Source organism: Chenopodium quinoa, unplaced genomic scaffold, assembly GCF_001683475.1.
Source record: "Chenopodium quinoa cultivar QQ74 unplaced genomic scaffold, ASM168347v1, whole genome shotgun sequence".
Classification (NCBI taxonomy): domain Eukaryota; kingdom Viridiplantae; phylum Streptophyta; class Magnoliopsida; order Caryophyllales; family Amaranthaceae; genus Chenopodium; species Chenopodium quinoa.
Window position 1 is genome coordinate 749,655 of NW_018742577.1, and position 71,824 is coordinate 821,478.

The 71,824-nt window shown below is 38.0% G+C and overlaps 5 protein-coding genes and 1 long non-coding RNA gene across 10 annotated transcripts in view; 1 reads left to right on the forward strand and 5 right to left on the reverse strand.

Moving 5' to 3' along the window:
* LOC110720855 (probable protein phosphatase 2C 59) overlaps positions 1 to 7,529 on the forward strand; it is an 8,029-nt gene extending 500 nt beyond the window's left edge. For 2 of the 4 annotated variants that reach the window (XM_021899931.1, XM_021899932.1), the window contains exons 2-10: positions 1 to 29; positions 170 to 230; positions 2,806 to 2,933; positions 3,816 to 3,914; positions 4,021 to 4,179; positions 4,848 to 4,934; positions 5,019 to 5,110; positions 6,680 to 6,754; positions 6,950 to 7,529. The exon at positions 1 to 29 is cut by the window's left edge and continues 29 nt beyond it. In XM_021899931.1, the coding sequence (XP_021755623.1) occupies positions 2 to 29; positions 170 to 230; positions 2,806 to 2,933; positions 3,816 to 3,914; positions 4,021 to 4,179; positions 4,848 to 4,934; positions 5,019 to 5,110; positions 6,680 to 6,754; positions 6,950 to 7,204 (984 nt within the window). In that variant the 5' untranslated portion in view covers position 1 and the 3' untranslated portion in view covers positions 7,205 to 7,529. Of the gene's footprint in view, positions 231 to 2,805; positions 2,934 to 3,815; positions 3,915 to 4,020; positions 4,180 to 4,847; positions 4,935 to 5,018; positions 5,111 to 6,679; positions 6,755 to 6,949 lie in introns of all 4 variants that reach the window. The other 2 variants (XM_021899930.1, XM_021899933.1) reach the window with 2 other exon arrangements.
* A 2,014-nt stretch (positions 7,530 to 9,543) lies between these two features.
* LOC110720856 (exportin-2-like) lies at positions 9,544 to 14,918 on the reverse strand. Its single transcript, XM_021899934.1, has 3 exons — positions 14,758 to 14,918; positions 11,286 to 14,222; positions 9,544 to 10,114 (listed from the first exon to the last, which is right to left on the reverse strand). Exon 2 carries the CDS (start codon positions 14,220 to 14,222, stop codon positions 11,295 to 11,297), a length of 2,928 nt encoding a protein of 975 aa, XP_021755626.1. The 5' UTR covers positions 14,758 to 14,918; the 3' UTR covers positions 9,544 to 10,114; positions 11,286 to 11,294.
* An 8,868-nt stretch (positions 14,919 to 23,786) lies between these two features.
* LOC110720857 (serine/threonine-protein phosphatase 7 long form homolog) lies at positions 23,787 to 29,127 on the reverse strand. Of its 2 annotated transcripts, none has more exons than XM_021899936.1 (5): positions 28,866 to 29,127; positions 25,087 to 25,993; positions 24,926 to 25,013; positions 24,404 to 24,835; positions 23,787 to 24,322 (listed from the first exon to the last, which is right to left on the reverse strand). In XM_021899936.1, exons 2-5 carry the CDS (start codon positions 25,986 to 25,988, stop codon positions 23,879 to 23,881), a joined length of 1,866 nt encoding a protein of 621 aa, XP_021755628.1. In that variant the 5' UTR covers positions 25,989 to 25,993; positions 28,866 to 29,127; the 3' UTR covers positions 23,787 to 23,878. The 2 variants fall into 2 exon arrangements, with proteins under 2 accessions (XP_021755628.1, XP_021755627.1); XM_021899935.1 differs by lacking the exon at positions 28,866 to 29,127 and adding an exon at positions 26,081 to 26,229.
* Positions 26,229 to 28,278, reverse strand: LOC110720673. The gene is made up of 2 exons (XM_021899727.1): positions 26,457 to 28,278; positions 26,229 to 26,296 (listed from the first exon to the last, which is right to left on the reverse strand). The coding sequence occupies exons 1-2, from the start codon at positions 28,276 to 28,278 to the stop codon at positions 26,229 to 26,231; spliced, it is 1,890 nt and encodes a 629-aa protein (XP_021755419.1).
* Positions 29,128 to 43,109: 13,982 nt separating the features above from the next.
* Positions 43,110 to 44,412, reverse strand: LOC110720738. Its single transcript, XR_002511353.1, has 2 exons — positions 44,015 to 44,412; positions 43,110 to 43,398 (listed from the first exon to the last, which is right to left on the reverse strand). It is a non-coding gene; the product is annotated as an uncharacterized LOC110720738 (long non-coding RNA).
* Positions 44,413 to 47,673: 3,261 nt separating this feature from the next.
* Positions 47,674 to 49,523, reverse strand: LOC110720674. The gene is made up of 3 exons (XM_021899728.1): positions 49,240 to 49,523; positions 48,462 to 48,554; positions 47,674 to 47,977 (listed from the first exon to the last, which is right to left on the reverse strand). Exons 1-3 carry the CDS (start codon positions 49,521 to 49,523, stop codon positions 47,674 to 47,676), a joined length of 681 nt encoding a protein of 226 aa, XP_021755420.1.
* Positions 49,524 to 71,824: the final 22,301 nt, after the last annotated feature.

The window sequence follows — 71,824 nt, forward strand, 5'->3', positions numbered from 1 at the left end:
AATGTTTCTACGGGTGCCACCACCTACAGGTTGATTAGGTTAATGAATTTAGGGTTTATATTGACTGCTTTCATTGTTATTGTTGTTAGTTTCATAGATCAGATTAAAGAGGGTAGAAGTTGTTGGGTTTGTGAAAATTTGAGCAGTGAAATGGGTTACCTTGATTCAGTGTTGCAATCCTCCAATCAAATTCATGTCGAGGAACAACCCGTCACAGGCGGCGGCCTCAGGTGGTTTTCTTTTTGCCTTTTCAGTGTCTCACTTTACCATTTCTGAGATTTATTGTTTTATGGTCTTGAGATTGTCCATATCCTATAATTATCCTAGCTTGCCCCTTGTTAATCTCAAGAAATTCTTTAGGTACTGATGGCTTGAGGATTAGGAATTTTGTTTGTGTGTGCAATTGTGGGTGTGATGATAGGATGAATGTATTTACTTTAACGTCATTGTTACTCTTGTGAATTAGTCAATTGTCCACATTTTTATTCCTCAAGCTTATTAGATAAGTTAAAACCTATGCTGCCAGCCTGCTAGAGCTTAATAAATCATGTATGCTACATTGACAATTATGACTTTCCATAAGCATTCAAGGAGGAAGAAGATCTAGAATTAGAATGCATTTGGTTTCTTACATGACATTCAACACACATTTAAACCTATTCCTAGTAACTTCCATTTTGGTTATCATTGCATCATTTCCCCTTAGAGTGCCCTTAATATAGTTGGCTTCTAAATTCCATATCTAATTCTATGGGACGTTTGCGTAGTTTTGTTGATACTCACAATCAAGAGTCACAGCTGTGACAGCTTGGAGTGCTTGATGCCTTTTTCGTTTGGAGTTTGATGCCTTTTTTGACGTGAGGGAAAATTACTGTCAAACCCTTGTTATTTGTTGATCTTATTTGAACCTTAATTATGTGGTAATGGGTTAATGGATATGCAAATCATGGTGATATTCTGGTCTTAAAATATTGCTTTGGTTGAACAACATGTCTCACCTTGTATATTTCTTCATACTTCCACCATGATAATGCTATTTATCCTCATGACCTCGTGTACCTTAGAGAGTTGTTTCCTTGTATGCATGCCTGTGTCTGTTGTGTATTGACATCTCTCTTATCCATTGGAAACATTTAGGGGTCATTTGGTTGGTTCTTTTGGAATGAATTTAGAGTCCATTCCATCAATTTTATTGTTTGGTTAGGCATTTTAGGTATGAAATCTCATACTAAGAGGGTTCTAACTATACCCATTCCCCTAAAATCCCATGCGGGCCTTCACAATCAATTACTTTAATGAAAAGTAAAAATCATTCCAACAAATAAACCAAACAAGTTTAGTCTAGTATGGGCCCTATGAGGTTTAGAATCTATACCTTCTTAGTTATGACACTCTTAACAAACCAAACAACCTCTTAATTCTAGTTGATGGTGAAGGTCTCTAATCTCTACCAGTCTGTCATCCTCAACAGTGGATGAATTTAAATCTATTTTCTATATAGTAAAACTTACTTTCTGGCTATCATTTTCTGGATGGTGTGGAGAATTATCACTTTGAAATGCAACCAGATTTCCTTAGAAAGAACCCTAACATGAGAAATTTCCCCTTAGAGCTACATCAGAACCTAGCTAAGTTCTCACTGGACATTTTTGTTGTCTCAAATTGACTCTGTTGGGAGTATGCTGTGTATCAAGTCAACTGGTGTTGTTTAGATGATAGTCTGACAGCTTAATATAGTCCTTTATGATGCCAAATCCTCTTGTTGTAGCCTTTTGAAGTACAAAAGATAAGTCTTCTTTCCATCTCAATCTACTGTTGGTTAAAGATTCCATGAATGGGCAAATTTGCCAGGGATATAGGAGAAGAAAAGAGGGATTAGAGATTAGTGTGACTGTGTGAGTGGGGATGTTTGCATGTTGTGTCTATTGTCCTTGATGAAGTTACTTTGAAGAATAGTATTTTGAGGAAGGCCTTCACTTTAATAAATAAGTCTTGCACATGATCAAGTAAAGGGTCATTATTGATATTTAACCTTGGGGGAGGGCAGATTATGTCATCTTTTGGATATTTAACCTTGGGGGAGGGCAGATTATGTGGATAAATCATTCTTTTTTTAATTTGAGGGGATTTGGGGGGGGGGGGTGTTTCAGATGGTTGGTTTTGCCCTATGGCCCTATGGGTCCACCTTAGTTTTTTTTTTTTTTTTTTTTTGAGAAATGACATAGCTCTAGGTAATTAGAAATAATGTAAATACTTCCTCTGTTCTTTTTTAGTTGACATGTTTTGACTTTTGATATTATTCACAAATCACAAACTTTACTTTGACTATCTTTAATGACCTTATAGCTGTTATAAAACATAGTCATGTTTCTAGTTTGAATCGTCTTATTTTATACGTATATTATTTGTTTCAACGTTATATAATTTTACTTGTTTAGAATTAGAAATATTAATTGTTAAACTTCCGTGTTTGCAAAGGTGATTAATGAAACTTGTCAACTAAAAAAGAACATGGGAGATAGTATATATAGTAACAGAGGTGTACTCCACTGCCATGAACAGATTTGTTCAGAAGTTTGATTTTGTATGTCTGTCTTCCTTGATGGCCTAAAACATTGTTGAAACTTGAAATTTACTGTGCTAGCTTAAGTAGAATTTTAAATCACTAATGTGTGCCACTGTGTTTGCAACCTGAATACACTATCAAGTATCAATCAAGGTTGTCAATTCATTATATTGATGAGTTTTAGATGGTGAGTTTGACTTTCCCATTTACTAATTGTGAAATGATCTTCATGTAAACAGTCAAAACGGCAAGTTTAGCTATGGATATGCAAGCTCTGCTGGGAAAAGGTCGTCAATGGAAGATTTTTATGAGACTAGAATTTATGGTGATGATGGAGAGATAGTTGGCTTGTTTGGTGTTTTTGATGGTATGTTTCTTCTCTTGACTTCCATTCCCTGCTTTCTGACAGTGATACTAGTTTTGTCATCTTTTGTTAACTCTGAATCATTGTTAAAAATATCATGAAATTTGTGTATTGTCATAGAGATGGATACTTTGTTTATGTTGGTGGGTCTGGAATTTTGTTGATATGCTGAACTCGACATTGCTTTTGTAAATTGTGCACAGTGATAAGTATGTATTTACCATTAGTAGAATTAATTAGCTTTGTGCACCTCTGTTTTTTTTTTTTTTAAATTTTTTTTTTACAATGTATTTTTGATCGTTTTTCCTTTCCAAGCAATGATTGCATATTGCGGGGTCTTTGTAAAGTATAGATTTTGCTGTGATATTACTATGTTCAACGATAAATTAATGCTTGAGAAGTTCTTCGCTTGGATCATTTTCTCAAACGTAATGATTGCACTTTGATGGCCAATTGTATCACCTTTCACGGCTTTATTTCTTTGTATTTCTTTCTTTTGGCACATCTGTGGCCCATGGGTACTGCTTTAAAGTTTGTAAACATAGCCTTCAGCTTATCTGTAGTTACAAGATGCAAATGCATTATGAGTGTATGACAAATATTTAAATTATCTGTAGTTTAGATCAGTTTCATAGCAGATTTATATAATGGAAGTGAGACATGAATGGGAACAAGAGTGAATTTAGCTGTACATTTTGGTTTGGAAATTATGCTCGTCATTGTATATGGCTCACCGTGTTATATTAATGAGCCAGGATTTGGAAGATCGTTCTGTGCCCATTGACAGTGCTAAATTTGATATAATTGTGGCTAACTTAATTTTATTTTGTATTTTCAGTCGTCAATGTGTGTTAATGCTACTATGTTACAACTTTTTTCTTGCAGGACATGGTGGTGTTCGAGCTGCTGAATATGTGAAACACCATCTTTTTAGCAATCTGATTAAGCACCCAAAGTTCATTGCTGATACCAAATCAGCTATAGGTTTTGCTCCCAGAGCTCTGTAGCTTGTCTTGACAGTGCTTTAATAAAGCTGAATTACTTGGTTATCATGGTGTTTTGTTTGTTTTAATTTCATTTATTATTGCAGCTGAAACTTACAGTCATACAGATTCAGAATTTCTAAAATCTGAGAACTCCCAGAACAGAGATGCTGGATCAACTGCTTCCACTGCTATCCTTGTTGGTGATCGTTTATTGGTTGCCAATGTTGGTGATTCCAGGGCTGTTATATGCCGCGGTGGTGAAGGCAAGTGCTTTATGAACATGTTACATAATTACATCCTGTCACAGCCTTATGTGCTAGTCAGATTTCCAAAAAAACCTTTTACTGAATTTACTATTTATGGGATGCATTTAACTGTATATATATAGCTTGTAAAGCACCATCAGAACTTTGCTAAAGTGTTTTGGAAGGGGAGATTTTTGGTTGGGTTGGGGTTTTGGGAGAGAGGGGGGGGGGGGGTGAGGGGGAGGCACTCTTTTTTCGAAAAGAAAGCAAAGGGGATGGAAATGGGGGATTTTATTTTCTTCTTTCGATGAAGCAAATTCTTTTAATGCTTCCTTTTTGGCGGGAAGGGGAATGGAGGGAATTAATTTCCTTCTTTCGATGAAGCACATTCTTTTAATGTTGGCAAGATTTGGATGGAATATAATCTCACTCCACTCTTCCCGCCCCCTTCACCCCTTTCAGTCTTTCACTCCACATTTTTTTTACTTGGGTGAGTTTAAAAATCAATAAGTAAATAAGTGTAGAATACTCATAATTTTTCAATCTATTTTTCCTCCCATGATTTATAATAATCTCTATTGGAATTTGTTTGACTGGCAACTTAAGCCTCCTATAGTCCATTGTTTGATGTGATTTTGAGATTTTTTAATCTAATTTTGGTCCATCATTGTACCATATGTTTGCAGCAATTGCTGTTTCCCGAGATCATAAGCCAGATCAAAGTGATGAACGACAACGTATTGAGGATGCAGGAGGTTTTGTTATGTGGGCTGGTAGGGAATTTTGTTACCCAATCCTTTTGATCTCAGTTTCATCTGTAATTAGTTAGTTTTTTCATGGCTGACACTTGATAACAGGAACTTGGAGGGTTGGAGGTGTTCTTGCTGTTTCTCGTGCTTTTGGTGACAAACTCTTGAAGGAATATGTGGTTGCTGACCCTGAGATTAAGGTCAGGTGAAGAAATTCATGGTTAGATGATTATTAAGTGTCTCCATCATTGAATTCTTGATATAAGATTCTACAATCACTTTTCATTTATTGAAATTTGGGAGTATCATTGCTATCACTCTTTTAACCTGTATATAAGCATCATGTTGTCTCAACCCAATAACCCATTATGCATTATGACTTGATTTGATTTTACCAGAATTTTTTATTTATATTTCTCTGTAGTCTACACTCTCTTTGTTACCCAATCTAACCAAGGGCATTTTGAAATACCTAATTAGTTGACATACTATGGAAAATTTGTTTTGACATCCCAAAATAGTTTGGTAAGTAGTTGCGTGAATTTCTACTATAGATGCCATAGAGCAGAGAGAAATTTCTCTTCTCCATTGTCATCCGCATCTCCTTCAACCTCGGTGACTTTTTCATTATGAACAAGATTCGCATGTATCTTGATTATATTCACTTGCCAATCTCAATTCACTAAAAAATGCAAAATATTGTTGTACATTAGCCCTTGGGAGAAGTATATACATGCTATAAGTCTTGGGCAGAAGGAAATCGATGTACATTAAGAAACTAGTATAATCTCCTAACAGATAAACTAGAACAATATATACATCCTCAATGCTCCCCTTCAACTTGGAGCGTGGAGCATGAAAGTCCTGAGTGGCCAACTTATGAGAGAAGAATTCAAATTGATGTCAACCTAGCACCTTCTTAAATATATCCTGCTGTTCATTAGGGGAATGAACATGTGAAGTAGCACTATTTCCAGCCAGATAAAGTGACAATTTGCTTGCAGAAATGTGCAGAGCTGTTCGGATTTCATCATATGGACACATTATTATTTACATCATCAATATGGAGAGCCATCTAGATAATCTTCTTCTCTATCTTAGCTGTTTCAAATTTGTTTCCTGATCATGTTTAAATGTCTATGTGTCTATAATTATTTTGAAGAGGATCTTGGTTATTGCTTCTTGTATACTTCCTCCGTTTCTATATAGTTGACGCGTTTGATTTAGACACATATATTAAGGAGAGGAGAGAGAGTGAGAGAGAATGAAAAAGCAAGTGGGGTAGCTTATAAATGCAAGGTAAAAAATTTACCCCAAAAGGAAATGTGTCAACTAAAAAAAACTTCATAAAAAGGAATACGTGTCAACTAAAAGAAACGGAGGTAGTATATTTTAACATTTTTTTCCTAAATCAAAATTTCTGTTTTGTCTCTTTTCTGATTTTGTCCCTCATAGCTGCATAGTGTAAGAACAGTAAACAGATGCATTTTCAGTTGATGCTGGTATTTAACATCTACTTGTTGCCTGTTGGCTCTATGTCTTGTACTATTACTCCTTGCCTATGTAAGCAATACAAATTCATGACGCATGTGCTATGTGTACTCAAATGGTTTAGTTTTATAGACATATCCATACTTGGAAAATTAGAACTGCTTGGCCTAGCCGTTTTGTGTGAATATTTCTTAATCTTTAATTTATTTATTATTGTGATAAAAACAAGCTTAATATACCCAATTAAGTTACTAATTTTATTTATTTTTATCTACCAGGAAGAGAAAGTTGACAGCTCTCTTGAGTTCCTTATTCTTGCAAGTGATGGATTGTGGGATGTTGTCACTAATGAGGTTTGTCCTCTAATGCTCCTTCTTGGTTACTGATTCCAATCAATTATTTGGACTCTCATTGCTATCAACTATCTCACCTGCGTTATTGACTTCATATTGACTTAAGCTGTGTTCCTACTTTCATCATAATGTTATTGGCTACATAAGTTCGTTTTGCCCTCCGCTTAACCTAAACTTTCTTCTACTACTTTTCAGGAGGCAGTTGATATGGTGAAACCCATCCAGGATTCTGAAGAAGCAGCAAAGAAGCTCATGAAAGAAGCTTATCAGCGTGGCAGTGCAGATAACATCACCTGTGTAGTCGTTCGGTTCCTAGACAACTGTTATCACAATGATGCCTCAAAACGAGTCTCAGGCAATCAAGCTGATTCCTCAAATAAGAACTCAGGTGATTCTTCAAATCAGCTTCCTGGCAAGCAGGGTGATTCCTCTAAGGGTGGCTCTCATTGAAATATTTCGGTCTGCTCCTTAAGCATTTAACTAGCCTCATCGTCTGTAAAAATAGGTGCAGAAGATATTATCAATCTGTTAATAGGTTAATTGAGAATCGGGTGGACTAGCATAAATTGCAATGGTCATAGGTGAAAAGTACGTATGTATCGATGTAATTGTAATTTAGAAGCTCTGGAGCTCTTGTTATGATCTAATTTAACTATATAGATACTTAATTATGACTGACTTGTAACAGAGCTTAATGATACCAATGTGGTAATTACGAAGTTGAAATTTGCTTTTGATAATTTTTTATATGTGATAATGTTGTAGCATTATTTGAGCATAAGTTTGTCAACTTTGATGGTGAAGGAAATATATGCATTTTCATACGTTTATATTCTTCCAGGCTTTCTTATTCATTTAGGTTCATAAATTGCAGTATATATCATTGTTCTTTTTAGTTTTTGGAATAAAGTAAATTTTATTTTTGGAAGTCAAGGAAGTTTAATTAAGAGATAATTAAGTCACATTACAGTTATCCAATAGAGACATAATCCAGCTTGACAACAATGTTGAAAACACCTTTATTCATAGGAATTGCATGGACGAGTGATCTCGACCAATGTGGTCCTTCCATCATCAAATGTTTTAACTCAATCTCATCAACCCTCTCAAAGGGGTTGTGTTGTTCTATTTCTGCGATGATTCCGACTAGACGGAAATAAGACTAAAAGAGCAACAACTAGAGCTAATACATCACGTGATTTATGAGTGATTTTGTCATGCATTTTTAGACTTATGCCAAAGAAGGAAAGATTAAATGCTTATTTGGCCTAAGAGCTATATGTAGCATTCCCTTGCGGTTATATTGTTAACTCTTAAATGAAAACATAACCATATGAAATAGGAAAAATTGCAAAAAATAATACAACCTTTGGCCGGTTCTTTTTATATAATACAACCCTTCGATTATTTCTTAATATTACAACCTTTGGGGGGTGTTGAATTTTAACAGGCAAAATAACTTGTAACCGGTTGAATAAGTTACCATGACACGTGTTGTCATGTAATTGGTTTAAAATAATAATAAAAAAAACAGATTTTTAATTTTTAATTAAAATTGTTTAATTAACTTTTTAGTTTTAATAAAATCATTTCAATTAAAAAAATCAACCCTCTAGCCACCACCACCCTTGCCCCTCCCCTGTTTTCTCCACCACCACCTCTCCACCTTCCTTGTTTTCTTCACACCCCTACCATCACCGTGCGCCCAACCAACAACGGTAGCATCGACCACCCCGCATCACCCTTTGCTGCTCCCAAACGCACCACCACAACAACCACAATCATCACCACACATCCAACTCCATCCCTTCGCTGCTCCCTTGATACGGAGCTGGAGCTGCTAACTATGATGCGCACCACCAGGCAGCACTTAACGCCACCACCGCAATCTCTTTTTGGGTTTCGGGTTTAACCCAGAAAACCTTTTTCCTAGGGTTTTGGGGTTTCAGGTTTTCTTGATTTAATGGATTTTTAATAGTTTTAGGTGAGGGAATAGGGTTTATCGTGGCCGGAAAACAGGGGATGGGGTGGTTTTTGGGCTGCGATGGTTTGTGGTGGAATCGGGGCTGCGGACTGCGGTGGTGTCGGTTTTCGCGGGCGCGATGGGTAAGGGAGGTGGAGGTAACATGGAGTGGGTTGCCGGCGGTGTGTGAGCTAGACGCCGGGAGTCCGGTTTCTTGGCTGGGGGAAAAGGGAGCTGCGTGAAGGCGGGAGGTGGGGGGAAGGAATGGTGGTGACAGGGGTGGTGGGGGGTTTTTAATAATAATAAAAGTAATTTTATTATTTTATATATTTTAAAAATTAAAAATATTAAATAAATTTTTAAAAATTAAAACAAATTGACAAAGCCAATAAAACAACGACACGTGTCATGATAACCTGTAAAAACAGGTTACCAACCGGTTTTTGCCTGTTAAAATTCAACACCCCTCAAAGGTTGTAATATTAAGAAATAATCGAAAGGTTGTATTATTAAAAAAAAACCGGCCAAAGGTTATATTATTATTTGCAATTTTTCCTATGAAATATTGTTACATTTGTCTCAATGTAAATTTTCATCAATTTCATTACATAATTTATACAGATTAATAAGTAGAGATATAAATTGTTAAACTTGTTGACAAACATGATAAACAATGAGTGAAAACAAAAAAAAAAAAAAAAAAAAAACAAAAATCTTTAATGATATTAATGTTTGAAACGTGCATTGGCAACTTGCCTAAAGAAATGTGTTAATTATAATAAAACGAAAACATTATACTGTAAAATAAGTAATTTGTTTTGTCAAAAAAAAAAAAAAAAAAAAGTTATTTGTGACAATTTAAATAATTATATAAAATTTTATACTAAATTTTCAAAACCATGCTATGTTTACCCATACTTACCCAAAACAATCCAGCTTGTAGAAAATCATCACCAGTATCTAGATAATGAAGACCTGACACTTGTGCTTACTCATTAAAATTTGGAACCAAATAACTCAAGTAAAGTTTCTATAACATATTTCTCTTCCGATAATAAAATCGACCAAATTCAATAAACCACCAACTCATACACTCTACATCTATAAACAAAACCCTTCAACAAGCGACAAAAGCGGCTACAGTCTTGCAAGACTCGATACAAAATACTAATGCATATCTGCAGAGCATAAAAATGATCAAACTGCAGTCGTGAAACACTTGAAAATATATAAGGCATTAGCCAAAACATGGGCACATATCAGCATATGCATTCGTTAGCGCACACTGATTGCCCAACCACCGCATCACTCCCGAAAAGAACACCCACATCACAAGATGGACACCCCAAAATGCATTCATCTGAGAGCAATTACTCACTCTATCAAGGAACATAATCCTGCATTGAAAAAAAAAAAAAAAATCAGTACAGATTTTGCATGTTATTGGCTGGAGCATAATTTTACCCCATGTAGATTTCACAAAGAAAACCTAGTGAAACAACTACACATTTGAACATGATGCATTTTACATAAAAGTCGTGCAATACAAACAATATGCTCTAGTATAAGTTATGAATAGAGCAACTGCATAACACAGAGCAACTAACATCACAATTCATTGATGTTGTATGAATATCACAATGTTTTTTGTACTCCTTTATTTTCAAAGTTCTATACTATCTCATGCTCTTAGAAGCAACAAAATATAGTTGATCAAATTTTTAGTTGTAGCAATGAGGATAAGCATATGAGAAAATTGAGCTACTTTAAAGTAATGAGGACATTACATGAACATTTGGACATAAAAATTGAATTTTAAATCAAATCACCAAGTTAAAAATTAAAAATTCAAATAGGAGCAAGGTGAAAGTTGCAAATCCTCCCTGAACAGCAAATCATTCGGCACAGCCATAATCAGTAGCTACACAAAGCAGTGAAACCACGACAATGCAAGATGCAATAAATGAACACGAGTAAGAAATATACTCAAAGACAAACATCTCTAGTTAACCCAATGATCCACCATGAAAAAAAATACTCAAAATTCATTGCCCACACAGAAGCAGCAAAACACTGAAGCGTATAAGACAGCACATCAATGTAAACAAAAATATCAACAATATGCCTTGGAACCCATGTAACTGATTGCTAAATAAGCAGAATACAGAAATCAGGAGGTTTTTAAAAGTGAATAAAGCCCGTTTACTTACATGATCACTGATATTAAAAGCTATTGTAGGTAATTTAAAAATTTTAAAATAAATAAATATATAAAAGAACACACACACACACACAATCACTTACAGACATTGACATTACAGGGAAAAAAATGTGGGGGTGGGGGATAAATATATTTAGATCAAGAACAAATAAAAGCCTTAACATAGAGCCCTAAAGGTCATTTAAGACGATATAAAGAAGAATCTCACACGTTAGCTTAACTGTTACGGAGTATGATACAACGAAATCAACAGAAGCAAATTCAATTACAGCAAGCAATAGAAGAGACGTAATCATTCATAGTCCTTTAAACCCCCAAAATAAAAGTAAGGAATTTGGAAACATTACTTGCTCATATTAGGCAGTGGTCAAAGTGCTGTAAAGCTGAGACAGTGCTGCTTGATTGGCAGGATCTACATTCTCACTGATAACTTGTCCATATCTCCCAGTGGAAAAGTCCGAAAGATTTCTCAAAGAAGCTAACAAAAACTGCTTTGGATCTTTAATTTCCTTGAGCGGATCATCATCTCTTTTATTGACATTATAAAGGCGAATAAATGTCGCAGAATAGCTTCCTGTCTCAGCAAAATCTGGAACTTCAGATTCTTCCTCTACTCTCTCTTCTTCTGGTCTGGTAACAAGCGTAACAATGCTATCTAACATTTTACCCCAAATTTTAGAAGATTCGGGTTTTAGAAGGGCAGGACATTCACACAAGAGTTTTGTTGAAGCCACTGCAGTTAGCTTAGTCTCAGTGGCACCTGTGATCTGCTTAAGATTTGGAACCCAGAACACCTCCAAAATTGTAAGTAGAATACCAGGCTGTACACGGTCAAAGGCATCAACAAGATTATTCCAACCATGCTTGACTATAACGAGAGACATAAATATGATAAAGCACCTAACAAACTTTGGGGTCTGGTTAGTCTGGAGACGGGTAAACAACGAAACCAAAATTTTCGGAAGATACCCAGCAATCACTTCGTACCCAAGGCTCTCAACAACTGTGTTCAGCACAAAAAAAGCCTGCTCCTCTGTCCTGGAAGAAGGAAGAAGCTTGCTGTATATATTAAGCACCTCATCTAGCTTTCCACCTTGGTTAAGTTCATTGGGAGCCATCCGAAGGAAAGCCTGAAGCAAACGCACTAGAGCAGGGACATCAGCAGATTTGGTCCACAGATCAGGAAGCAAAAGAAGCTCAAAGAACTGCATGTAGTGCGGTGGCAACGGGGGCCTGTTCAATTCAACAAGCTGTGCAAGAAGCTGGAATGCATATGGGAAGAACTCAATGACATTGTTTGTTAGAATCGTCTGAAGGCTTGGAAAGAGGCTAGTTTCAAACAGTGATATGACAGAGGGGTCCTTGTCACACACCCGTCTAATAAGCACAGCAACAGCCTCAAATAAATAGTGATTGAATATAGGGTTTTTAGGGTTCTTGCACACTTCGTTAAGAATGGAAGCCATCCCAGACATGCAAGTAGCAGCAACATCACCAGAAACATCCGCAACACCAAGTAACCGCATGATACACTTCATAACATATTGATTCTCCTCAGATTCAGGAAACTTCAGCGCAATAAAAAGGTTATTCAACAGCACAGGGAGAAAAGGTGCAATATCAGATGCAACATATCTAGCTCTACCCCCCTCATCTTTAACCAATAGAACCTTGTCAATGAAAATAGCAGCATAAGAGTGGATCACATTTGACTCAGCACCAAGAAATCGCAAAACTTCAGGAAGCAAGGACATCACACTAGACTTTGGAAGCTGATCTCTGAATACTGTCAAAAATTTAAGTGCACCTGCCTTGAGCAATGGAAATGAATTAACATCTTGACTCTGAAGCTCTGGAGCAACCACCACTGAAAAGAATGATTGCAGATCAAAACAGCCCGTCAAGACATTAGGGCCTGTAGCTTTAACAGTGCTCAGTGATATAACCAGATAGATAGCAGAGTCTTTGTATTTCCAATTCAAAGCTGGATTCTCATTACATTTAGCCAACATTGTCTGTATGACATTGTTCACCATGGGAGCAACCTTCTCTCTGTAGTGAGTTGCAATTCCTTTGAGAAGTTCACATGCAGCTCTCCTCTTAGTGTCAACATCACTCCCTTCCATATCCCGTCTTATAAACTCAATATAGTTAAACTCAAAGAGCTCTTCATCTTCTTCCCTCAGCATCACATTTGGGATGACAATGCTTCGACATATCTGATCTAAAGAAGCATCATCAAACAGCTTGTAGTGGTGTGCCATTGTGCTGACCATTGTCATGAACTTGATAGCAGTTATCGCAAGATGATCACGACCTGGAGATCCAGACACGGTGATAAGGAGGCTTCGCACTGCTTTCTCAAATTCACCCACATATCTTTCAAAAGGCTCCTCGGTCCTCTCCACATAAAGGGTCAATATTTCACAGATAGCTGCACGAAGATTATCAACAAGAGCTTGCTCACCTCCTTGTTCAAGGGCTGGGTATGTAGTAGTTAGATATTTTCCAAATACATTTATAAATGGATCCATATTATCTTCAAAGAGGTCAGGCAACTCCTGAAAGTTGAAGGAATAAAAGATTCTACAACACAGCCTCTGTGACTCAAATAGAGGCTTTAAATTTGCTGCGGAAGCACCAGAACTGACACCAGAGTCAAACAGAGATGCAGTATGGGAGAACAATTGCAACAATGGGACAGCCATGTTATCCAAACAATACCTTAAATCCAACCTCAAATCATTTGTCCCATACCCATGTCGGAACTTCTTAAACAATGAGTTGGCAGTCCCAAGTATCCCATTTATAGCAGCATAATTACCACCCTCGGTGAGTGCTTGCTGAAGCCTACTATTGAGCATTGGAAGCAACTCCGTCCACTGCCTAGGAAAATCATGCTTGCCAATGACCACCAATGCCTCACTAAGCTGAGATTGGATACGAGGTGTTGACTCCAACATCAAAGACACAATGTGTTCTTTAATCAGCTTCTTTTCGGCATCGGGAATAGGGTTTGGCAAGGGAACATTAGGTTCAGAGCGCCTTGCTGCCGGTGCCCATCGAGCTTTAAGAAAGTTTTTAAAGTTCACAGCTGCAGCTTGCTGGATCTCCTCGCCAATGCCTGGTGTACGAATGAGAGTAAGAACAGCCAACCCATAATTAGGTTGCTCAGCTGCCTCACCAAGACTAGCCTCAGCTTGGCGTCGAGGCTCATGGTTAGGAGAGAGAGAGTTCATAAAACATTTTGACAAAAACTCCAGAGTTTCTGGGCTGGTTGCCATCTGCAACCAAAATCAACCAACAAAAAAAAGCTTTCAGCTCAAGGTTTTCACAACTCTTATGAAATCCTTTTTTTTTTCCATTGTTGTTCGACTAATCCAAATAATGTATGAAATAAACAAACTAGTTGATAGCACGAAACATCGAAAACAAGCCAATTATGGTTAGGCCAGTCCCTGAGCCAGGGCAGGAGAGGCGGCCGCCCTGGGACCGGAGAGAATAGGTCCAATTTTCATAGTTCAATCCTAACATTAAAAGGTTTTGCAACACATTAGCAACCAAATTTGATTCAATTATCAAATCAAACTCGAAAAATCGCATAATTTTAGGCTCATAATTCGATTCAATCATCAAAACAGGCTCATAATATTCTTCTTTAGCAACATAATCGCTCGATATGATCTTTCACAACCTTATTGATTAGATGCAATAGTTCAAAATTTCGAACCCTAAATTAACTATACTGATAATCAAAAAAGAAAAACCCTAGATTGTGAAATTGATATTCGATGATTACAAAAAGAAACAACACCTTACCTCAGAAGCTGCTTCAATGGAGGGTAAAACTACCAGAAGGCGCCTCAATGGAGGAACTCGGAGTGCGAGTGCGCTTCAATGGAGAACTCGGAGTGCGCTTCAATGGGAAACCGAGAGAGAGAAAGAGGGGGGAAAAGGAAGACAAATACTGATGTACGTAATTTTGGTTTTGGACCAGTATAATTATGTACTAGCTTTTGGGCCCTTAGCCGGTGCGTAAATGGGGCTCAAAAACACTTGCGTGAACTGGTCCACAATAATATTATTGTGGACTCGAGGTCTATACACACGACATTATATTGAATATAGTGACCATTATTTTTAACATAGTAATCTTATTTTTAACATAGTAACCTTTATTAAAACTACTACAACGTTTAATAATATTGTGAACTTGAAATACGACGCTATTACCCTAATTTTAGCATAGTGGCCTTTATTATTCATATTGATTAGTATATAAAATATTTCATTACAAAAATATCCACTTAGGCCTATATATTACCAAAATGATTTTTATTTCAACATAGTGACCTTTTTTAAAATTATAGTGACCCTTTTTTTTGTTAATAAAACAACCATACTTTCTCTAATGTTAGTGGTCCACAATAAATTAGTGTGAACCAGGTCCATTTAAGAATTTATAAACGGGGCTATGCTTAAATATTCTTAAGACATGTTTAGTTTGTCATATTTGTACATACATATGCTGGCATATGATGTACCATTTATAACTAAAAAAATATCATGATATGTTTATACCATCAAAATGTATTATATTCATTACACTATCTAATCTATTATCTCATGGTATGCATGTACTATTATTAACTTACTATTGAGCATGTATCAAGACTTATCCATCTCAGACAACTTAGCCCCTAAGGGATGGAAATTCCCTTACTCGGCTCCTTACTCTATTATTAAATGACATAAATGATAAATGTGTAGGTCGTGTGGTCAATTAAGTTAGTCCAATTAAAACTTTCATGTTAGTTATCCGATTGGCCGACCACTTCTACAGTTCTACTTAACTTTTATTATTTTTATAATATTTTATAATTTATTCTAAATATGATCTTTCTTATATATATTGAATTATGAATAGCGAGGTTACTCTACTCCGACCCATAAAGGATATCGATCTGTTTATATATAGCAAGTTTTCTTATTTTTTACTACATGATAGATTAATGATATGTTCTTGTGAGAAGACGTTCTTAATCGATCTCTTTGACTCTTTCCCTATATCTTACCTTAAAAAAAAAAGGAATAATGAAGAACTAATAAGTTAGGTTATAAATTTATTCAACCAATAAGAAAAAAGTTCTTGACAAAAAAAAAAAACAAAAAAAAAACAATGTGAGTAGTTTTAACTTTTAAGTTGCTACGAGTATATATTTTGCTTTGTTCAAACGCTTTAGGCCGCGAGCATAACGAAGTAGAATAATCATTGTTAGCATTTTGTGTGCGGCTAGCCACACCATGTGGCCGCTCGTAAAAGAACAAAGTAAATCTTGAGCGAGTAACTAACCTCTGTAATACTAATTGAGTTACCCCTATAATACTGACGAAGTAACCCTTATTATACTAATTGAGTTACCCCTATAACACTAACTGAGTAACCCTTATAATACTGACGAAATAACCCCTGTAACACTAACCGAGTAAATCCTTAACACTAACGAAGTAACCCCCATGATGGCTGGTCATACGGTGTGGCCAGCCATATATAAAAATTTATATATTAATTATTATTATTATTATTATTATTATTATTATTATTATTATTATTATTATTATTATTATTATAAAATAAGGAGAAATATGAGAGAGAATCGATCAGTGTATTTCTATTCCATATGATGGGGGTATATATATACAATATAATCAGGGTTTGATTGGTTAAGAATATAAACCCTAGATCTATCTAGAATATTCTAGAATGATACAGGGAGTATAATGGGCATCCACATAATATTTCATAACACTCCCCCTTGGATGTCCATTATCGAATATTGTGCCTCGTTAAAATCTTAATAGGAAAAACCCTATGGGATAAAAACCTAATTGAGGAAAGAGTACAACATTCTTCGTAATACGCTCCGGATGCTGCCTCGTTAAAAACCTTTCCAGGAACACCCAATGTGGGACAAAACTATGGTCAAGGGAAAAAGAGTGCAGCGTGTATTTTCTCTCCCTGGTGAATACATAACGTGAAATCTTCTAGTGCAATAAATCCGACGTGATATGGTTCGTTGGATAACTTCTCCCATGTAGCAGGATACCATTTCTTGATAATTGATCCTTCCAAATCGAACTTCTTCAAATCTTCACATGAACTTATTGAGGCGTCTTCATTTCTTCATACTTGTGGAAATAATACAAGTGTTTACCATTATTTCATTCGATAGTTTTGTTTCGAATTGTCATAACAATTAGATGTATGCCTTATTCTGGAGGTCATATATACTACAAAATGATGATCAATAATTGATCACATTATCCAAACACAATTTCATGGCAACACTTGTTATCATCATATATATTTCATTTTTCAATATCATATGAATTAAGAAATTAAACTAATTACATATTTTGCTAATGGCTCTTCTGGACCATAAGAATATTATTCTCACTCAATGGTGTCTCTACGTTATTCTTTTATTAGACATTTCATGTTTTATATGAGAGTTCGCCGATGAATACAAAGACTTGTTGAATCTCACATACTCAAAGTTCAGGTTGAGATATCGATGATGTAGTCACATTGACTTTTCAGGAGTTTGATAATAATTGCAATATTCAAGATATAAAATATGTAGGGCTGGGTATTTATATATGTCGTATATAAGTTCTTCAGGAATTCTTCTTACATGATTCATAACATGCTATTATTAAATCGACGTCATCAATAATTTCATCGCTAGTGTAAGCCCATTGGAGCATAAATATTTTTTTGTAATTTCCCATCAATGTTGTAAATACGCCTTACTATACTTTGGACAAACACTCACACATACCACAATTATTATATAGAAACTAGCTAGTGCATGCAATATGAGATATAGGAATCATGATAAAATATTGAACAAAACATACAATGAGTAATGCATCTAACAACTTCCTAAACATGCAATAAGTAATCCATTAACTTAAATTATGACTCACGTATGCACATGGATATAAGACTCAAATTAATGCAAGACACTGTACAGTGTGGATTTAAAAATCCATATTTCATTGAATTTTTGGTCCATGATAAACTTTTGATGATTATCATTATATAGACATCATAATGGACATATATTTTAGATCCCTTATTCACTAGTCCATTCTATCATGCTTATGCATATTATTCATCGGTTCCATTGTGTACCGGTATCATAAAATTACTTTAATGTACATTTCGCATGCTATTTTACATTTCGCATGTTCCATTATGACTTTCTCATATCATAGGCCATCTATTATAGTTCAAATATCTATTCCACTTCTATCTGGGGTATTTTTCACATTATGGTATTAATATACTATCATTACACTTAAAAAGCATCAACTGCACTATCTTACCATACATCACGCATTTATATTGGAACCGATCATGCAATCTACACTTCAGGTGTAATGATTCAAAGAAAAGATGACAAGATTTAACTTAATGTATGCACATAATATCATTATCACTATGACCAAAATGTATCTCTCTATGCCTCTAGATGGGTCATAACGGTATAGAAATCAAATTATAAATGTGAAACATATCTTGATACAAAATTTGGCATGTAACTTTACAAAGTATTATTATAGGGATCAACTAATATTAATTTTATAATTTTGCCAACTTACTCTTTTTCTCCCCCCTAAATTGGTAAAATATCTCAAATATTGGGATAATTGTTCACTAACTTAGAATATAATTCATGTGCAAAAATTTGATCTCATAGGATAATCATATTCAAAAAATTTATCTCGTCTAGAGAATAATGAAGTTTTGTTCTCTTCTGGAGATCAATATTAATAGTGGGTCATGAATTGTGCAGTTGTCTATTTTCTTATTTTATTTCTTATGTGCTGACCTAAAATAGCCCCAATCAAGAGATTAATCACTTGTATATAAAGGCACTATATGGCGACCTTCTAATTCTCCAAATACTTTAATAATGAGTTTCTAGTTAGTCAAAATCTCTACACACAAGTTGTTTTAGTGAGCTTCTGGTCACTTATTACTTGTTCACAAGCAAAATTGTTCAAAATTAGTATATAATCTCTTGAAAAATATCTTCAAAACAAACTATTAAAATCACAATCCAAATATATATAGCTCAATCTCAATGTTATGTCTTGCCATTTAGTTCATTTCATACCTCTAACATGAGAGAGCGTTAGCACTTTATATTTCATATCAAATGAAACTTCGAGTTTCCAAAACGGGTAATTATTAAACCCAGATGGCCTAATTTAATTATCACATCCAATCACTTTTCTAAATTTAAATTCTGGTCAATTTTCCAACACTAGTGATCACATTATTAAACATATTTTATGCAAGGCCTGAAAGTGATGTGATAGTAGAACACAACCATGTGTTTCTTTATACAATTGACAAGACAATCAACTAATACTTGATCCAATAATAACTCATGCTTTATTGAAACACTTTGAATATAATCTTGATACTTGCTAATCTTGTTGGACAATTTATACTCTTATGGAGTAATTTATATAATCATGGAACATATGAAATTTACTAAAAGTGATTTATTGTAGAAATGTAATGAGATTTATCACTTCCTCAAATTTGTCATTGTCAATAGTGTCTCCTTTCTTTTTCGAAGATACTTAATTATCATTAAAACTTATTGATCTATCACGCTTCAGGCATGCTATAGATTTATCAGTAATTGGTGTTGTCCTTCTAGGACATCAATTTAAATTGGAGCATTTACAACTATTATATGATCAATGACATTTATTTATATCCATCTTCAGGATGGTGTCATTTCAAAAATATTTAATTAACATGTGGCTACTTCTATTAAATAAATCGTTGATATTTAAGTTAATGTATGTACCAAACTGACCATCAATATATTTTATTATTTATGTGCAAGGATTACATAAAATAATGGAATAAATACAATCTCCCCCTTATCCTTGCATAATGGGGCATGAAATGAATCCACCAACCTTTAAATCTCTTTCACCTTTTAAGGCATAAATTCTTCTAGCAATGCATATATCAAGCATAATAAAATTATTCTTATAAACTCTTACTCATAACTCTTGCCCATTTATATTAATCTCTTATAAGTATGGGCATAATAAATATATATTTACAAGTAAGTTTCCCACTATGTCATCTATCTCTTGCTCAAATAAATAGTGCAATCATGTTAAATTTGCAGATCGTATAATTTTTTATTTTTTATTATTTTTTTTTAAGAGAGAATCATAATCTAGTAATCTATAAATCATTATTAATATCACCCAAATAAAGATTGGTATCTATAATGACCACCAAATTAAATTTAATCACACATCAATCAATATTTATACCATCGTGTTAGTATGTTTCATAATAGTACCCTCTTATAAGGTTACTAACAATATGACCATGGTACAAAACTAATGTCAATTATAATATAATGTATGTACATGAGATAATATAAAGTATATATTAAAAGAATAAAATTTGGAACTTCAAGTCCAAGATAGAAAATGAGTATGCGATTATAGAGTATTAGCTTGCAACTTATTATCATTGATTTTATAGTTTAAATACAATTGTACAGAATGCATCTAACCCAAGCAACAAGCGATTCCTCAACAAAACAAATTAAGATAAATTAAAGTTGTAGATGAACACAATAAATAAAATATAGATATTTGGTCAATATTAAGGATGTATAATAGACTTGAAATACAAATAAAATGGGTCTTTTGGTTAATAGAGCTACGAATTGATAAAGTCAATCTTATCTTTATTAGTTTGTTATTATACATAAATATTTTGATGAGTAAAATATCTTAGAATTATGGTTAAGAAGCTAAAGACTTGATATTATGTGAGGCAATGATCAAATACTCCATATCCAATCAAAAGAATAAAATCAAACATCACACAGTAATACTTATACCATGATTTATTATAATAAGGTAGCAGTGATAATCATAAATCATGCCTTAAAATAAATAAGATAACATAATAATATAACTTGACATATGTCATAATCATGTAACAAAAGCATATATATGTTAACTAGTATGGAAGTAATTATTCCTCATTTACATCTTCATTCACTAGAGGTATAATGCAGTACAAAGAAAAACTCCTACGGAGGAAATGTTATGAAATAATACGAACGAAGTAACAATTAGTCTTGCAATAGTAACTCGTATATCCTCAATTATGACCTTCTAGTTATAAATAAACGAAAGTTGTCGTTGTTTAACAAGCCCTTTTGGTTTGATTCAATTACTCATTACCATACAACAACAACAAAAATAGAGAAGTTTAATTATTATCCATTTAAAATAGGAAATTGTGCTACAAAGAGATTTGTCCTATGAAGCAATTGCTAAAATATAAATTTATGCTATGAAGTCATGAAGAAATTAATATAGAAGAAATTATTGGAGTCAAGTAAAACACAAGCACAATAATATGCATAATTTTCTGAGTTTATTAATGTACCAGGCACAATATTTATACAAGGAAGAAAACAAAAGCCTTGCTCACCAGGGTTCTTAGTTTCCTAATAAAAGATATACTTAATAAAAGATATCCTACCAAAACGATAATTGAATATATGAAAATATTATGCCTTTATAACATCAATATAAAGATCGATTTATACAATTTTAGCACACGATGATTTATTATAGTTCTTAGACTTATTTAACATTCCTTATAAATCTGATATGAATATATGATAAATATGAAGTAACAAATTAGGAGTAAAATTCCCGTAAATATTACTAGTGTGACATCACAACTAACAAAATAAGTGTATCAAATACATATGCAATCTGATGAGTAAATCACCGATCATCCCATTATGCTTACATCATGGTTTCTTATATTAATAATGTATCTCATAAATCATACATAATAATCATTTGATCAAAGACAATGAATTCAATAATATGCGGCATCACAATATAGTATCAGATCAATACTTCTCCATATAGGACAATTATGCAAACCATTATTCTTGTAAGCATATGAATTTAATCAAAACAATTCACTAGTTCATGGATACAGTGCCGACAAAATTCAATATAAAAAATACTATTATTATATATAGTTGCACAATGAATCTCAAGTGAATATAATGAATCGATCAGTGTATTTCTATTCCATATGACGGTATTTTTTTTGGTGTTTAGAGAGCCACAAAAGCGAGTAATGAGAATCGATCCTAGGATCACCTGAAACTGGGAGGGAAACTCTAACCACTTGAGCTATCCCTCACTCTCTTATTAATTAATACTTATAATTTAGTACCGAGCAGTCATACAGTCCAAAATAATAGGGCCTTAATAGTCTATGCTTTCAGAAGTATATTGTAGGTTGCACTTGCCACTTGGGATCGGATATTGCCATATTGGGTTTTAGCCTATTCGTTAAAAATAACCAGGTGATTAAAAAAAGGGATTTTTTTTCTTTGTTTTTTTTTTCATTTGTATCATTGTACTTTGGGCTTTTCAATTTGGTCATACCCAATTTTTATTTTATTTCACAAGGTAATATTGTAATTTTAACTTATTCTCTACCATAACACCCCGTTTAATAAATATTAGCTTAATGTATTTGTGGTCCTTATTTTTTCTACTAATTTCGACTTCATAATTTGATCCATAAAGGTTATAATGATTAATGACTCCCCCCTCCCAAAAAAAAAAACATTAGTCGAACATTTTTTTTTTTTTTGGTGCGAAACAAATAGAAATATGCAAATCAAGATATTTTTCTTGCACATAACCGAGTCATTTTTAAAGTTTTTTTTTTTCGGCTTCAAATTTGAACCTTAAGAGCTTAAACATATCCCTCCTTCAAACCTTAACCGGTCAATTTTTATGGCACTCAAATCAAAGAATTCAAAACAAATTTGATGAAATATTACAGTAGAAAATAAATTAAAAGCATAGTGGTATCTTGTAGAATGCAAAAATAAATTAATTATCAAATAAAAAGACCCAAAGTACAATGATACCAAATGAAAATTCCTTTAAAAAAACACCTACACATCAGTCCTTAATGAGCCAAATCTTACTACCCCTTTACTTTTAAAGAAAATTTAGTTTCTATTTTAAAAAGAAAAATGCTATATGTAATTCTAAGGGCTATGTATAAGAAGCTAAAAGAGGAAAGTATTAATGAAATATATTCATTAATTACACCGATCTGCGCGTGATTTTGTCATATTCGTGATTTCATCATGCATTCCTAAGGTTATACCAAAAAGGAAAAGATATTAAATGCTTATTTATAACCTTAGGGGTTATATATAGCATTTTTAAAAAATAGTTTTATATTCTGTGATTATACAATCAGACACCTAATGACGTCAACATAGCAATATTAAAGAGCTCTTTCCCAAATTAAGGTCAAGAAGAACCGCAATTCCCAAATTGCAGCCAAAGTTTTAAGAATTCCCAAAGTACCGTCCACGTAAGCACTGGTTAAAAAACCGGTTTTTTTTTTCCGGTCCAGGGTAAACCGCTACTTCAAGTAGCGGTTTCTTTGCAATAAACCGCCACTTCAAGTAGCGGTTTTTTAGTTTAAAACCGCTACTTGAAGTAGCGGTTTGTTTACAAAAAACCGCTATTTAATGTAGCGGTTTATTTTGGAAAACCGCTACTTCAAGTAGCGGTTTACCCTGGACTGGTTTTTTTTTCAAACTTGCATAATCACTCAAAAAAAAAACCTGCAAGTTGTGTACCTGTAAAACATGAGATATATAGCATATTTTCAACACAACCACCATAAATAACAAGTTTATGAAGATCTAAGGAAGTCGAAATTGCAAAGTCGAATATTTTTCAATTGATTAAATATAACAAAATCCAATTCTAAGCATTTACAAAAAAATTAGTTTAGTTCCAAAATATACACTTAGCTCGGGCGTTGCTTCTTCCCATGAGGTGACGATGAAGATGATGCAGCTGTCTCCTCTGGAATGTCATCCAGGCCAACTCCAACCCCAGACGTAGTGTTGCTACGCCGTCGGTTTCTCTGATACTGGCGATGCACTAGTGGAGGAGATGTCATGATAGTATGCTGAGAAGGAGTCGGTGGACGGAAGGCACGTGCTGAATGGCCTCCACGATGAGGTGGTGGTCTGATCGGCATAGTGTGCACAGTAGAAGATGAAGACGTGGACGGTCGAGGCTGCTGAATAAGGTGTGACTGCCCCACCCTAGACAAGGTTTGGCCACAAAATGATGTAAAACCCTGCATCGTCTGTATGGCAAATGGTATAGCCGTCTCTGGTGGCAAGTGGGAGATGGTCTCAGTAGCTCCCGATAGCTGGACGTGCAAATCAGCAAATGCATGTGCCTACATTTAAGTGTAGTTGTAATGTTAGTAAAATGAAATAAAAAACGTAAGAACTAGATTGAAATGAAGTGAAGTTCATACAAGCAGGAGGTCCGAGGTAGCTGGCTGGTAATGACTCGGGGGGCGCTCCTGCGAAGGTGGAGTAATGACCAGTCTCGTGATGCGACGGTACCAAGCCATGTACTCTGTCATGGCCGGGGAAGAAGTCCCAGTGAACGGGTATCCCTGGACGACTAATGCCTCTCGTCGACTCCACTCGTGTACATGGTCCGAATGCCGAATCTCCCAATTACGCTGTCCCCTTCGATCCTTCCTGTGTAGAGCAACGTCCGTGTCTATATCCTGTGGGATCGGCTGGTCTAACCCGAACTGACGAAGGACTCGGTCTGGGAGGTGGAACTCAACGACGTCAAAGCATATCAGAGGTGCCCGTGAACGCCAAATGTGCATGTCTGAGCGACAAATCTCCGGAAGTCGATCCATCACCGCCTCAGTATATGGCTGCCAAATCATCTAATTCCCAAAACAAGTATGTCAACATGTATATGACTAACATAATGGAAGAAATACAATGCACAAAAAAAAAAGAAACACCGATTGTACCTGGTCCTCGCGCTGATGGTCAAACGCATCTCTGTAGTATGGTAGTCCAGAAGCAGTATGCGCACACGATAGATGGACACGTAACCACCTGTAAAGACATGTTAATAATAATTCTTGAAAGATAGAATTGTAAGAACATGAACTTGAAGCAAACATTGTACCTGCACGCCAAAGGGTCAACACCTCGCTGATGCTGAGTCCCCAAAATGTCATCCTCATCCTCAGCCTCAGGGTCCTCCTGTGGCGGATCTCGAGGCCTCCTAATGTATGGTCGGCCAATAGTAATATGCTCCCACGACCACAACTGTAGTAGGATGAGCGGGCCTCCAATCTGTCTTGAATCTCGCTGACATCCTCGACATAGCTGCCGATACAAAAAACCAAGAGTCGCACTCCCCCAGCTGTAGGTCGAAGCTGTCCCCCAGTCTCGAAGGAACGGCAAGTAGTAGAGTGACACAGCATCGCCACTCTTGTCGGCGAACAGAATAGATCCCATGAGAGTGAGAATGTAAGCACGGCTATGGCGCTGAACTGTCAAGTCATCAGCTCCCTCTGGCATCTGTGAGAAGTGACGTCTGAGCCACGTCAACTTCAAAGTAGATCCCTCCAGAAACGGCTTACCGTTATCATCATGGCCAGGTCGAACTCCCAGCAACTCCTCAACTAGGTCATGCCATCCCTCAAATGGAGGTCCAATGACAGGAGGGCCGTGCACTCTCAGACCTAACAGGACGGAGACATCCTGTAAAGTAATGGTGGCCTCACCTACCACTAGGTGGAAAGTATGTGTCTCCTGCCTCCACCTCTCAACCAACACCGTAAGAAGAGATCGATCAAGCAAAAACCCTCCTCCCAAAATCCTATGTACACCGTAAAACCCAGCAAGCCTAACGTACTCTAGTACTCCGCCATCTACCCTCCACTCACGTCCCACGCTGACCATATGCTCCCTAACTGAGAGAACTCTATCAGCTACGCCACTCCAAACATCGTGGCTCCTATGGGAAGTCTGCAAGCGTAGAACAGATGGATCAACTGGGCCTGGACGAATCACCGGCTCCATGGGACCTACACGATAACAAAAAATTGAATTAATGTTAATCGTTCGAGAAAAAACATAAATATTAAACAAGAATATATAATTAATCATGTTACCCAGATGATCCAAATCCACCAATAAGAGTAGGACATGTCTTCTTGTTATGCCCAGGTCGCCGACAAACATTGCATGCCTTCTTCACACGATTGGGACGCTCATCCATTTCATTTCGAATTCTAGTGGACCGTCGGCCTGGGCCTCTTTTCAAATCTGGGTTAGCCTTTTCCGATAACTCATGGCCCTCTTCAAGTCTTCTTTTACTCCAACTTCTTCTAGTTGCAAAATAGGAGTTAACCCGGAAAAAGGTCATTTGCACTAAAGCGGTTATCGGGAGACATCGAGCCCCCTTTAAGACTCCGTTGAAAACTTCCGACATGTTTGTAGTCTTCACACCAAACCTGAAACCACCATCATGATGAATGGACCACTTACTGTACGGAATTTCCATCAAGTACCTACGGGCCTCTACATTCAAGTCACCAATTTTGTTGATGTAGTAATCAAACTTCTTCTTCTGCCTTGCAGTAGCTGCTTTGCCAAAGAGGTTCTTTATGACGACACTTTTAAATTTTGAGTTCACATTAGAAGCCAAGTGTCGTGTACAGTACTTGTGGTAGGCATTGGGCTCCTCCCAACCACTTCCAACTTCTTCCATTGCTGCTAAAATACCAGCATGTCTGTCAGATATCACACATAGCCCTTTCCTATCTGTAACTCGAGCACGAATACAAGCCATGAACCAAGACCAACTATCATTGTTCTCTCCTTCGACAACCGCAAAAGCAAGGGGGAATAGTTGAAAATTGGCATCCGTTCCCATAGCAATGAGTAGAGTGCCTTTGTATTTGCCATATAAATGAGTGCCATCAATGGTGATAAGGGGTCTGCAGTGACGGAATCCATCAATACATGGCTTGAATGCCCAAAAGACTCGTTGAAAAACATGTGTTCCAGGAACCGTACACTCTAACAACCTCCACTCAACAACAGTTCCAGGATTTGATTCCTTGAGAGCTTGCATGTACTTAGGCAACTGTTCATATGAACCCTCCCAACCCCCATAAATGAGTTTTATTGCCTTTTGTTTCGCTAGCCATGCTCTCTTGTAGGTTATTTGGAATCCATCAAATTTCTCTTTCACAAGTTGCACCATTGTCTTGATTTTCAATGAAGGATCAACGCGAATGACATCTAGAAGAGCATTGCAAACGAACTCGGAAGTCAGTAGCTTATGATCTCCCGAGTCGATGTCACCAACACAGTTACTTGCATGAGGGCCGTTGTACCTCAAAATTTTAAACGTAGAGAGTGTTGGATCTTTCACTCCTCTAAGCCTCCATGAACAACTACATTGTTCTTTCCTCTTGCACTCAACAACATATTTCTCTGGCTCTGCCTCCACAACTCGAATTGTTTGATTTCTAGCTATGGAGTAAGATTTCACAACATCTTTCAGTTGTTGCAATGAGTCAAACTGCTGACCAACCTCAAATTCCCCCCCATTGTTATATGTCTCATTTCCTAACCAAGACATCCATGAGTTATTCAAACGAGGATCAACTTGCGCCACTTCATTGAAGTCTGAAGTGGGGGCGCTTCCTTTAATTGCCTTATCACGAGCTTCAATTACCTCTTCATCATCATCTTCATCAGTGTCATTCATCTCTGCATCGCCAAATACATCAACATTGTTTGGGTCAAGAGAATCAAGAATGCCTTGTGGTTGTGTGCTTGTCGAGGTTCCAACATTAGGCGATGAGGCCGGAGACCTAAACTGTGAGAGATGGTCATTGACATAATGTGGATCAACAAGCATTCTTGTGAATGACCCTATGCCCACACTTTGAACACCAGTGGAAAACGGTTGATCCACACTACCAAAAAAATCCATCCCCGGAAAGGAACCAGTGTTAGTTTGCACAACTGGCTCCTTTGGAACTTGTTCAATGAACAATTGCATTGCAACAGAAGAACTCTGAGTCACAGCAATCCACATAGCTCTAACAGCGTTGTCGTCATTTAACGGAATTGCAACATATGCCCCAGCCATAGGATAACGCATAACCACCTTCAACTCCACACCTCTAGGATCAACACTCAATTCTTCATATAGCTTGTTCAGAACTTGTGAATATGTCATCGCAGAATGTACAAACACAAATTTTTGATTCCCACCCCTATACGTTATATCGCTATCTTTGTGGACAATTTCTCCACCCCAATAGCAATATAGAGGGTAGTTCGGAACCTCCATGTTTCATTCTAGAAAAGCCCATTATTAATCAAAGATATTAGATTGCAAAAATTCATTAACAGTGTGGCAATGTCCTAACATCAAGCAAGCAAACTACACAATTATAGCAACCTAAACTGAGCTATGAAGGTCTTAATACCTCTTGAAGCTCAACATGGGCATAAGTCATGACTACATGTACTTTGAGCTCATGTCCTTTGTGTATAGAAGCTCTATTTTCACTTTCAAAATCAGCAATTATAGCAACCTAAACTGAGTAATGTGATCGAAACCATTAATAATTCTACAAGGGTTATATGTAAGGTAAGTAAATCAACAACAACAACCAAAACCAACCACAAACATACATACAATTCTGAAACTCAATAACAACAACAATAAACAAGAACACTAACAACAACAACACAACCAAAACCGAAACTCAATAACAACAACAATAAACAAGAACACTAACAACAACAACAACAACACAACCAAAACCAACAACAACAACACATACATACAATTCTGAAACTCAATAACAACAACAAACTCAATAACAACAACAAACCCAATAACTGAATACAAAAAATAATTAGGGCACTTACCACAAACAAGAAGATCAGCACGTTTCTTCTGAAATTAGCGAAGCCGACCACTAAAGTCGAACCCTCGGCGTCAACAGCGGCGGCCTTCGTTGCTGAGGAATGCTCCGGCGGCGTCGGTGGATTCCTTGGCTGCGCCGGCTTCCGTTGAAGGAGGTGTGATTTTGGTGGAAGGCGTGGATGGGATTTTGGTGAGAAGACGAAAATGAAAGAGGAAAGTGAAATCGGGAAATTATACCTGCTAGAAAACCGCTACTTGAAGTAGCGGTTTATTAAAAAGAAACCGCTACCTGAAGTAGCGGTTTATTAGTAAAAACCGCTACTTCAGGTAGCAGTTTTGCTGTAGACCGGATTTAAAATTTCTTCCCCCTGAACCGGTGACGTGGACGGTACTTTGGGAATTCTTAAAACTTTGGCTGCAATTTGGGAATTGCGGTTCTTCTTGACCTTAATTTGGGAAAGAGCTCAATATTAAAAGTGTCAATGACATCAGCAACTACGTCAGCAACACTATCATAACCAGTTAGCAATGACATCAGCAATTGATTAAATATTTTGTATCAGACCAATTCTTTTTCAGTTTTTTTTTTTTTCTTCTTCTTCTTCTTATAAAATCAGGACGATTATTCAATGATTACGTTAAAAATAGTAGTTACGAGAAGGTGAAGAAACAAAAGCTGAATTTACAAAGATTATGGATGATAAATCGCAAAGAAGCTGAAACGATAAACTCTAATTGAATTTGCCTGAATTTTCTCAAAAACGTTTACTAATTTAATGGAGAAAACCATTCCATATCAATTCCATTTCAATCCACATCAGCAGAAGAGTATACTTTTATATTATAACAATTCAACACAAACTCCCAGACAAATAATATCAAATATGCCACTATATAAACAATTTTTTTTTTATAATTGGGTTTTAATTGGGGCTAGCTCATTTGTTGAAAGATTAACTTCCACCCAATTAGTTAAATGTGTATTATTAGGTCAAAACCCTAATAAATTAGAGTCTAGCAGACTTTAGTTTTATAATTATTGATGAATGCATCATCAGAACTAAAAAAAAAAAATTGTTATTTTGAGTCACTGTATACTACTAGCTTGATACACGTACAAGTATATTTTTTTAAATCAACTACCTTATTGCCAATTACATAGAATTCACATTTGTTCAAAAAAAAAAAAAAAAAAATTAGAATCCACAAAATCGAATTTGAAAGCAAATGTGATATTCTTATTTAAAAATGGCAAGCGGGATAAAAATATATGTTACATCTTACTATAAAGTCTATAAATAGTCTTGCGTAGTTGCATGGTAATCACATGAACTATTAGCGAAAAAATAAATAAATTACGGAGTACTTCAATACTAGTTTTCAAAACAAAATGTTAGTCCTCTTCATTCTTTTGGCAGCTCTTTCGGTCATCTTTCTTGCAACACTTTTCAAAAATGGTAAAAAACAACGATTTCGCCCTCCTCTTGGACCAAAAGGGCTTCCCTTAATTGGAAACCTCCACCAGTTTGAACCCTCAAACACTCAAGTCTACTATTCCAAATTAGGCAAGACCTATGGCCCGATTTTCGCGATCCGCTGATGAATAAACCTATGGTTGTCATACAATCGGCAAAGTTGGGCCAAGAGGTCTTTTAAAGGCAAGATAAGAATTTTTGTAATAGACCATTCACGGTCGGAAGAAAAAGGTTAAGTTACGGTGGGTTAGACGTAGGCCTAAGTCCATATAGTGATTATTCCAAAGAGATGAAGAACATACTAACTGTTCATCTCCTAAGCTCTAAGAAGGTCAATTCGTACGCTTCAATACGGCAGGATGAAGTCTCAAGGTTGATTCAAGAGGTTTCTTCTCTATTTTTTGATTCTAAAGTCGTCAATTTGAGTCAATTGATTCTCAATTATGCAAGCTCAAGTTCTAGCAGGATCATGTTTGGCAAGAGGTACGTATGACCCTGATTCGTATTTGCATGTAGATGAGTGCCCATGCGAGTATCATGATAGAAGGACTAATTAACAATCTCTCTTTTGTGGGTTTATCCATTTTATCTATACCTAATGTATATCAAAATTACCAACTCTTATATAGACCTTATTAATTAAAAAGAAGGTCCTCTATTAAAATAAAGATTATTATTATGTTAAAATAAAATTATCGTGTTTTTATAAAGGTCATAAGGGGTATATTTTTCTTAATGAAAGTTTTAATATACTGATCAGTATGAATAATTAAGGTTACTATATTAAAATTAGGGTCACTATGTCTAACGTAACGTCGGATGACACGTGTGTAGTACCTTTCAGTTTTACAATAATATTAAAGGTCACATAAGTTTTAATAAAAATCACTACTATATTAGTAAGGGTCATTATGTTCAACAAAACGTTGCTTGGCATGTATGGACCTCAGGTCCACATAAGTTTTTTCCTATTAAAACACAAACCACTTGCCATATATCACCTCCTTTAATATTCTTTATTCTCTTTCTAACATAAATGTTTAGAAAAGAAAAAAAAAATAGCTTTAATTAAATAAATGTATTAATATTGTTTAGTTCATTTTACTTTCCTTCAAATTTGTTAAAGGACCAACTCAACCAAAAGCTTAGCATGGGGCCTCCTTATACCCTGTGCTTAATATTCCACTTTGAAAGGAGAGGTGAATTGCTTAAGCTGGTGGTTAAGACCTAGAAATATGTTTTATACTCGATCATATTCTCCAAAATTAATTAAATCTACAAGTATATACTTAATTACCACCCCTTCTCTTTTCTAAACCATTCATTTTACTAATAAAAGTATTAATTTTAAAAAAATATATATGGGTATATTTTATACTATAGACAATTGTGCATGCACATGTCAAAAGGCTCGTTTATATATATAAAAAAAAGTCTGAAAATAGTATAGGTGCTATGTCACTCTTCCTTTGGCTATTTAATTAAATTTAAATGATCTCATAACTTCATCATCATACATTGGAAATCTTACTCATAACGTACTAAACCATGTAATATTTGAAGTTATTTTTATAAAGCAAAAATATTAATAAGTGAAAACTAGTGATGAATTAAATCCATAGAATGACATCAGCTCTACTATTTATTAACTAAACATTGCATTACTTTGATCAAATCTTTTCATTAACCAAATTAAATGTGGAAAAATATACAGCCTTTTTTCATTTACATCCCATCCATTCAGTACTATTACATAATATATACTCCATAAAATCTAACTATCTAAGAGATTGAAAAATAAAAAAGTTACAGCCTCAATTCTATAAAATAATATTGCTGCGTTTGTTGTTTGAAAATACACAGATAAAACGACAAAGAAGAGTTAGGAAGCAAATACTATAGCCTTCTACACGAAATCCAAACGATGTTCACAACCTTCTTCTTTAGTGATCATTTTCCTCTTGGGGGTGTGCTTGATAAACTCAATGGTCAATCCTCTAAGCTTCAGAAGACCTTTAAGGACTTAGATTCGGTTTGTGAGATAATTATTAACGACCATCTTAACACAAACAAGCTTGAATCGGAGCAAGACGATATAGTTGACGTTCTGCTCCGCCTCATGAATGATACTTCCTTTGCGTATAAGCTCACAATGAACCATATTAAAGCAATTTTAATGGTAAGTGTTTCACCGATACAAATATATATATATATATATATATATATATATATTTCAAGTGAGAAGGATGAGAATGATTTTATAGGCATATATAATTTTTTAAATTAATGTGCAAATTTTTTCCAGATGTGCAATTTTATTTTACTCAGATTTGATGTGCAGATTTATCATTTTTCTAGAAAAGTGATTAATGTTGTCAACTCAAAAATGAAAATTTGCACATTTAGTACAGTTAAAAAATATAAAACATTTTGCACATTAATTCTTCTCATCTTATTTATTATAAAAATCTTCTCATTGCATCTCAAGCCTTAAAGAAATTGGATGTCTCCCCACAAATCGAGATTTCCATCCACAACTAATATAAATCTTAGTAACCTTAGTATGATCTTTAAAGTAAAGTTGAAAAAAATTGTTTTACATCGGATGAATGGGAAATTGGTAATAAAAAATTGGTTTTAGGGCTAGATATATAGTGTTTAAGTTTGGTCAAACTAGATTTTTCTTAGCTTAACAAATGTGATGTAATACTATATAGTGAACTGAAAATGTAATATCTTTTAAAATAAATATTACACCTAATATAAATAATTACTCCAATATTTTCAAGTGCAATATTTTCCTTTTAAGTTTGAAGTTTTGCACAAAAACTATCTTTACTTTAATACCATCGCTCTTTTATACATATTTGTACATACAAATCAAAATTGATGTATTCAATTTGCAGAATCTTTTTAGTGGAGGAGCAAATACCACAACAACTGGGATAATTTGGGTACTTACAGAGCTAATAAAGAATCCCATTCCAATGAAAAAAGTACAAGATGAGCTAAGGAGCGCGGTACAAATTAAAGGTTGTATAATGGAAGACGATCTCCCAAAGCTTGAATACTTCAAAGCGGTTTTAAAGGAAACGTTTAGATTACATCCACCATCCCCATTACTTATTCCACGTGAACAGTTTGTAAAAGCATCATTGAAGGCTATGATATTTTACCCAATACGACAGTAATTCTTAATGCATGGACTATTGGACGAGACCCAAAATATTGGAAAGACCCGGAAATATTTATGCCAGAGAGGTTTATAGGGAGTTCAATGCATTTGAAAGGGAGCGTAGCAATGTCAATGATTCATTTCGGGGGTGGAAGAAGAATGTGCCCTGCCGCGAATCTTGGTCTAGCGAGCCTTGAGCTTGTGCTAGCCAATTTGTTATACTCTTTTGATTGGAAATTGCCTGCTGGTTTAAACATGGAAGACATTGATGACACCAATGTGCTCCCTGGTCTTATTATGCATAAGAAACAACAACTTTGCTTGGTAGCAAAAAAATTCTAAGAGCAAAGAAATTGAAATCATACATGCATGTTTCATTCATCTCTTGTCTCTTACTATCATCTTAGATTAAATTCTGTGATTAAGGCTATTTACTATGGACAAAGTATTATGTAAAATATCTTATGCAAGTTTGTGGCTGTGGTTACTGATAATATATACTACATCCGTTTCTGAAAATTCGACTCACTTACTATTCATGTGGTCAAAATAAAATAACTTTGACCACATTTTATGAACTATACAATTGAAATAAAATAGAACGTGAGATCTTATTAAATTCCCCTTATTATAAATAATTCAAATATCAACAATTTTACAATTTTCACTTATATACAACCGGAGTTATTCATGGTTAAAGATGTTAATTGGAGACCGCACAATTGCATAGTGAGTCGAACTTTTAGAAATAGAGGAAGTACAAGTAAATGAAGTTACTGGCCAAATCATACCTAAAATGAGTTGGTGATCAATAAACATTATAAGGTATGTAATGGAAATATATCCAAACTAGATATTCCACTTTTAAACAAGGGTGGATAAGATTAGAGTTTGTGACCTTGTCACGCTGGCTCTTTTACAAATGTGTGACACACCTGCATGTAAAATATGAAATGACTTTTAAAATCGACAATAATAAATTTTTTGATGAAACTTTAATATGCATACTATTTTTTTTTGCCCTTAATATGTAGAGAATAATATCATGATATGCAAATTAAAGGCTGATTTCATTCCCAATTATCTGCTCATATCTTTGACTTCTATAAGTCTAGATTGACGCATACTATCTTCTTTGTATAATATTTTCTCTTAGACTTTTATTGCTATTGATTCTCTAGCTGTACATTACATAATTAGCATCTTAGGCGTGTTTATATATTTTGTAATAGTCTCCCATGAATATAAAACATTATTCATTCTCTCATAATATGCATATCAAGATTAAATTAAAAAAGTTGTGGTATAAACTGTAAGGTCTTCTACATATATACATTATGTATGTATGTATGTATGTATGTAACGAGAGATGTACTATTTTAAATTTTTATTTTTCAACACACCAATTTAGCCATTAAATTTTGTATATATAATTCAATAAAAAAATTATTTTGAAATTATATGCTGAGACCAACTAACGAATGCTATTAAATTTAAGTTATTTTATAAACACACAACAAAATAACTCAAATAAAAGTGTTCCTTTATCAGACTACGGTTACTTTCTATAGTGGGGTATTTCTTGCATGCACATTATTTCACTAGAAATCTTGAATATGTCGTTGTAGCCATTAGGATGAGTTTCATTTGATTAACCTAAATAATAAAGTAATTACAAAATACTCTATCAATACTAGACTAAACTCAAATATTTCTGTTATTCCCACAAAGTGGGCACTTTCTACACTCTGAGATGATGTAGCTAGTTTTATTAAAAGATTGAGTTGGAAATTACCAAATTTATTCAATCTCTTCTAGGAATATTTTGTGTGGTTTGATGCAGTATTAGTACTAACAAGTAAGTTTTACCTATTTGCATTTTGCATGCACAGCTTTCCTTCCCTGTTTAAAAATTTGCCTATTCTTACAATCTTTTTAATGTTTACATATTGGTGACAGCTTTAACAGAAATTGATAAAAAAAAATATACGGTTATTTTCACAATGTGATCGATTGTATCTTAAATAAAGACTTTGAAAAGTCTAAAAAATAATTATACACAAAATAATTATTTAAGTTCTACAATGTGTTTGGATCTTGAAAAAATACTACTACAAAAAGAGAAACAAAGACTTTGAAAAGTCCAAATATAGACAAAAAAAAAAGTTTTAAGTTTCACAACGTGATTGTAGTTTGAACAAATAAATGTTTTAATTTGAAGAAAAAAAGAGTAGATTAGGTAAATAACTAATGTTTAGCTTTATTTTAATTAACCCTTACACTTGTGTAATAAGCATTTGCCCTTTCCTCAGCCGCGTGGACCACAGAAAATATGACTTAAAAGAGTTTGAACATATACGTACACACGTAGTATATAAAATCAATAGGTCCTGTCAAAAAAAAAAAAAAAAAAAAAAAAAAAAATCAATAGGTAACATCATGCTAGTCATTTTCTAGCAAAAAATAATTACTATTATCAAGCACCTAATGTAAGTCCACTTGGTAAGATGCTTAATTGCTTAGCTTAAATGCTAGAGATCTAATGTTCGAATCTTGTCAAATAAGGATGTTTGGGGGTAAAGAATTTCCCTATCATTCCCTTTACTCCTAAATGTTTGACCGATAAATATTAGAATAAAAAATTATGAGGCTTGAAATCTGATTAGCCTCCATATCAAAAAAGAAATTAAAAAAGGCACCTAATATAAGTAAAAAAAAAAATACCCATATATGACATAAAATTAATTTATTTCAAATTGAAATCAAAGGAAGAGTATATATTGTACGAAAGTATAATGGGTGCTGTACTAGTCCATGTGGTATCAGTTTTTTTTTTTTTTTTTTTTTTGGTATCAGTTGATTTAGGAATGGAATCTTACTTGATTTGTTAATGTTGACCAATATATAAGTATATTCCTCTTTAACAGATCAAATTAAAGATCAACTAAAGTTTTGTATTTTAGGCCTCAAGCTTGATGGATTTATCAAGCCCTAGACCAATTAAAGGGTGAAAATTCCCTTAATCTTTATTTTCGGGCTTTAACCCATTTCCAAGGGTTTAGGCTGTTGAGTTAGTACTTCCAATTGATATGTACATGGTTCTTATTTGGCTAAAAACACTTTTATTTAATTATATTTTATTTTTTATACAATATTTATTTTAAGATGCGATATTAAAAAGATTGGTGAAGACTAATAAGTCAAGTGAAAACAAAAACCCTACCTATCCGTCCTTAATTAGTAAAATCTTACTAGTATTACTCTTAAGATAATGTATGGAGTTTTAACTTGTAACACCAAAAGAATATAGTTTAGCTTGGTTTTAATATTATTGAATATTAAAAGATCTAAAACTAATATACGAAGTAAGTAAACTGTACTATTTTATCTAATTCTCTCCGTCCCTAAATAAATTAAAGTTCTAACAAGAGTTGTATGTTTATCATAAAATATTTGTCAGTAAATACAATTTTTATTTATAATTTTTAGTTAGGACCACATAATTAAATAAAAATTAAACCTATCTTCTTTTGTTCACCTTTAATCAACCAAATTAGAATGGAGGGACAATAAATGATTACTACATTCAAAATAACATTCTTTTACTTTTTAGAGATGTTTATTTTAATCGCGATATATGTATTTAAAATTCTATGAAATGCATCCTTACAATGACTACCATAATACTCATTTTTTATTGGTTGATTTTTAATTATTGTAATTTTATACTAATTTAAATAATTGTGATTTTATATTAATTTAAATGACATATTACTAAACAAGTATAAAATGACATATTATTAAATCTTAATTAAATTTACTAAATGACATAAAATTATTTTAAAATGACATATAATTTTTTTATGACATATAAATTTAATTTTTTTAACATATAAACTTTATAGTATCATGTCATTTTATAGTATAAATTTTTTATGTCATTTTAGAGTATAAAATGACATAAAATTTAAATTTAGTAATATGTCATTTTATGTCAGTTAGTAATATGTCATTTTATGTCATAAAATTTGTAAGACATAAAATGACATATTACCAAATGACATTAAAAGACATAAAATTTTAATTGTATTTTATGCCATTTATAGTATAAAAACTTAGAAATATGTCATTTTATGTAATAAAGATTTTATGTCATTTAATCACAAAAAAAAAATATTATGACATAAATTTTTATAGTATAAAATTTATATGTCATTTTATGTCATAAAAGTTTATGACATATAAATTTATGACATTAAATTTAAATTCAGTAATATGTCATTTAAATTAGCGATTTAGTAATGTGTCCATTTTTATACTAAAACTAGAATAGTGTCCGTGCGATGCACGGTTTATAAATTAAATTACTAATCCTGTAGGAAAAAAAAATATAATTCAATTACTAATAAAGGGCTCATTTACTAATAGTCGATACATAAATAAAGGAACGTAATTTGAATAGTATTTTAAGTTATTTGTATTTTTTTTTTATAAATTCATTTTATCAATTGAAAAATAAATGAATATTGCTCCACATAACTATGTAAGAGAAGTTGACTCATTCATTTTTTATCTCCTGTAGAGAAAAAAACTAGAATTTTCTTGTCATACCTTTCGCTTCAGTAGCTACAATCTAATACGAAGTACATGCATGTTTTACCTATCGTATTCACAAAAATCTTTAATTATTATTATATTATTATTATTATAATAGCATAAATTTTCGTTGGAAAATATTTTTTAACTTTTAGATGTATATTTTTTGATATAAGTTAATTTAATTTTACGTTAGGTTTGTATAGTAAAAATTTGAAAACTCTATATTTATTTAATATTATATTAGATATGTAGTCTAAAATTACATAGAATGGAAAATATTAATTATAGAAACGGAAAGTATATGAATCAATATAATCACAAATATATTATATGATTTGGTGAATATTTTGTGTATAACTTATAGTAGGTAATTAATGTCATTGGCTAAAAAAAGAAAAAAAAAAAAAAGGAAAAACAGAGAAGGGGATTTTGGAGGGAAAAAACACAGAACTATATTTTGTGAATTATAGTAGGTGAATATTTTGTGTATAACTTATAAAATTATAATCACAAATATATATATACGTGTCATTCCTGGTGTCTGTTTTAATATTATAATTATAATAAATTATATATATATATATATATATATATATATATATTGATGTCATTTTATACAATTATTTAAATTAGTAATATGTCATTTTATACTGATTGAAATGAAATTAGTATAAAATCACAATTTTTAAAATTACAATTATTTTCATATGTCGTCATATACAAAGTATATAGATAAACTGCAATAACATTTTTATTTTTGGAGATGAATATTCACCCAGTTTGATTTAATCGAGTAACTATACTACAAGTTGGAAGTATAGTTTTTTAATCAATTACATCACATATAACCAATCAAACTATACCACATAGATGAAAATGGCATATATGATCGACAATATATATTAAAAACATGTTTTTCCTCAAAAAAAAAAAAAAAAAAAAAAGAAAAAAGAAAAAAAAAACATGTTACCTTTTACTATATATAGTCTTTCGTAAGGGTGTCAATTTAGATAAACAGTTCGGGTTTGGGTTGGGTTTATCAGTTTCGGATTATAACGGGTCGGTTTATAACGGATTGAAATGGTTTGTAGGTTGGTTTGGGTCGGTTTTGAAAATCATCAGGTCAGTTCGGTTTGGTTTTTTTTACTGCAGTTTCTAATTGGGTCGGGTCCTAATCAGGTCGGGTTATAGTTGGTTCGGGTCATAATCAGTTTGGGTTGAACCGGATCGGTTTGAAAACGGGTTTAGCCTGTTTAAAGTGGGTTTTGGTTCAAAACAGTTCGGGTTCTAATCGGGTCGAGTTGTAATCGATTCAGGTCATAATCAGTTTGGGTTAAACCGGGTCGGTTTGAAAATGGGTTTTGGTTCAAAATAGATCGGGTGAAATCGGGGGTCCAATCATTATCGGTTTAGGTCATAATCGGTTTGGATTGAACTTGGTCGGTTTGAAAACGAGGTTACCCAATTTGAAGCGGGTTTCAGTCCAAATCATATTGGGTTAAAATCGAGTCGGATCATTATCGAGTTGAGTTAGTCAGATAATGGGTAGGAACGAGTCATGTTATAATCAAGTTAAGTCATAAACAAACTCGGTTTATCGAGTAGTGGGTTGAAACGGATCAGATCATAAACATATTGGGTTATGGATTGTAAACGACTCAGTCATAACGGGTTACCGGTCGTAAACCATTCGGTCTCAACGGGTTACGGGTCGTAAACAGTTCGGTCTCAACGGGTTACGGGTTGGAAACGGTTTGATCACAACGGGTTACGGGTTGGACCAGTTTAGGTTTATCGGATTTTTGCTTGGTTTAAACGGTTTTTTCGGTTTCAAAATGGGTCGGGTTACTATCGGGTTCAGACGTAATCCGTTCGGGTTGTTTTCAGTTTTGGGTTGTAATGGTTTGGCTTGATAATGGGTCGGATCAGTAACGGTTCGCACAAATTCTGTTCAGTTTAGTTTCAGGTTAGAAAAAATTGGGTCGGGTCGGTTTTCGATTTCCAAAAAACAGGTTTTTAACAGTTCAGTTCCTTTTCGATTGGTTCGAAACAGTCAAATTTAACGATTCGGGTCAAAAACTCACAGCTCTAGTCTTTTGTAGTTGCATGATAAGACCACGAATAATTAGCCAAGAAAAAAAAAAACCCTACTACAATTATCATCTCATACAATGCAATGCTAATATTCTTCCTTCTTCTAGCAGTTCTCTCTACCACCTTTCTTGCAATAATTCTTTCGAAAAATAATAAAAAACGACGATTTCGCCCTCCTCCCGGACCTAAAGGGCTTCCCTTAATAGGAAACCTTCACCGGTTTGAATCCTCAAATACTCACGTGTACTATTCCAAGTTAGGCAAGGTCTATGGACCAATTATCGCGCTCCGGTTGATGAGTAAACCTATGGTAGTGATTCAATCGGCGAGGTTGGCCACAGAGGTCTTGCAAACACATGATAAGAACTTATGTAATAGGCCATTATCGGCCGGAGGAAAAAGACTAAGTTATGGTGGGTTAGACATAGCCCTTAGTCCATATAGTAAGTATTTGAGAGAAATGAAGAAGATACTATATGTTCATCTCTTAAGCTCTAAGAAAGTTGAGTCGTTCGCTCCAATACGACAGGAAGAAGTCTCAAGGTTGATTCAAGAGGTTTCTTCTCTATCTTCTTCTTCCAAAGTCGTCAATTTGAGCAAATTGGTTCTTAGATTTTCATGCTCAACTTCCGGGAGGATCACTTTGGGCAAGACGTTTATGTTTCTTCACTATCTATCTGCTTTCTAATGTTTATTTTTTCTTACCTTTTCTTAAAAAAAAAAACGCCCTTTTTGCAATAGGTACATACTTATGTGTGAAACTACGCACATATATTTGCAAGATCACACTGAATTTAGTGTCGTAATCATACATTAAGTATAAATTAGGTGAATAAAGCAGTATTATTAATTATTTTCACTTGGTATCATTTTATCAATTTTCATACATAATCAACACGATGAGGAATTTCCCGAGATGAGGAATCAAGATATTTGTCTTGTTGTTGTTTAGAATTCGGAACTTTATAAATATCAAGACCAATCAACCAAGTATTTCGTATTATGTGAAAATATTCTTTTTAAGTTAAATATATTTATCGTAGGCTTATTGTATTGTATTTACATTTGATTCAATAAAATTCTAAACAGGTATAATTTAGGCCCCGTTCACTTCACCTTATTTTTGCCGAACCGAAATTATTTTTACTAAACTGAAATTATTTTTGCTGAACTTAAATTATTTTTACTAAACTGAAATTAATTTTACTGAACTGAAATTAATTTTGCTGAACTGAAAATATTTTTACTGATTCTCTATTATATTTATTCTTTAAACTTCCTGATTTTTACTGAACTAAAATTATTTTTACTGAATTGAACTTATTTTTACTGAACTGAAATTATTTTTGATGAATATTATTTTTTAAAGGTGAAGTGAACATCGAGGCCTTAGAGATGAAGGTATACATATAGTCTAATGCAATATAGAAATTTAATTTTTTTTATATATTTTAGCCCATATATTGTATTCCAGCATTGACTTCCATTCTCATGCATTGACCACCCACATGCGAGGCACATACTAGCTAGCCAGCCAGTAAAACACCTATTTCAACCATATAACCACAACTGGTGGTGCCCTACAAAGCTAACTCTCCTAAACCCAAACAATGAATTTCCTCAAAACCACCCAGCCACCGACGACCTCCAAAAATCCTAAGACCTAATCTTCTCTAAAAGACCTAGGTACCTTTGAAGCCACGCTAAATTATGAGTCAAATTAAATGGCAAAATTTGGCTAAACGTGGTCGTTTAAAAAAAAACAAATTATGTAATTAAAAGTTTTTTTTATACAAGAAAAATGAGGATTCATCACAAAATTCAAATTCAAAAGGTGATTTATGACAAAAATTTCCCTTTTTTTAATATTACATTTCTAATCCCTCTCCTTACTATAGAGTATGATGTAAATATGTAATTTGTGTTGTTGTTTGAATAATGGACAGATACAACGACGACAATGTGTTAGGAAGCAAATATTATAGCCTTCTACATGAAGTTGAAAAAAATGTTCACAACTATGTACTATACCGATTATGTTCCTTTTGGGGGTTTTCTTGATAAGCTCATAGGACAATCCTCTAAGCTTGAGAAAACTTTTAAAGACTTAAATGCTCTTTTTGAGAAAATTATTAACGAACATCTTCACAAAGACAAGCTTGAATCTGCGCGAAACGACATAGTTGATGTTCTTTTGTTTCAAAGGTTATAGGAGATTTTTCCTGCACGACAATGATATGTGCACTTTTATTTGAATATATTTGTAGAATCTTTTCGTCGGGGGTGCAAATACAAGTACAGGCGGAGTAATTTGGGTACTTGTGGAGCTAATAAAGAACCCCAATACAATGAAAAAGGTACAAGAAGAGCTAAGGAGTGCGATACAAAATAAAGGTTTGAATATTTTAAGGCAGTAGTGAAGGAAACATTTAGGCTACATCCATTAGCCCCATTACTTGTTCCACGTGAAACACTCCAACACTGCAACATAGAAGGATACGATATTTTATCCATTAAATTAAATTTACTAAAAATGAAAAAATTTGAAAATGTTGCAGATAATGTTTAGCGTTCATTTTTTAGTATGTATGTTACAAATAGATAATATTTAATGGAGGTAGTAGAAAAATAAATGCTACGAGCATATACTGCCATATATACCCCCATTTATGCAATTTTCATTGTTTCAGGCTTCATTGTTCATATTAAAGAAAGTATTTTACTCCGTATGTGCTAGTCTTAGATAGATCTAACACTTGAATTTTTTGTTATTAACATTATAACAACACAATAGTACCATAGGTCATACGTGCTTATTAAAATGGAACACTTAAAAAAGTATGTATTCTATATTTTTTTTAAAAAAAATAAATTATGTTAAACAAAGCAAGCCAGGTGGTAGATGTTGTCAATTTGTCATGCATGATTAATGCTTCAAAGATGCCTATATTTTAAAAGGGAAAGTCTTGTATGTGGTGTAGCCACATTGGTTTATAATAGTAATCTTCATTTAAATATATGAGTAACCTCAATTTTTCATAAGAGTAATTGCATGTTGTCCATAAAAGTAATCCAAATTCATTATACGAGTAAAATCAAGTAATCCAACACTTCAGCAGCAAAGGGCAGCAAGGCATCATCAGTTGATCTCTATCATTTCCGGATCAATTTCACCAACATTTTGTTGACATTCTGAATCAAAAGAAAAAAAAAACATACAAGTATTTGCATATCAACAGAGTCACAGACGAAGAGCAGATACATTAACAAATCAGAACAACCAAAATACAACTTAAACCCAAAAACCAAATCAATCCATGAAATGTGACCAACATAGCAGCAATGCAAAGAAGCAGAACAACATCAATACGTTAAACCTAGAGACTAAACAGACCAAGACACTTGACACTATTTGTCTATCCACACCAACACATCAGTAGAACAACAACATCACAATATATCAAAGTATCAAACTAATACCTAGAAACTGAAAGATCAGTAGATCACGCAAAAAAATGCCCAAAAAAAACCACACGATTTTTCTTCGATCATATGATTTCAACCCATTAAACCATTAAACTTGCGAAATCTGAGATAAAACGATTCAACCCATTAAACCCCACGATTTTCCTTCGATCATATGATTTCAAAAAAAAAAAAAAAAAAACATAAGTTAAAACGAAAGGGAAGAAGCATAATCAACAAATCAAGTTTATATTCACCCAAAAAAAAAAAAAAAAATCAAAATTATTCAACAATAAAATTAAAAACAAATAAGTTAAAACAACCGAAAATCGAAGAGTCTTACCTTCTAGAGGGAAGACGATGGCCGGTGAGGGTGGAGCGGAGGAGAGGTGGTCGGTGATTAGGGGATGAGCGCCTGAGCAGTGGTCTGTGGTCGTAAGGGAAGTGAGAAAGGGAAAAAAGGAAAAAGGTATTAGGGACTTAGGGTTGCCGCAAGTGAAAAAGAGTACGTGAGAAACGGAAAAGTGATTTAGGGTTTTAATTGATTTATATATGTAGGGGAGATAGGCTTGGATATTTGGGCTGAATATATTTCGGTTTGGATTTTCGGTTTTCGGTTTTTGGAAGCCCCAAATTGAAACCGAACCGAAATCCATATTTTTGCAAAAATTCAAACCGATCTAAATTGAAAATCGAAAAAAACCGAACTACATTGTTAATTCAATTCGGTTTAGTTTGGTTTTTGGTTTTAATCCATATTACTTTCACTCCCTGGTAGTAGTATGTACTTCGTATATAATTTTGTGTGGTTCAATTAATTGTGCGTTACTTTAATCTTGGTCTAGTTGTATTGTCATTTGTCAATATATATATTAATCCAAGGAATTGTAGAATTATAATTCGATATTGTTAATTAATTTTAAATGTGCGGTGGATAATAAATACCAATAGATTGATGTATTGAGCTGAGTCATGCATGTATGAAAAATACAGTATTTATTTAATGCTTTTCGTTATGATGCCTAAATTTAGACAAAAAAATGTTTAGTCCAAGGCCTAATAGTGAGATTAGTGACAAAATTATATTTATTAATGGTAGATCTAGATGTAAATCGACCCCTGAATAATAATTAATAATTACAAGTACTAAACATAGTTGGTCAACGGTAAGCCTTAATTATTAATAAATTAAACTAAATTTTAAAAATGACGTATATAAGCAAACTTCAGCAGTGTAAAAGAACATACGTCATCATACCTGTTTGGGTACTATAATGGGTAGGCCCCATTATAGCCTCATAAGACCAAAGAGCCTAAAAGGTCCAAATAAGTTTTACATTGCTTGGGTCCAAAAGCCCACTCATAACCTCTATATATACCCTACTTAGGGCAAAGGTAAAGGGGGTTGGTCACTCTTACATTAAGATGACCATGAAACACCTCTCTCTCCTAAACTCCTCTCAAAATATGCATTGTTTGGCAACTAACTTGGGCGTCGGAGGCTCCGCCCTGGGTTCAACCCCCGGGGCTCGGGGTTCATTTTGCAGGTCCATTCAAGGCCCAAATTCGAGGTTCTCAGACACCCCTCCAAGGCCCGGTTAGCTCATTTTTTGCCGAAAAATACCAAAAAGATATAACATCATCATTCAATCATTCATCAATTATCCTGAACATAATTTATGGTGATGTTTGATCATACTACGTATTATTATACATACTAATTCTAATGATTTTGTTCAATTTATACACCCATTATCACAAAATTAATGTTACTCCGTCCAAAAAGTTGATGCACTTCACTTTATACTACTGTATTACCAATTCAATAATGTCTCCACACATTTAAACTGAAAAAAAGGGTTATGATTATTGTGACATATATAATATGATTAATGTGATAGATAGTAAAATAATTCGTGCCGAGTATGTATTATACATGTCATTTTTTTTTTCAATTATACATTGTAGTGTTGGTTACAGAGTTCTAATAATAATTTTATCACAAATTCTCACTAGTAATCTACATACCGAGAAGATTTAAATCAATAAAGTTCGAATTAATACACTATAGGACCTATTTTAGGCTAGATGAAAAATGCACTCGTTTAAACAGCACACATACTTTTTTAAATATTTACAAATATATGTGATTATTTTGATTGCTTACACAAAGTATAATGGACCATCAGTATCTTCAAAAGTTTGTATTAATGACAAGTTACAATCATAGTCAATTTATAATAATTTGAAGTTGATATTCCGGTGCACAATAACTTATTGTGCACCCAACAATCTAGTATATCAATTGAAATGTGATTATATCATCCATAAACTGATTATGTAAATGTATCATTCAAAAAGTGAATTTATCTTTAAAAAAAGTATCAAACAGTAAGTTTATCATTCGAAAGATAATTATATCATCCAAAAGATGATTATATCATCTAATTAAATTGTTTAAAATACAACTATATCATCTAAAATATGACTCACAACAAGATAATTATATCATTTAAAAAAGTGATTATATCATTCAGAATGTATCTATATTATTTGAGAGTATCAAATATTATTTACTGTAGACCGGGTCCATGCAAAACTTGCTAATTTTTACAAAATGTAGTTTGTGACTCACATGCATGAGTGCTTTTTTTTTTTTCTAATTACTTCCTCTGTTTCATTTTTTTGATAAATTTCTTCCTCCGTTTAGATGCATTATGTTGACGTATATGTGATACTATTCATATACTAATTTAGGCCATATTTCATCAATAATACATATGAAAATGTATATAATTATTTTAATTATTGAGTTTTCACTATGTAAATTCAAAATGTAATTTTTTTAATATTTTTTTATTACAGCATAATTATATATATGGGCTAATGTATATAATTATTTTTATTATTGAAGCAGGAGAAGTATTATTTATCATCTATAAAGATCAAAGTAGGGGCCTTGCTCGCCCCCCATTTGCATTAAAAAAAAATGTAACAATGAACAAACTGAATTATGTTAATAAAAAAAAAAAAAAAATTCAAATTGTAGATAGAAAATGAAGAGTGTATTAATTAATGGATTTCAGAATAATACTTAAAAGTTTGTATGTTGCGTGGAAATAATAACTATGTTACGGAGTAATTTTTCTTGGTGTAGAAAGAGCGATTATGGGTAAGTAAAATAGGCGGAATTTGACATAGATAATAGGTACCACCTTCAATGCTTTAATTAACTAAATTAATTGATATTTACGTTATTGTGTTTATTTTAACTATTATTGTTCGGAATAAAATCTGTTTTCGGTTTTTTGGTTTAAAAAGAGCAATTATGGGTAAGTAAAATAGGCGGAATTTGACATAGATATTGGGTACCACCTTCAATACTTTAATTAACTAAACTAATTGACATTTACGTTATTGTGTTTATTTTAACTATTATTGTTAGGAATAGTACAATCTGTTTTCAGTTTTTTGTGGTTGAAAATTGTATAGGTTGACGAGTTATTTGCACATGTTTAAACTCCAAATTAAACTTGTTTAAAGGGTTATTATCAAAAGTGCACGATTAATTTAGAATCACTTTCTAATAACATTGATAAGGATGGCTGAATTGTCAACAAGAATTGCTTTCAAAAAACATCAAAAATAAAATGACATAAATCAATTTTCCTTGGACATTGATGTCAACAATTGTTTCATTCAGGTAATTTATAAATTTAGAGAAAAAAAAATAAAAAAATAAAAAAAAATCGAAAGTTATTCAACATTCCTCAAAAGACCCTTGTGTTGTACCACTTGACAATTACAACGGTTGTAAAATATTTTCTTTGGATCTATGAATCTTTGATGATGGTTTACATGCACTAAAAAAAAAAAAAATTATTTGGAACAAAGCTCAACAATTTAAAGTTTAAAACCAAGCTAAGTAAAGTACAACATTCATTCTTTTTAATCTTGCTCAAACTTTTATAGAAATTGTACGACCAATGAAGTTGAATTGGTTTACTCCCACATAGGCGAAAGATTCATCTCCCCAAAAGGGATGTCTTGCAGTTGCAACGCACCATCCATATCATATAATTGCTCATAACCCGCCATCAAATCGCACCCGTCTATGTTCACAGATGAACTAGCCATATAATTTGCACTCATGAACAAACTTGAAGAGAACACCACATCTTGTTGTTGATTGACATCACCAATAATCGCGTTGCTTACTACTGGTGGGTTAGGGTTGTTCATCGAATCAACAAGGCATGGGGGAGGATTATTAGTAGTCTTACACGGAGAAAGTGCCTTAGATGACCTATTTGAAGAAGATGGCAAAATTAGGGCAGATGGTTTATTAAGGTTTTGTTTAGGGATTTGGGTAGGGTTTTCGGACTCAAAGCTTATAAGGTTGTTACAATCTTTTTCAAAAGGATCCAATACGTGTATTTGAGGGACAATATTACTATGTAAGAGTGGGTTGCAAGTATGATGAGCGTAATAAATGATCCTATATTTTGTAGGGCTGCCTGATATCTTTTGGACATGTTTTGTTGCTTGACAATTTTGATCATCTCTGTATCCGCATCTATAATATTCCCTATATTTATAAACCAAATGTAAAAAATTAATCATTGATTTGCAACACCAATTTCATACTTCATCTGTTCACTTTTTACTTACAACAATTTGACCAAAAAGATCTCACAGTGTAGTCAAAGTGTTGCAATTAAAAGTGAATGAGGGAATTGAAATATAATTTAAATTAGTTTGTATTTAACAAATAAGACTAATGTATATACCTAGGGTGCTTTGTGTTGAGGATCGGCTTTTCACCATATTTTCTCCATGCGTAGCCATCAGGCTCAAGATTAGAGGTTTCAATCATCCTTGACCTGTTAAATGATATAAGATTTTAATTAAGGTGTCGTTATCGTAATAAGATTTAATTTTTCATCTTATGTTTACTGATTAGCTTCTTATTATAACATAGTGTACATTCAAGAAAATTAAACATCAATCCGATGACTGTATCATACTGTGAACTTGAAAAAAGACCTTTTGCTAATATTACAATTATAATCACAATTTCGACAAACATATTGGATCTTTCGACTTCACAACTTAATTATCTATCTAACAAGCCGGCCTTATCGATCCAAATTTGAGTCTCGATTTTAATAACTTTGATGCATGTAAACATTAGTTCGAAAACTAGACCTTCGAATTCCCAAAGGACATTGATTTTATCAAGCTCGCATTCAACGAAAGATTTTGGATTTGTTTCAAATCATGTATACTCCTTCTTTATAAAATTATAAAATCAACCCTATATATATTTCTGCTGTTGTTATTATGTTCACCACCCACCCCCCAAAAGGCATGTTTTTCCACATTAACATTAACTAATTTATAATAGACTACTGTATATATCACTAACTAACAATAAACATGAAAATTTTTCGGTAAATATATATATATGAAAAATGAAAACAGACAACTCTCCTCACAAGTGGGACTAAACGTAGAGCAAAACATCTATACTGAAACAGAGAAGAAAGAAAAAAAAAAAAAACGCACCTGCTTTTTTGACCAATTTTTGATTTTTGACTAATTGAAGGTTTTGAAGATTGGGATAATTGCTTTAAGATGGAAATGGAAGTGTCAAACGAATTGATAATGGTGGCATAATGACTTTCCAAAAATGGCAAGATCTTGTCATTTTCGGAGCTTTGATTTTGGTAATCTCTATTACTACTTGCATTACCACATTCTAATTCGGGTGGAAAAAGTAGTAATGATCGTAGTTGACTAGTTGCTTCCCAACCCTTTTTCAACTCTTCTTCTAATACCTTCATATCCATTTTTGTTCTCAATCTTACTTCTTCTAATTATTTTTATTTCTATTTTTGTTGTTTTTGATAAGAACTTGTTTCGGATGAAAACAATCGAATCTCGGAAGATCCTTTTATCTTGAGGGAACTTGGTCTCGGTCCGAACAACGCAGGAGCCGAGGGTTTCCTGCACAACAAATACACGTAAACTAGCCTCGGGGGGACGCCGAGGAAGGCCCCTCCGATGCTTAAGTCAGTATATTAGAGAGAGAAAGCTGTGCAAGAGTTTAGTTGCTTGAGGCTTTATTGTCTTACCAAGAATTGACCAAATTGTTGGCTTTTATACCTTGGCTAATGAAGGAGGCGGATTGGGCCCGGAAGTCAGTTGGGCTGGGCCAAGCTGATTGGGCCGTTGACTGACCTTGACATGGCTTTGAGGATGTTTGATTTTTGACTTTAGCACATTTGGAGAGTTGAACCTTAACCTTGGGCTTTTAATTGGATCATTCAGTGACCAGGCCCAATTGGACTAAATTGGACCCAAACAACTTGCCCCCCAGACCCGATTTGGAAGGATGACGGGTCGGGTTTGATTTAATCAGAAAAGGAGGGAAGTGAATGATTTGTTAATCCAAAAATGTGAATTTAAACCGTAATTAACCCATGATTAATGAGATAACAACAGTTAATGTGGATAATTGCGGAAGTTGGACGGGTAGTGGGCGACTTAACTGCAAGGTCGTGTGTTTAACGGTTACTTAGTGGGGTGCTTGAGAGAAATTGAAACGCAGACTCCTTGAATTCCCATTTCTGGAGATATAAATAGAGGCGCGTCTTCTCTCCCCACTCATTCATCAACACAAACCCAGAATTCTCAAGAACGCTCAAGAGCCCGCATCAAAACTTCGCAAATTCCCCGAGCATTAAGCTTAGAAGCTGAGACTTGTCACTACCAATTCGTAAATCGGCGACTTTTGCTTCAGATCAAGGTAAATTCCTTTGATTTTATTTCATTTTTCTTCGACTTTGCACTCTTTCCCCTTTTTCGACTTTTTCCTTCGAAATTCGTCAATGGTGAGGGGAGTTAGAGGTGGAGCCCGTGCTCCAAGGAGAGCAAGGCTAATCCCCGATCCCAGGGACAGGATTGGGACCTGGAATGGACGAAGGACAGAGTCTGACCCTGCTGAAGGGGTTAGGGCGACTCCCATTTCTTCGGCTCCTCCTCAGAGGGCTGAGGGGGTGAGCGCTTCAGGACGGGATGATGAAGTTCCCGCTGTCCTTTGGGATATCCTCCCAGGGTTTTCAGAGTGGGAGGATGCCGAAGTCGCTTCGGCCATGATAAAGAACCGCCCCTACTCATGGTGGGTAGAGAACGCCGATCAATATCGATTTGCCGAGCAAATTGAGTTGCACTACGGCATTTTTGAAGCTGATGGATATTGGTGCCGAATGCCCTCAGCATCCGATAGAATCCATCGTCCACCCCCGGGGTATGTGGGGGTGTACACGAGACAGCTTCAGTATGGGCTGAGGTTCCCTTTGGACGTTTTCGTCCGAGACTTGCTGATCCATTACAACATTTCCCTGTGCCAGCTGACCCCCACCAGCATCCGAAGGGTAATGACGTACTTATGGGTCTGCAAGTTCTTCAGATACGTGCCGAACCTGCACTGCTTCAGAAAGCTCCATCGGCTAGTGCCAAATATTCAGAGTGGGCACGGAAGCCATGGTTCTGGGTGGTATCGGATTGAGTCCCGGCCCCAATACTTGACCATGTGGCCAAATGACTCTTCAGACAAGGACTGGAGAGGTCAATGGATTTGGGTTAGGGCACCCACGGAGCCGAGCCACCCTTACGTTTTCAGCGCTCCCCGGTATCTTGCCGAGCCGGATCCTGATATGGGAAGTTTAGGTCCTCCCGAAGATAGCGGGCCAGACCCGAACCTTAATCAGCAGAACATCTTCGGCAAGCTGCCGAACCGGGGAGGCAGCGGCCGAATGCAGCATATCCCGGAGACTTGGCTCCCCGATACGCACTATGTTTTCCAAGAGAATATGCTGGCAGCTGTCGGCCTCAGCCGAAAGTTTAGGGATGGTAATCTTCTTCGGCTGGGGCCGAGGCCTTTTAATTATCTCTTTTCTTCTTTCATTTTGCTTTCTTGTGATGTGCCGAACTAACTGAATTGACTTCTCCCCTTTTCTTTTTCAGAACGGGACGAGACCAACGTCGGCATTGATTACGCTCGCCTTGGCGTCAACCGAGAACGAGTCGTAACTGATCGGGCTCCCCCTATCACTGAACCAAGGCGCCGAAAGGTTCACCTAGACTCTTCCCACTTCCAAATTGAGGCTGTTGCTCTGTATCAGAGGCAGAAGCCTTGGTGGAAGAAGAGAGATCCCTTGTTTCAGCTGCTGGAAGAAGAAGCTGAAGCTGCCCGTACAGCCGAAGAGGTTGCACGGGTTATTGAAGCTTGTGAAGGTGGAGAAGGGTCCTCTAGAGTTGCTGAAGAAGCTGCGGCTAGGGCAGCTGAAGAAGACGAGGCTTTGCTGAAGACCTCGGTGAGCCTTTAGACTTAACTTTGTCTTTCTTCTTTTTTTTTTTTTTTTTTTACTCACACTCATCTTCCCCCCTGTCTGTTACAGTCTGAAGAGAGTAACAGACACAGAGAAGGCAAAGCTCCTGTTCGTCCCGAAGATCAAATACAAGAGTCTTCAGACTCAGATATGGACGAGCAGCCCCTTCTGAAAAGGCGCCGAAGGATGGCCATCATCGGCCCTCATGACTTTCAGCAGAGGCCGATGACCATCGGCGTCGCAATAAGGGAACCTGAGGAAGGCAATGGATCGCCGAGGGTTCCCCAGCCAACACCCCAATCTCCTCAAAAGACCCCTCCGCCACCTCCTGAGATGGAGGTGGATCAGAGGACTCCCGAACCTAAGGGAGGGGTCCAAGAAGAAATCAAGGAGAGTGCTGCTGAGCACGGAAATAAAGATGCCGTGATGTCAAGTGCTGAAGGCTTCACGGCAGATATCGCAAGAGAGGTTGAGGCTTTCGTCCTCACCCCTGAAGAAGAGGAGGTCATAGTACTTGACTCCTCTGAGAAGGACGATGCTGAGACAACCAAAGCTAATCAAGCTCCATCGTCGTCCTTCCCTTCTTTCCAGACTCTGCATTCTGGAGAAATGGGTTTCTCGGCCCCCCGAATTCCAATCCCAGATCACATCTGGGACCTCATATGGGGTCAAAACCGAGAAGGAGCTGCAGCCTACTTCGGCAATTTTGCTGGCATGTCCGAAGTAGACAGGGCAAGGATCTGGTCGCTGAAGGCCACTGCTGGGATGGGCGAATCCAGTAGATCAGTTCCTGACCCAGCCAGGTCTAACCAACTGCTGATGATGCAGGTAATTTTCCTTCATTTCCTCCGAAATTCAGCTCTATTTTTTTCTTATTACTTATTTTTTTTGTCTTCCTGTTTTCAGTTCGTGCACAATCAGACTCTCACTGTAGAGCTGATTGATACCCTACAAGATAGGGTAGACGCTGCTGTGCACGAAAGGAAGGTGGCTGAAGAGGAAGTTAAGCTTGCTAAGCTGAAGCAAGCAGCAGCTGAAGAGAAGCAGCAGGAGGTTGAGGAGTACGGTAAAAAAGCTGCCGAAGCTCTGAAAACCTTCTGCGATGCTATGGAGATGGAGGTTTTTCCCCCACTGATGGAAGGGGAAAAATTCCTCCAGGAGCATATGGGAGTGGACGTCTCCAAATTCAAGGCTGCTATTGAGAGCCGAATTCAAGAAGGAACTGCTGCACAAGCTGAAGTGCAGCAGCGTCTAGAGGCTCTTGAAGCCAGCCGAATGGCTGCTGAAGAGTTGCTCTTGGCCAAAGACGTCCAACTCTCAGAGGCTGCTGCTGCTGCTGAAGCTCAAAGAGCTAAATTCCAAGAGGCTGAGGATCAACTGCTGATCCAGAAAGTTGAAGTGGCCCAAGCTCAGACAAAGGCTTTCCAAATTCAGCAAGAGCTGAATGAGCTGAAGGGGTCCTCCTCCAAAGTCGCTGAACAGCTGAAGAAATCCAAGGAGGACTTGGAGGAGACCCAGAAGAAGCTGGCTGATGCTGAGGCTTTACTCAAAGTCCGTGTTTACACCCAAGAGGAATATGAGATGGGTTTCAGAAACGGATTCCGAGTATGCCGAAGACTCTGCCTTCATGCTGAGCCGAAGCTGGACTGGTCTAAATGTGCTGAGTGGGCCCAGAATCCCGAAGACCCTCACATGAAGTATGCAACTCCAGCTGAAGCTGAAATTCTTAAGGCTGAGGAAGCCGAAGAGGAAGCTGAAAGACTGGAGTTGGAAGCTGAGCAGAGGGAAAGGGAGGCTCGGCAAAGTGCAAAGCCCGCCTCTTCTGCTGCTGGGGCTGAGGCCACCAGGGGACTCAACGCTGATCAGTCTGATCCTCCGGCTGAAGCATAGGAACTCGGGCAGTCGTCTTCAGAATCTTGCGGTTCATCATGCGCTCAACTTTAGACTTGCCGCTTTCTGAATTTTTGCCTTTTGTTTTTTTTTTGCTTCAGCTTGCCTTATCGTACAACAGCTTATTATATTTTTATTTTGCCTGTACGTATTTCGGCAGCTGTTACTTTCCGCTTGTGGGCGGCTGCCGACTATTTTTGTAATTCAACATTTTTATTTCAAAGAAGTTCACTTTCTCAGCTTTCTTGTGTATTTTTTTTTTCTTCGCTTTACCAGTCTTCGCACTTTACTGCTTTCTTTGAATGATCTTTCAAATATTTGCTAAGTGCAGAACTTCGGCTAGCGAGAATCATTTCTGCTGAGACTTCTTTTTGCCGTTTGTACTCGGATGTTTTCAACTTGTGAAAAAACTGACATAAGTATCAAACTTCGGCTGAGCTGAAGGGTATTAGATCAGTTGTGCCATTTCTCTATTTCCCTCTGCCCCCCAGAAATCTGAAGATGAGGTCTTCTGAATTCTGGAATGGCTGATAATTTTTCTCGGCTAAGCCGAGGATCTTTGAACACTTTGCTTTATTTTCTACATCTGTTTTTAAAGTACTGATTTCCCACCTGAGAGTTTTCACTCTAGAGATGGTACTCTTGTGACACTTTCTTCAATTCATCCAAGGGAACAACTATCCGAAACACCATGCCGGGGAAGCAGTTTATCTGAAGTGCGAGGCATCATCATGCAATACTTCAGAGTTGCAACTACCACCCGGAACTGATTCATCCGAAGTACAAGGCATCACTATGCAATACTTCGGGGCTTTATCAGTTCCTATTTTTTAGGCTATGTTTCGGATAAGTCTATGGCCTTTTTGCCCAAAGGAACAGATTCTCCGAAGTACAAGGCATCACTATGCAATACTTCGGGCTTGTATCCTTTTTTGGCAGGTTTTACGGCTTGCCGAGGTACAAGGCATCATTATGCAATACCCCGGACAGCGCCGAATGAAACCTTGAATTTTTGAAAAACCGTAGAAAGCATAAAGACTTAAAGAATACACGCAATCTGAATGAATACTGGCTCGATGGCCTTTTTGTAAACAAAATCAGTGTACTTACATAGATTGTACTATCCGAAGGATTTACACATAGTATTTTTTGAGCACATCGGCATTCCAATGGTTTTTCAGCTCGGTGCCATCCATTTGTTTGAGTCTGAAGGTACCGGGCTGAAGCTCTTGATAAATTTCATAAGGTCCCTCCCAAGATGCTGAGAGTTTGCCATGAATGCGACTTTTTTGAACAGCTGCAGCATTCCTCAAAACTAAATCCCCAACTCTGAGAGGTCGTTGATAGACTCTTCGGTTGTAGGACTTGCTCATTCTGAGCTTGTGTGCAGCCATCCTTTCTCGGGCTAGATCTCTAATCTCGTCAAGGAAGTCGAGGGACTCTTTCATGAGCTGCTCATTTTCCTCGGCTGAGAAGAGATTCACTCGTAGGCTTTCTGAGCCCACTTCCACTGGAAGCACTGCTTCGGATCCATACACCAGCTGAAAAGGTGAATGCCCCGTTGCCTCCTTCTCGGTTGTCCGGAGTGACCAGAGGGTTCCCGGAAGTTCCTCTACCCACTTGGACTTTTGATCCTCTACTCTTTTTCTGAGAGCGTTAAGGATCTGTTTATTTGCGGCTTCGGCTTGGCCATTACTCTGAGGGTGGCAAACCGCGGAGTAAGCCAATTTTATCCCGAATTGATCAGTGTATCGGCGCAAGGGCAGGTTGTCAAACTGTCTGCCGTGGTCGAACACAAAAACTTTTGGGATGCCGAACCGAGTTATTATGTTCTGCCAGATGAACTGTCTGACAGTTTGCTCAGATATGCTTGAAGCAGCTTCCGCTTCAATCCATTTGCTGAAATAGTCGATTCCGACTATCAGCCACTTTCTTTTGTATGGGGCCTCGGGAAAGGGTCCCAGAATATCCAACCCCCATTGTGCAAATGGAAGAGGATTAAGAATTGGCTGGAGATCTAGGCATGGCCGATGGATTACCGGTGCAAATTTTTGGCATTTCTCGCATTTACTGACCATGTTCTTTGCATCCGAGATCATTGTAGGCCAAAAATACCCTGCCCTGAGAGCTTTGTGGGCTAAGGTTCTCCCTCCTATGTGGTTTCCGCAGATGCCGAGGTGAATCTCTCGGAGAATATAGTCGGCATCCGTTGGACCCACGCATTTCAATAATGGAGCGGAGAAGGATTTTCTGAGGAGTTGGCCGCCGAAGACGAGGAATCGTGAACTGATCCGCTTTATCTTGGAGGCCGAATTCCTATCCTCGGGGAGCTCGTCCCTGAGTTTATAAGCCAGGATGTCATCCATCCAGCTCGGCTCGAGTGCAGCGCAGCAGATTGATATTGCTTCGGCTACACTCTTTTCTCGGCGCACCTCCACATAGACAGAACGGCTTAACTCAGTCAGAGTTGAGCTTGCAAGTTTGGAGAGTGCGTCCGCTTGAGCATTTTGACCCCTTGGGATCAGCTCTACTTCGAAAGATCTCAGCTTCGCAATTGTCGATTTGATCCTTGTGAGGTAAGCTGCCATTGAAGGCTCTTTAGCCTCATACTCCCCCCGGATCTGATTGGCGACCAGCTGAGAATCTGTCTTGAGGTAGACATGCTCGGCTTCCAACGATATGCACAGGTCTAAGCCAGCAATGGCTGCTTCATATTCGGCCTCGTTGTTAGAGGCTTTGAATGAAAATTTTAGTGCATACTCGAAGGTTTTGCCTTCGGGAGAGGTGATGACGACCCCTGCCCCCGAACCGTTCACGGTGGAGGACCCATCCGTGAAGACGGTCCAGATTTTCCTCCTTGCATCCAGAGTCTCCTGATAGGAGCACTCGGCCAAGAAGTCTGCCAAGGCTTGCGCCTTGATGGCTGTTCTCGGCTGATAACCGATACTGAACTCGGTGAGCTCGAAAGCCCACTTTGCTAGTCTACCGGATTTTTCAACCTTGCCGAGGACTTTCTCTAACGGCTGATCAGTTAGAACCGCTATTTGATGAGAATCAAAGTAGGGTCGCAACTTCCGAGCAGCCACCACCACTGCATAAGCCACTTTTTCTAACAATGGGTAGCGCGTCTCGGCATCCGTCAGGGTGTGGCTGACGAAATAGATCGGCTGTTGAACTTTTTCTTCTTCCCTTAGCAGCACCGCGCTTACCGTGGCTGGACTGACCGCCACGTATAAGTATAGGATGTCTCCTACGACTGGCCTTGCCAGTGTTGGGAGTTGAGCCAGGTGTTCACGGAGCTGCTGAAAGGCTGACTTTTGTTCGTCTCCCCATTCAATGCCTTTTGAATTTTGGAGCTTCAGCGCCTTGAAGAAAGGGAGCCCTTTGTCTGAGGCTCGTGAGATGAACCTGGACAAGGCAGCCATTCTCCCGGCTAGACGCTGAATATCCCTTTTTGTCTTCGGCTCGGGGAGGTCTAAAGCAGCTTGTACTTTGGCGGGGTTTGCATCAATCCCCCTCTTGCTGACCATGAAGCCGAGGAACTTGCCTGACTTCACGCCGAAGACACATTTCTTCGGATTCAGCTTCATTTTGTATTTTCTGAGGGTGGCGAAGGTTTCGGCTAGGTCCGTGACATGATCTTTTTCTTTTATGCTTTTGACGATTGAGTCGTCAACATAAACCTCCATGTTTCGGCCTTTTTGCTCGGCGAAAACCTGATCAACCAACCTCTGATATGTTGCCCCCGCATTTTTCAATCCGAAGGGCATCATTCTGTAATTGTACAACCCGGAACTTGTTATGAACGCTGTTTTAGCTCGGTCCTCGGGGTGCATGAAGATCTGATGGTATCCCGAGAATGCGTCCATGAAACTGAGCAGAGCATGCCCGCTTGTCGAGTCGACCAGTTGGTCGATCCTCGGCAGCGGATAGGAGTCCTTGGGACATGCCCTATTCAGGTCCGTGAAGTCAACGCACATCCTCCAGTTACCATTTGCCTTCTGAACCATTACAACATTGGCCAGCCACTCCGGATACTGACAGGGTTCAATGAACCCAGCATCTAGGAGCTTATCGACCTCAGCTGCGATGTTCTGGTTCTTTTCGGCGGAGTAGTTCCGCTTTTTCTGCTTAACGGGTCGACTGGAGGGGTCGACATTAAGCCTATGGGAGACGAAGTCCGGATCAATCCCGGGCATTTCTGCGGCTGAGAAGGCGAACACGTCTCCACTGGCCCGTAGGAGTTGGACGAGTGCCGCACGGGTGTTTGGCTCCAGTGACGACCCGATGCTAACACATCTGTTCGGATCTCCTACGGTCAGTTCTATTGACTCGGTCAGGTCATCCGTCTCCATGCTCTTAGAGTTGGATTCCTCGAATTCCGGCCTGCTATCAATATTAGCAGACTTTCCTGACCGCGGCTGGCCATCAGAGTCGTTCGGCTCTGAGGCGGAGTCAGCCTTTTGGCCCCCATCAGATTTCTCGTTGTCTGGGGCTTCATTAGCCGAAACGTCTGAGCCTCTCGGCTTTTTGGCGTTTCGGTCCCGGTGCTTTTCCTCCCCATCGCCACGGTCGCCTCGGCGAGACGTGGATGGCTTGAGGTGATTGCATCGGCGGGCTTCTTCTTGACTGCCCTTTATTTTCTCGGAGCGTCCCTCGTCTGAAACGTATATCATGATTTGATGATACGTGGAGACGACTCCTTGAATGCCGTGAATGAGGGGTCTCCCCATGATCACGTTGTATGCAGATGGAGCATCTACGACCAAAAATTCGGCCATGATATTCCTAGCTGCTCGGCCTTCGCCGATGGTGACAGGAAGTGTAATCTTCCCGTCAGGATACGAGGAAGAGCCGTTGAATCCAGACACCGGGTAGGGTGCGGGGGCCAGGTGCTCGGCTCCCATCCTCAGCTGGTCGAACGCTCCTCGGAAGAGGATGTTCGCCCCGCTACCGCCGTCGACGAGGGTCCGCCAGACGTTGCGGTTGGCGATGCCCAGAATGATTACTAGTGGGTCATCGTGGGGGTATACCACCCCCTCACAGTCTTCGGCTGTGAACAGGATGTTCGGCGCCGGTGACTGGGACTGCCGAAGCTCAGCCTGATGAATCTGATGGGTTAGACCCCTCAGTTGGCGTTTGGCTGTGCCTCGCGAGATTCCCCCGGAAATAACTAGGATGTCGAGGGACTCCTTGCCCTGAGGTCCCTTATCCTTCTTCCGAGCGAAGTTGAGGTCCTGCCGAGAATCTTTTTCAGCTTTTTTCTCCTCGCGCCTGTCCGCGAGGTATTGGCTCAGGTACCCCTTGCGGACCAGATCCTCAATCTGGTCCTTCAGCTGGACGCAGTCCTCGGTGCGATGTCCGGGTGAGTCATGGAACTCGCACCACTGGTCCTTTCCCCTCGTCTGATGCCAGGGAGGCAACGGACGAGGTTTTCTGAATCTCCCCTCGTCCTTCGTCGTGCTGAAAATCTTAGCACGGGGAAGGGAGAGTGGAGCGTATGAATCGTACCTTCCCGTGTAGGGAAAGTGTCTTTCCTTCTTCGGCTCGGCAGCAGAGGACGGTTCTGAGGCCTTAGCCTTCCCTTTCCTCTGCGCCGAGACTTCGGGCTGCTGCCCTTTCGGCTTGTCAATTCTCGGACGAGACTGAGACCTGGATCTGTTCCACTCCTCGGCTCGGATGAACCTGTCCGATGCTTCCAAGGCTTCCTCCAGGGTCTGCGGGGGATGCATGACCATGAAGTCCAGGAACTTTCCAGCTTGGAGGCCGTTCCGTAGCGCGAACACGGCCAGGCCTTGATCCAGGCTTGTGATTCCGGATGACTCGTTGCTGAAGTGAGTCAGATAGTCGCGGAGGCTCTCGTCCTCCGCCTGCTGCAGACTCATTAGCTCTGCAGTGGTCTTCTCTCGGCGGTTGGCCGTAGAGAATTTGCTCTTGAACTTGTTGGAGAGGTCGTTCCAACCGGTTATGGAGCCTTCCTTGAGCCCTTTGGTGATCCAGGATTGGGCAACACCTTTGAGGGTCGTAGGAAAGTATTTACACCAGGTAGCCTCAGACCTCGGGTTCAGATACATGTGCCCCTCGTAAGAGGCAATGTGATCCTTAGGATCTGAGGTACCATCGTAAGTAATATGTGCCGGGATTTTGACCGTTGGCACATGCTCTTCCAGAATCCACTTCTGGAAGGGCGAGTTCGATGGAACCATGACCGCCTTCCCCTTGTACCCGGCCTCAGGGACCTCGCTCCCTCCTCTCTCAGAGGTGGAAGTGGTTTTCGTCCCCGGCTGAGACAAGGTTGGGTGGGGTCCGGTATCCTCTGGGAAGGTGAGGCGGCTATGCACACTCACCTCCCTCGAACCCAAGCGTTCGTGAACGCTTTGGCGGGCGAATTCCGGGTCCTTGGAGGGCCCCATGGAATTCTGAGCTTCAGAGTGGTCAGAGGGTTGAGGGTTCCTCCTCCTCTCCTTACTGGAGTTTCGGGTGTCCCCTCGCCACCTCTGGCCGAGCTCTCTATGTGGTGGAACTTGTCCACCATCATCCTGACCGATCCTCCTTTTCAGGTTTCTCGGCTGGTGATCATCAGGCATCTGGATTGGAGCCCCTTGAGCTTTAAGGAACTCCATGCAGATGGCCACTGCTCTGGCCACTTCCTCGGTGGAGGGTCCGGAGGGAGGAGTCTCCCTCGGATGTGACCTGGATTGCACGCTATGGCGCGGCGGGGAGTCCCTCGCACCTGAGCCACTCGGTCTCGGGGATGGCCCCGGCTGCCGAGTGTGGTGCGAGGTGTTCTCCTCCTGGAGGCTAGGACCTCTTGAGGCTTCCCTTTCCGGAGAAATGGGGGCCTCCGATTCGGAAGAGGCTTGCTCCGGGGAGGGATAAACCGGCTGGCGTTCCCTCACCGTAATCCGGCCTCCTCCCTTCTTAGCCTTCTTGGAACTCTTTCCACTCTTAGTCATGGCGACTGCCGGAGTGTTTGATGACTGACGCGAAATTTAGTAGTGTTCCCCACAGACGGCGCCAAATTGTTTCGGATGAAAACAATCGAATCTCGGAAGATCCTTTTATCTTGAGGGAACTTGGTCTCGGTCCGAACAACGCAGGAGCCGAGGGTTTCCTGCACAACAAATACACGTAAACTAGCCTCGGGGGGGACGCCGAGGAAGGCCCCTCCGATGCTTAAGTCAGTATATTAGAGAGAGAAAGCTGTGCAAGAGTTTAGTTGCTTGAGGCTTTATTGTCTTACCAAGAATTGACCAAATTGTTGGCTTTTATACCTTGGCTAATGAAGGAGGCGGATTGGGCCCGGAAGTCAGTTGGGCTGGGCCAAGCTGATTGGGCCGTTGACTGACCTTGACATGGCTTTGAGGATGTTTGATTTTTGACTTTAGCACATTTGGAGAGTTGAACCTTAACCTTGGGCTTTTAATTGGATCATTCAGTGACCAGGCCCAATTGGACTAAATTGGACCCAAACAGAACTAAATTATGTTATGTACACTAATAAAGAGATGCTTCGTCTTTATTATAAGGAAGAAGTTAAGAAACATATCTAATGTCAACAATATTATTTAACACAACTTGTATGATTTTTAATTAGAAGATAAACAGCTAAGTCTGCAGACACGATATTTCAGATAGCTACGAATGATTTTTTATAGCAAATTAATTTAGCAAGTAATTTAAAAAGGGTTTGTTCATTGACCAACAAGTAATTAAAAAAGGTTTGCTCATAGACCATAAAGTGATTACGCGCTAACGATGACAAATATGAAATCTAGTCTTTCAGGTCGGTAGATCTGTCAAATGGGTTGGTCAGGTTGGGTTCGGGCTTGATGTGATTTTTAAAAATACTAACTTTTGCTTGGCTTTCAATACTTAAACTTTATATGTTGGGTTTAGCTTGGGAGTTAGGCAATAAGAGCATATATAGTTATATTATTATTTTTTTAAGTCGGGTTTAGGTTGGACTAGCTCATCACCTTGTAGCTAGGCAGCTTGGGCGTTAGAATCCAACTCCTCTCTTATGTATTCTTTTTCTTTTTTACTTGTATTTTCTTTATGTATTGTCTTTAAAGTCTTTCTTTATGCTTTCTAGACTCTAGGTAGAATTATTGTGTTACTGTAGTTTCAATGTTCAAGTAATTCTCTATGTAATCAATATAAAGCTCTTTAGGGAGCGAATGGTTGAATGAATCAAAGCTCCCTACCCGGTTGCATATTGCTTTAAGACTTGTGTGTTGATTTAAGTCTTCATAGATATTGTGCTTGCCTTGTTTTAAATCATCCCCTCCAAACCAAGAGAACCTCCAAAGACACCCTCATTGTCATCGATCCCGCTTGTGCCCGCTTTGAAATATCAACCGTCACAAATCCCGACTTCGCACTCGTTGTAGACGTGTGCATCCTTGAGATACACTTGGTCCATGTTGCTGTGTGCTCACGTACCCTTTCTGCTCTAGGCTTGCGTCCTTGTCGCCAAAAGACAAGAACACGCTGCTCGACCCGGTGTCAAAACACTCGGACCGTAATACTAGGCCTAGGCCTACATGCATCTCTTCAATCGTGTTATGAGCTGTTTAGCTCTACTAAGTTTCGATCGATCGGGCGGTTAAGCTTGACGTAGGTACAAGTTAAAAATTATATTAATCGAAAATTTTAACAGAAGTTAAATTATTAGGTCTAATTATATTTATTTACATTGCCTAGTTTAATTTTTTTTTAAATTTTTTTTTAAACAAAATTAATTTAAAAAAAAGGCCATATGACATCTACAAATAAAATCAATTCATTTATATTTATTTACATTACCTAGTTTAAATTATGTTAACGAAAGTTAAATCATTTATATATTACCTAACTTTAGTATTAATCAAGGACAACGTTTCCAGTTTAATTTGCACAGCTCCAATTTTTTTTAAGGATAGTTTATGGATATATATATTCAAGGTTTTGATAGAGAGCTCCTTTTTTGATTGCTTTGGAAACTTATTTAAGTGATTATTATTTAAAGAACTTTTTGTCAGAAACCATCCATTAAAAGCCATTTTTAGTGAGAAACTATCTAATATAAAAAAAATATGTTGTAAGAAACTACCTATTAAAACTAAAATGTTGTAAAAGACCATCCTTCACCGGATTCCACCATTGATTAGTTAATTTCTCCGGCATTGACCACCCACGTGCCGATTATGTAACCTTTTAAAACCATTTTTTTCCATGCCGCACCAACACTGCCACCTCCCTCACCACCTCCCCACTACTGTGCCATTTCGACCCACCACCACAACACCCCAAACCGCCTCAAAACACCCCAAAAACCAACCTCACGCATCCCCAAAACCAACATAAGCCCTCACTCCTTCGCAATTCCTCATCGCACTTTCGCATGGCATGAAATTATGTAATCTGCACAAGAGTTGCCTAACGCAATTAATTTGTTACTCTATAAATTTTAGTTTATTTTTAAATACTCTCATGACCTCGTCATGTGCTAACCTTTATTATAAATCCAGGTCAACTATTCTACTACTTTTTTTTATAGCAACAACGGAATATAATAGAGATGTTAATTACTAAAATTGTTGTAGTCGTATTAGATTAATTGCCAACTTTATGGAGAAGAAATTAAAAAACGTTACTCCATTTAAATATTTCGAATAAATTAAAAGTCTACCAGCGATGTGATGTACAACTAAATGTATGCAATTCTTATCTGTAGCTTGCATCACAAATTCCTTTTATAAAGCAATCATTTTAAGTTGCAAGGCCTCATATCTCATCATTTTAAATAATAATCATTGTTTCGGGTGAAAACAATGGGACCTTGCCGAAGGTCCGCTGAAACGGAGAAGACTGGATTCGGTCCAAGTTATGTTGGGCCGAAGGTTTCCTGCACAGTAAACACACGTAAACTAGCCTCGGGGTGTTGCCGAGGAAGGCCCTCCGATGCTAAAGTCAGTAAAATGTGTAGAAAGAGAACACTATGCAAGAGAATTAGTTGCTTGAGGCTTTGCTTGAATATATGAGAATATATGAATCTATCAATCATATGAATGTATGAATATTGATGGCTTTTATACCTCTTCATACATGGAGAGGTTGGGCCTTAGCCCAATTGGCTTGCTTTGAGGGCTGACCTTTGACTTTAGCACAATTGGAGAGTTGAACCTTGACCTTGGGCTTTTAATTGGATCATTTAATGCCTAGGCCCAATTGGACTAAATTGGACCCAAACAACTTGCCCCCCAGACCCGATTTGGAAGGATGACGGGTCGGGTTTGATTTAATTCAGAAAAGGAGGGAAGTAAATGATTTAATTAATCCAAAAATTTGAATTTAAACCGTAATTAATGAGATAACAACGGTGAAGGAAGATGATTGTGGAAGTTGGACGGATAATGGGCAGTTTAATCACAAGATCGTGTGTTTAACGGTTACTTAGTGGGGTATTTAAGAGAAATTGAAACGCGGACTCCCCGTATCCCATTCCTGGAGATATAAACAGAGGCGCGTCATCTCTCCTCACTTATTCACCAACACAAACCCAGAATTCTCGAGAGAAACCAAGAACCCGCATCAAAACTTCGCAAATTCCCCGAGCATTAAGCTTAGAAACTGAGACTTGCCACTACGAACTCGTAAATCGGCAACTTTCGCTTCAGATTAAGGTAAATTCCTTTGATTTCAGTTTATTTTTCTTCGAATTCGAACTCCTTCCCCTTTTTTTTCGACTTTTTTCTTCGAAATAATCAATGGAAAAAGGAGTTAGAGGTAGAGCCCGTGCTCCAAGAAGAGCAAGGCCAATTCCCGATCCTAGGAACAGGATTGGGACCTGGAATGGACAAAGGCCAGAGTCTGACCCTGCTGAAGGGATTAGGGCGACTCCAATTTCCTCGGCTCCTCCTCAGAGAACGGAGAGGCCGAGCGCTTCTGGACGGGACGATGAAGTTCCCGCTGTCCTTTGGGATATCCTCCCCGGGTTTTCAGAGTGGGAGAATGCCGAAGTAGCTTCGGCCATGATAAAGAACCGCCCCTACTCATGGTGGGTGGAGAATGCCGAACAATATCGGTTTGCCGAGCAAATTGAGTTGCATTACGGCATTTTTGAAGCTGATGGGTATTGGTGCCGAATGCCCGCGGCATCCGATAGAATCCATCGTCCACCCCCAGGGTATGTGGGGGTGTACACAAGACAGCTTCAGTACGGGCTGAGGTTCCCTTTGGACGTATTCGTCCGAGACTTGCTGATCCATTACAATATCTCCCTATGTCAATTAACTCCCACCAGCATCCGAAGGGTGATGACATACTTATGGGTCTGCAAGTTCTTCAAGTATGTGCCGAACCTGCACTGCTTCAAAAAGCTTCATCGGCTAGTGCCAAATATTCAAAGTGGGCACGGGAGCCATGGTTCTGGGTGGTACCGGATTGAGTCCCGGCCCCAGTACCTAACCATGTAGCCGAACGACTCTTCAGACAAGGACTGGAGAGGTCAATGGATTTGGGTTAGGGCACCCACAGATCCGGGCCACCCTTGCGTCTTCAGCGCTCCCCGGTACCTTGCTGAGCCTGATCCCGACATGGGAAGTCTAGGTCCCCCCGCAGATAACGGGTCGGATCCGAACCTTGATCAACAACATATCTTCGGCAAACTGCCGAACTGGGGGGGGGGCAGCGGCCGAATGCAGCATATCCCGGAGACTTGGCTCCCCGATACGCATTATGTTTTCCAAGAGAACATGCTAGCAGCTGTTGGCCTCAGCCGAAAGTTTAAGGATGGTAAGCTTCTTCGGCTGGGGCCGAGGCTTTTTAATTATCTCTTTTTCTTCTCTCACTTTGCTTTTTTATGCTGTGCCAACCTATCTGAACTGACCTTTCCCCTTTTCTTTTTCAGAGCGGGACGAGACCAACGTTGGCATTAACTACGCTCGTCTTGGTGTCAACCGAGAACGAGTTGTAACTGACCGGGCCCCGTCTATCACTGAACCGAGGCATAGGGAAGTTCATCTAGACTCTTCCCACTTCCAAATTAAGGCTGTTGCTCTGTATCAGAGGCAGAAGCCTTGGTGGAAGAAGAGAGACCCCTGGTTTCAGCTGCTGGACGAAGAAGCTGAAACTGCCCGTACAACCGAAGAGGTTGCACGGGTTCTCGAAGCTTGCGAAGGAGGAGAAGGGTCCTCCAGAGCTGCTGAAGAAGAAGCTACAGCTAGGGCAGCTGAAGAAGACGAGGCTTTGCTGAAGACCTCGGTGAGCTTTCAGACTTAACTTTGTCTTTCTTCTTTTTTCTTTTTTCTTTTTTTTTTTTTACTCACATTCTTCCTCCCCCGCTGTTACAGTCTGAAGAGAGTAACAGACACAGAGAAGGGAAAGCCCCTGTTCGTCCCGAAGACCAAATACAAGAAGAGTCTTCAGACTCAGACATGTACGAGCAGCCTCTTCAGAAAAGGCGACGAAGAATGGCCATCATCGGCCCTCACGACTTTCAGCGGAGGCCGATGACCATCGGCGTTGAAATAAGGGAACCCGAGGAAGGAAATGGATCGTCGAGGGTTCTCCGGCCACCACCCCAATCACCTCAAAAGACCCCTCCGCCACCTCCTGAGATGGAGGTGGATCAGAGAACTCCCGAATCTAAGGGAGGGGTCCAAGAAGAAATTCAGGAGAGTGCTGCTGAGCACAAAAATAAGGATGCCGTGATGCCCAGTGATGAGGGTTTCACGGCAGATATTGCAAGAGAGGTTGAGGCTTTCGTCCTCACCCCTGAAGAAGAAGAGGTCATAGTAATTGACTCTTCTGAGAAGGATGATGCTGAGCCATCCAAAGCTAAACAAGCTCCATCGTCATCCTTTCCCTCCTTCCAGACTCTGCAATCTGGAGAAATGGGTTTCTCAGCCCCCCGAATTCCAATCCCAGATCACATCTGGGACCTCATATGGGGTCAGAACCGTGAAGGTGCTGCAGCCTACTTCGGCGATTTTGCTGGCATGTCCGAAGTAGATAGGGCAAGAATCTGGTCGCTGAAGGCCACTGCTGGGATGGGCGAATCCAGCAGATCAGTTCCTGACCCAGCCAGGTCTAACCAACTGCTGATGATGCAGGTGATTTTCCTTGCCTTTATTTCCTCTAAAATTCAGCTCTATTTTTATTTACCTTTATTTTTTTTTTAACTTGTGCTCCTGTTTTCAGTTCGTGCACAATCAGACTCTCACTGTAGAGCTGATAGATACCCTACAAGATAGGGTAGACGCTGCCGAGCACGAAAAGAAGGTAGCTGAAGAGGAATTAAAGCTTGATAAGCTGAAGCAAGCAGCAGCTGAAGAGAAGCAGCAGAAGGGTGAGGAGTACGAGAAAAAAGCTGCTGAAGCCCTCAAAACCTTCTGCGACGCTATGGAGAAGGAAGTTTTTCCCCCACTAATGGAAGGGGAAAAATTCCTCCAGGAGTACATGGGAGTGGACGTCTCCAAATTCAAGGCTGCCGTTGAGAGCCGTATTCAGGAAGGAGCTGCTGCACAAGCTGAAGTGCAGCAACGACTAGAAGCTCTTGAAGCCAGCCGAATGGCTGCTGAAGAGCTGCTCCAGGCCAGGGATGTCCAACTCTCAGAGGCTGCTGCTGCTGCTGAAGTTCAAAGAGCTAAACTCCATGAGGCTGAGGATCAACTGATGGCCAAAAAAGTTGAAGTGGCTCAGGCTCAGACAAAGGCTTCCCAAGTTCAGCAGGAGCTGAATGAGCTGAAAGGTTCCTCCTCCAAGCTCGCCGATGAGCTGAAGAAATCCAAGGAAGACTTGGAGGAGACCCAGAAGAAGCTGGTTGATGCTGAGGCTCTACTCAAAGTCCGTGTCTATACCCAGGAAGAATATGAAATGGGTTTCAGAAACGGGTTCAAAGTATGCCGAAGAGTCTGCCTTCATGCTCAGCCGAAGCTGGACTGGTCCAAATGTGCTGAATGGGTCCAGAATCCCGAAGACCCTCATATGAAGTATGCAACTCCAGTCGAAGATGAAATTCTTAAGGCTGAGGAAGCCGAAGAGGTAGCTGAGAGAATGGAGTTGGAGGCTGAACAGAGGGAAAGGGAGGCTCGGCAGAGTGCAAAGCCTGCTTCTTCTACTGCTGGGGCTGAGGCCACCATGGGGCTCAACAACGCTGATCAGTCTGATCCTCGGGCTGAAGCATAGGAACTCAGGCAGTCGTCTTCAGAATCTTGCGGTTCATCATGCGCTTAACTTTAGACTTGCCGCTTTCTGAATTTTTTGCCTTGTTTTTTGCTTCAGCTTGCCTTGTCGTACAACAATTTATTTTTTTGCTTATGTACGTATTTCGGCAGCTGTTATTTTCCGCTTGTGGGCGGCTGCCGATACAGTTTAATTGAACTTGTAGCTCAATTTCTGAGCATGAATTATTAATTTGATGCTCTTTTCTTCAGCTGCTTTGTTTTTGAATGCTTTACTGTTTCTTTCATTCTGCCGAACATAAACTTGCACTGATAGTGCTTCTTGCCCCCCCCAGAAATTGAAGTATGGCTTCAGCTGAATAAACAATTTCTTCACTTCTTTAAAATGGGTATCCGAAACACAGGGCCAACTGAAGGCAATGCTTCGGATATTAGCTTTCTGGGATACAAGGCTCAGTTAAGGCAATATCCCAGAATTGACCATGGACTCATGACTTTGGAGAACAAATCTTACTGAAGTTGGACTTCAGCTGAAAGACCTGTGTTCTTTAAAAAGATGCATATCCGAAACACAGGGCCAACTGAAGGCAATGTTTCGGATAATGGCTTTCTGGGATACAAGGCTCAGCTAAGACAATATCCCAGAATTGTCCATGGACTCATGTCTTTGGAGAACAAGTCTTACTGAAGTTGGAATTCAGCTGAAAGACCAATGTTCTTTAAAAAGACGAGTTTTGTCAGCAATCTGAAACCCGGTTACCCGAAGGCGAAGGTTTCAGACGAGGCTGATTGAACAATTTTCAACTGTTGCTGTTATCCTTGATTTTCTGTCTATCTTTGAAAAATGGATACCCGAAACACAGGGCCAACTTAAGGCAATGTTTCGGATAATGGCTCTCTGGGATACAAGGCTCAGTTAAGGCAATATCCCAGAATTGTCCATGGACTCATGTCTTTGGAGAACAAGTCTTACTGAAGTTTGACTTCAGCTGAAAGACCAGTGTTCTTTAAAAAGATGAGTTTTGTCAGCAATCTGAAACCCAGTTACCCGAAGGCGAAGGTTTCAGATGAGGCTGAATAAAAAAACCCTTAAAGAGTAGATAGAACAAAGAAAATTTTGAAAGGATAAAAAGTTGTAAACATTTATATAAATGACGGCTCCAAGGCCTTTCATTAGTTCAAAATGTACTTACAAAGATTGTTCTGCCCCGAAGGGTTTACACATGATATTTTTTCAGTACATCAGCGTTCCAGTGATTTTTCAACTCAGTTCCATCCAACTGCCGAAGTCGGTATGTCCCTGGCTGAAGCTCATCATAGATTTCATAAGGTCCTTCCTATGCAGCTGAGAGTTTCCCATGGATTCGGCCTTTCTGAACTGCAGCAGCATTCCGAAGGACAAGGTCTCCAATTTTGAGAGGCCTTGCATGGACCCTTCGGTTATAAAATTTGCTGATTCTCTGCTTATAGGCGGCCATTCTGTCTCGGGCTGAGTCTCTTACTTTGTCGAGGAAATCGAGAGATTCCCTCATCAGTCGCTCATTCTCAGCCGAGAAGTGGTGCACTCGAAGGCTCTCAGAGCCAATTTCCACTGGAAGGACGGCTTCGGCACCATACACCAGTTCAAAAGGTGAGTGGCCCGTTGCCTCTTTTTCAGCTGTCCGAAGGGACCAAAGGGTTCCAGGGAGCTCCTCCAGCCACTTGGACTTTTGATCTTCCACCCTCTTCTTGAGGGCATTTAAGATCTGTTTATTTGCAGCTTCGGCTTGTCCGTTACTTTGCGGGTGGCATACCGCTGAATATGCCAGTTTGATGCCGAACTGATCTGTATACCGCTTCAGCGGTAAGTTATCAAATTGCCTCCCATGATCGAAGACAAATACTCTCGGGATGCCTAAGCGAGTGATGATATTCTGCCAGATAAATTTTCTGACAGTTTGCTCTGTAATGTTCGAGGCTGCTTCGGCCTCGATCCATTTACTGAAGTAGTCAACTCCAACTATCAGCCATTTTTTCTGGTACACAGCCTCTGGAAATGGTCCCAGTATATCCAGTCCCCATTGGGCAAACGGGAGTGGATTAAGGATCGGCTGAAGATCCCTTGTTGGCTGATGGATAACTGGAGCGTATTTTTGACATTTTTCGCATTTCCGAACCAGCTCCTTAGCATCTGCGATCATGGTGGGCCAGTAATATCCAGCCCTCAATGCCTTGTGGGCTAAGGTTCTTCCCCCAATGTGGTTCCCACAGATGTCGAGGTGAATCTCCCGTAGGATATAATCTGCATCTGTTGGTCCCACGCATTTCAGCAACGGGGCTGAGAAGGACTTTTTCAGAAGTTCCCCCCTGAAGACAATGAACCTAGAGCTGGTTCTCTTCATCTTGGAGGCCAAAGCTTTATCTTCAGGAGTTTCTCCCCGAAGCTTGAAAGCTAGGATGGGGTCCATCCAACTAGGCTCTGGGTCAGCGCAGCACACTTCAGGTGCTTCGTCGACACTTCTCTCTCGACGCACTTCTACATATACAGATCTGTTCAGCTCGGTAAGAGATGAACTGGCAAGTTTGGAGAGTGCATCGGCTTGAGTATTCTGACCCCTTGGGATCAGCTGAACCTCAAAAGTTTTCAGCTCTGCAATGACTGATTTGATCTTGGCAAGATAAGCTATCATGGAGGGCTCTTTGGCCTCGTAGCTGCCACTGATCTGATATGCAACTAGCTGAGAGTCTGTTTTTAGGCAGACATGATCGGCTTCCAGGGAGATGCACAATTCTAGGCCGGCGATTGCTGCCTCATACTCGGCTTCATTGTTCGAGGCCTTAAAAGAAAACTTTAGTGCATACTCAAAGGATTTGCCTTCGGGAGAAGTTATCACTACTCCTGCCCCCGAACCGTTTTCGGTGGAAGATCCATCCGTAAACACGGTCCAGACTTTCTTTTCACTGTCTAGCGCTTCTTGGTATGAGCATTCGGCCAAGAAATCCGCTAGAGCTTGAGCCTTAATGGCAGCCCTCGGACGGTAGCTGATGCTGAATTCGGTGAGCTCAAAAGCCCACTTGGCTAGCCTACCAGATTTTTCAACCTTGCCGAGAACTTTTTCCAACGGCTGATCAGTTAAGACCACTATCTGATGGCAATCAAAATAGGGCCTCAGCTTCCGAGCAGCTACTACTACCGCGAAAGCGACTTTCTCGAGTAGAGGATAGCGAGTCTCGGCATCCAACAGTGTATGACTGACGAAGTAGATCGGTTGCTGACTTTTACTTTCTTCCTTCAGCAATACTGCGCTGATGGTGGCTGGGCTAACGGCCACATATAGGTACAAAGTTTCTCCTTCAGCTGGGCTAGCCAGCGTTGGGAGTTGAGCCAGATGCTCCCGAAGCTGTTTAAAGGCGTCTTTTTGCTCTTCCTCCCAAACGAGCTCTTTTGTTTTCGGGAGTTTCAGGGCTTTGAAGAAAGGTAACCCCTTATCCGAAGCTCTGGAAATGAACCTTGAGAGGGCTGCCATTCTTCCGGTGAGCCGCTGAACATCCCGCTTCGTTTTCGGCTCAGGAAGGTCGAGCGCCGCTTTGACTTTAGAGGGATTGGCATCAATCCCCATTTTGCTGACTGTGAACCCAAGGAATTTCCCTGACTTCACGCCAAAGACACACTTCTTCGGATTCAGCTTCATTTGATGCTTTCTCAAGGTGGCGAAAGTT

Excerpts from the sequence above, each read along its gene's own strand:
- LOC110720856 (XM_021899934.1), bottom strand. The coding sequence starts at position 14,222 with ATGGCAACCAGCCCAGAAACTCTGGAGTTTTTGTCAAAATGTTTTATG.
- LOC110720857 (XM_021899935.1), bottom strand. The coding sequence starts at position 26,150 with ATGTTTGTCGGCGACCTGGGCATAACAAGAAGACATGTCCTACTCTTA. Across the intron at positions 25,994-26,080 it reads GGTGGATTTGGATCATCTGG|GTCCCATGGAGCCGGTGATT; the intron begins GTAACATGATTA and ends GTTATCGTGTAG. Across the intron at positions 24,836-24,925 it reads ACCATCAGCGCGAGGACCAG|ATGATTTGGCAGCCATATAC; the intron begins GTACAATCGGTG and ends TTTGGGAATTAG.
- LOC110720673 (XM_021899727.1), bottom strand. The coding sequence starts at position 28,278 with ATGGAGGTTCCGAACTACCCTCTATATTGCTATTGGGGTGGAGAAATT. Across the intron at positions 26,297-26,456 it reads CTTGATGGAAATTCCGTACA|AAGAAGTTGGAGTAAAAGAA; the intron begins GTAAGTGGTCCA and ends TTTTGCAACTAG.
- LOC110720674 (XM_021899728.1), bottom strand. The coding sequence starts at position 49,523 with ATGGATATGAAGGTATTAGAAGAAGAGTTGAAAAAGGGTTGGGAAGCA. Across the intron at positions 48,555-49,239 it reads AAAATTGGTCAAAAAAGCAG|GTCAAGGATGATTGAAACCT; the intron begins GTGCGTTTTTTT and ends ATCATTTAACAG. Across the intron at positions 47,978-48,461 it reads CTCAACACAAAGCACCCTAG|GTCATCTAAGGCACTTTCTC; the intron begins GTATATACATTA and ends TTCTTCAAATAG.